Source organism: Hypomesus nipponensis, chromosome 16 (genome assembly GCF_054491055.1).
Source record: "Hypomesus nipponensis isolate SF chromosome 16, ASM5449105v1, whole genome shotgun sequence".
In the NCBI taxonomy this organism is placed as follows: Eukaryota; Metazoa; Chordata; class Actinopteri; order Osmeriformes; family Osmeridae; genus Hypomesus; species Hypomesus nipponensis.
Genome location: NC_140376.1, coordinates 11,632,948 through 11,699,608, shown reverse-complemented (window position 1 = coordinate 11,699,608; position 66,661 = coordinate 11,632,948). Strand labels below are relative to the sequence as shown.

The window sequence follows — 66,661 nt, the reverse complement described above, 5'->3', positions numbered from 1 at the left end:
TTTGTCCTAAATGTCAAGTCTTCAGAGGTCATCAACGTTGTTTTGCTAACTGGGATTCGTTTTAGACATGTCGAATCTTTATAGGCTACATGTTGTGTCCATAGAGTTAATAGGTACGTCCGACATGGACTGCGACTGCATTAAACGACCGGCTAGAGTAGCCGCTTGCAGTCGGGGAGGAGTTGAAAACGGCTCTGTGAAGTCGGACATTCCAGCTTCTCGTGGTTTGCTGCGTTGATGTCAGTCATGGCCGATCAAGCGCTGTTTTGCTTACTTTATTGTTTTTATAATTAAACTTAGTCTTTCCGTTAGTGAAGAGGCTGACTAAAACCCTTTCTTCAACACATTTTTAATTAAATTTAACTTTTTTGAGCGTTGGCGAAACTGAAGGTGTCCGAATATTACAAAACACGCGTCAAAGTTGTCGTGTGTGAGTCTGGCCAATCATGAAATAGCTGTGTCGTCACTTGAACCCGTGCAGTTGCTCTTGAGAAAATGCGCTCGGCTACACAGCCGGCAGTTCTCGTATTAGATCTCACGGTACTTTGATGGCGACGTCACAGTGACGTATCCTCAGCGCCGTCTCAAGTTGGACAAAAAGTCTAACCAGAATCAGTATGGAAGTTTATTAGACTCTTTATTCAAATGGCAATGCATTTGTCAAATGGCAATTCAATGCGCAAAGTGACAATGCAATCCGCAATTCAAATGGAAAAGCAGTTGTCAAATGGCAATTCAATGTGCAAATGACAATGCAATCCGCAATTCAGTTTGTATTATTTTGAATAAAAATGTGAATGAACGCTTATTGCATTGCATTTCATATTGACAAGGTTTTTTAGACTCTTTATTCAAATGAAAATTCATTTGTCAAATGGCAATTCAATGCGCAAAGTGACAATGCAATCCGCAATTCAAATGGAAAAGCAGTTGTCAAATGGCAATTCAATGTGCAAATGACAATGCAATCCGCAATTCAGTTTGTATTATTTTGAATAAAAATGTGAATGAACGCTTATTGCATTGCATTTCATATTGACAAGGTTTTTTAGACTCTATATTCAAATGAAAATTCATTTGTCAAATGGCAATTAAATGCGCAAAGTGACAATGCAATCCGCAATTCAAATGGAAAAGCAGTTGTCAAATGGCAATTCAATGTGCACATGACAAGGCAACCTGCAATTCAGTTTGTATTATTTTGAATTAAAATTTGAATGAACGCTTATTTCATTGCATTTCATATTGTAGCCGACTGTTTGGGTTCATTTGAGATGGGGTCGTGTGGACAATAAACAAGGACACAAGCCCATCAATGCCTCGACCAAGACGGCACGGCACGTCTTCCTTTATTTTTTCTCTCACTCTTCCAACCGTCAGAAACCACAACCCCCCCTGTCACAATAAAAGCCCACAAGAAAATACCTTACATACCTCCCCTCCTCCAAAAAGAAACGTCCCCGTTTCAAAAGGACAGACAGACAGACACGGCACAAAACCCAGGAACATAGGCAACACCATGCTGAGAACCTTCGACTTTAACCGAACCAGACCAAGGCCACCCCAATGCACACAAAGGACAACCCATGCTCCCCCAAATACACCAGAGATCACCGACACAACAAACAAAGGGCAGGAAGCCCACAGACAGAAAACACACAAACTCCCCCAAATATATCAGATTGACTGACACATGTATCAGAGAGCAAGTGGCCCACAAACAGAAAACACACATACTCCCCCAAATATACTAGACAGACTAATACATGTATCAGAGAGCAAGTGACCCACAAACAGAAAACACACATACTCCCCCAAATATACTAGATAGACTAATACATGTATCAGAGAGCAAGTGACCCACAAACAGAAAACACACATACTCCCCCAAATATACCAGATATGACTGACACATGTATCAGAGAGCAAGTGAGAAAAAAATGAAATGGACACAGTAAACACAAAGTCTGGTGAACGCAGGTGAGGCAGACGTCTTGTAGGCGAAGCAGATGCCTCAGCTGAAGAGGCAGGAACATGAGAGGCGCTCGGTCACCGACAGGGGCAGGTACACCAGACCCAGGGCCGACGCGTGGAGGATCGAGGCGTTCCCATGCGTCGTCGCACCACCGCAGGGCCTCCTCCAGCCTCTCATCGATCTCCGGGAAGAACCTGTACTGCAGCTGGCGGTGGCGCAGCATCTTGGCCCGGCGGAAGTGTTGGAGTTTAGGCCGCGTGGCGAAGGAGATGATGGAGCAGCGCTCGCCGATGCCCTCCGCGTGGGGCCGCCCATCTGGCCCTCCTCCACGTGCTTCTGGCTCTCCTCCATTTGCACACCGTGTCGTTTCTCCTTATTTCCCCCATAACTCGAACTAAAACGAGACTACTCCATAGGCACAACGTGCGGAATCAACACTCTACCATAACTGTGGAAAAAAACTAAACCAGAGCGGAGTTAGCAACAGCTAACGCCAACCGACTGCACCCGACAAGCCCATCGACGTAGCTAGCAGAGCCATGCCAGGCCCCAACTAGAAAATCTTAGATTAAATTCATCCCACCGCTGTCACCAATGTAGCCGACTGTTTGGGTTCATTTGAGATGGGGTCGTGTGGACAATAAACAAGGACACAAGCCCATCAATGCCTCGACCAAGACGGCACGGCACGTCTTCCTTTATTTTTTCTCTCACTCTTCCAACCGTCAGAAACCACAACCCCCCCTGTCACAATAAAAGCCCACAAGAAAATACCTTACAATATTGACACGGTCTTTTCGATTCTTTATTCAAATGGAGATTCAATGTGGTAGCTAAACAGCGCCCCCAGTCTATTGCATTAGCATTTACTTGTCATCACGCTCTTTTTGTTGCAAAATTCAAATGAAAACGCAATCTGTTCGTTCCCCCATAGAGGCGGGTCCCCACCCCTATTGTGGGTAAGACCCAACTGTACTCTGCTTCTGAGTGGCTGCTATGGCGTGAAATTAGTGCCAGGAGAGCGAGCTCTGTAAAAACGATTTGTATGGGGCTATTATTGTAGCAAAAGTATTCACAAATGCACAGCACGATCCACGAATGCACAGCAAGTTTCACAAATGCACAGCAGATCACGAATGCACAGCAAGATTCACGAATGCACAGCACGATCCACGAATGCACAGCACGATTCACGAATGCACAGCAAGATCCACAAATGTGTACCATCCACAAATGCGTACAAGGATCCACAAATGCGCTCTCAGATTTGTGTATGTGTAAAACCTTGTCCAAATATGTAATCACAAAGGCTGGCCTCTCAATTGGCTGTGTTTTTTACACGTGACTTTTGCTACACTTCTGCCGTGGTACAAATCCACAACTCGTGTGCGTGTGCATGTGCGACGATATGTGCGTCGGTAGCTGTAAAGCCTCCATACCACCAGCTGGCGGTATAGTGGTCCAGTGATTTTTAAGGCAACATGACATTGCTGGGTGGTTTAAGTGGTTCCTTAGACTCGTCGTGGCTGCACTTGGGATGCAAGGCAGACACCTCGAGAGCTTTCGGTAAGTATATTTTTAAGTTTAGTAGTAGGCCTAGGGGTCATAAGTAGCCTTATATTGCCCAGTAAAATACAATATTATTAGTAACACTAGTTATCTGTGAATAAATAACTTTAGCTCCGCTTATGCGTCACCAAGCAAACATCATTGAAGTGGCACTAGCAAGCTAACGCTAGACCAATTAACCAACCTGAAAATGTCTGGGCCGTATATGGTGTGTAGGTAGCTAGGATCGAGTCACGATCAGGAGTCTATCTAGCTTTAAAACTAGTTTGGTGGAAGTTTGTATTTAAAAAAGGGTAATAATTAAGATTTGTCTTGAGTGTCATCAGCTAGCAAGCTAGGCACATTCAATCATCAGAAAATGTTTTCCTAATGTACATTTAGACTTTTTCTTTGTTCTCTTTTTAATGCTCTGCACATGTCTGGACTGAAGTTAGTAAGTATATATATTTAAGTGGCCGAACAACTAAAAGTGCCTCTTAATCCCGCTAGGCTAGCTGTACTGTTAATTCAAGGCTCTCTACAGTAGCTTGCATCCATTTGTCTTGAAAGTACAGTAACCACTTGCTTCTTACGACAGTATGGTATTGAATGAGTCTGTTTGACATTATACAATAACTTAATAAGATGAACAAATCGATCCTCCACTTAAAGCTCTTAATGTCAGTTAATAAAGTGGGCCATCCTATCATGATTATGCATGACTTTACAGTCGGTGCAAATCCAAATGTTAACATCTTAAATTATGTTTCTATAGGAGTTGCACATACCAGAGATTGACTGGGAGTCCAATGACAATAATGCTGACCAGAGGCCTGGGGCCTCATGTATAAACGTTGCGTACGCACAAAAAGCTTGCGTACACTGGTTTTCACGCACACTTTGTGATGTATAAAGATTTACTTGACGTGAGAATGTGCGGGCCGTCACGGAAACTTTTGAGCAGACGTGAGAATGTGCGGACCGTACGCAAAGTCTTGTCTGGCTCTGTAACGTGGCAAATTCCAACTGAAAAGTGCCGAAACTCACCAAACATTACAAAATAAAGTTTCTACTACAGTTTCTGTCATACGTAGGGCCTATATAACGTTAGTTTTTCAAAAACATAATTAGGCTACATGGTAATACAAGTTTGATCATTGATGTGGATGATAAAAACCCAAACGGTAAATGTTATCAATTGTTTAATCCGCCACCACTTAATAACGTTTGTTAAACTTGAGGGTGTCAAACGAACGATCCATGACGCACGGATCCACCTCCCAAGGATAAAACGCAGTGCAGGTGGGCAAAATCACTAACGTGCAATCCTCAATTGATCCCGTGGATTAGTGAACAAGGTGTTGGAAATAAGGTGTGGCCTTTAAAAGGAGGTGTAAAAGATGAATATAGCCCACTTGATGTGAAATGGCTGCCCTGGCACTGCTAGAAGACATTGCAAATGGGAGAATCCGCAGGGAGCGTGTATTTAGGGACCAAACAGATTTGCTGGCCCACGATGATGACTGGCTTATGAGTCGATTCAGGTTGCCAAGGGCTATTCTGTTGGAACTCTGTGCTGAGCTTGGGCCGGCTTTAGAACGCGAGACAGCAAGGAACCACGCATTACCTGTCCCCTTGCAAGTGCTGACCACACTGGGCTTCCTCGCAACGGGGGCTTTCCAGCGAGAGCTGGCTGACCGGTCAGGAATTTCACAGCCATCCCTGAGCCGCGCCATGCCAGCTGTATGGAACGGTCTCATCCGTATGTCACCCAGGTATATAACATTTCCCTTCACTGTCGGTGAGCAGGCCAACATTAAACTGCAATTTGCAGCGATGAGCCGATTTCCAAATGTAATCGGAGCCATCGACTGCACTCACATTGCTATAAGGGCACCATCTGATCACGAATTTGGGTATGTGAACAGAAAACACTTCCACTCCATTAATGTGCAAGTGATATGTGATGCACAAATGTGTTTGACAAATGTTGTGGCACGGTGGCCTGGCTCTACCCATGATTCATTTATCCTGCGAAATAGCAGTGTGGGGAACAGACTTGAAGCAGGGGCTGTGCAGGATGGCTGGCTTATTGGTAATAGCATACATGTAATTTATGATCATTAAGCTACGGTAAAATGAGGCAATTAGTTTATATTGGTTAATGTACACTACCCGTATAGGTGACAGCGGTTACGCTTTGCAAACCTGGCTCCTCACCCCACTCACAAACCCCCAGAATGAGCAAGAGCGGCGGTACAATGATGTACATACTCGGGCTGGGTCAGTGGTGGAGCGGACCATAGGGCAGCTGAAAGGCCGTTGGCGCTGCCTGGACAAGACGGGTGGCATGCTGCTTTACAGCCCACAAAAAGTTTGTCGGATTGTGTTGGCATGCAGTGTGCTGCACAATGTGGCAAACAAACGTGGTGTGCCTCCGCCACAGGCCGAGGCAGATATAGATGAACCCGACCCTGGACCCCCCAACATTAGGCCCAATGCAGCAGCCTTACAGCTTCGGCTACAGGTCATACGAAGCATGTAAAAAGGTAAGACAAGAAGCATTTACTTTTTTAGTTCTTTTATTGCGTCACATATGTTTGTCAGACCATCATTGACTCTTTTTAATTCGGTCAGGATTTCACTCATGGTGTTAACAATTTCAATTTGTGACTGCAGCACAGCATCCGTGAGTACACGACCCGTCTGGCGTCCCTCAGAAGCGGAGGCCCGTGGCGCAGCCGATCCAGTGTGCGCTCCATCCCCTGCCCTGGAGGTGCTGGCCACACATGGATCCCCGTATCCCCCCCCCCTCCTCCTCCTGGGTCTCGCTCGTGCCGAGCTCAGTTTGGAAATTATCTGGAATAAACGAAATTAGCCTACATCAGTTGGTTCAGACTACTTCTTGTGCGTAATTTGGACGGAAATGTTTTTTGCAACTGGCCTTTACATGTGTGAGTCGTGGTGTATTTCATACTTACCAGGATGAATGTTTGAGTCCCCCTCACTTGCTGGCAGAACTCCAGCTATGAGTGTCTCGCCGATAATTGCAGCCACCCTTTCCTCCTGTGGCGTGAGCGCAGATGCTCCCGCCCCCCCACCTGTAGCTGCCACGCTGTTACGATGCGCCACCACTCTTCTCTTAATTTCCAGTTTGACATCGGACCATTTTTTTTATGTCTGCTATGGTCCGGTTTTCCGAACCCACAGCATTTACGGCCCTAGTGACAGTTTGCCACTCTGCCGACTTTTTTAAATTACTGATACCCGATGACAGGCCGCCAAAAAGAACACACTTTCTCGCCTCCACCTCTGTTATGAGAACCTCGATCTCACAGTCGGTGAAATTCCTCTTTTTTACTTGTTTAGTCATTTTGATTCAGACGGAGAAACGACCTCGGGGGCGTATTTATAGGCCGACTGCATATTAATTTATGGGAGGAGGCAAGGCGGGGTCAGTGGCTCGTTCACGTGCGGTCAATTTCACGTTGATTGTGATTTATAAAGGAAAGGTGCGCAGGATCTGGCGTACGACCGGTTTTATACATGTGAATATTTCTGTGCGTACGTACTTTTCCGAGTTTTGGCCGTACGCCATCTTCTGGTATGAAAGCTGCGCAATCCTTTATACATGAGGCCCCTGGTGTCCATGTACCAGTCCTTGAGAATTGTCTGGATGAACTGGAGATGGATCATCTACAAATATCAATAGACCCAGTTGCCACCTCTGCTGAAGCTTAGTTTTGGCCGCTGAAGATGTGTGGCAATTATTATAATTTATATAAGCTTTTGTGTTTGCATTGAAGTACATCTTCCCGTCTCCTCCCGTTTAGTGCTCCACGCACCTGAATAGTGTCATATCCGCTTAATGTTAGGCTCTCCAGCCTTGAGACGAAGGGGACCGTAATAGCGAGGATGGCTTATGTACAATTTGTGTGTGTATCTAATAAACTATTAATAGCAAAACTTAGTGAGCTTGAAACTGTTAAGAGAAATTAGATATAACCTTTTATTCTGTATAAAGTGATAATGTGTTCAGCATTCCTTGCCTACAGAATGGGGGAACCTTACCAAATGAACTCAAGCCAACACCAAGCTTATCTTTACAACATGCCATTTGGTAAGCCTAACAGAGTAGAACTCCAAAGCACACACATACACATGCGAGATCTTTCAACTAGCTGTTATGCAGGGGAGTTAGCCATGACAAAAGAAACATGGGACCAAAGAACCAGAACCGCAGCAGATTCCTCAGATGCTCTGAAGAGGCTGTTGAAAAGACAGACCTGTGAGACACTTGTTCTATACTCTTCTTTATATTTACACACTTTATAAACAAAAAGCCATTGAAGGAGGGTTAGAGGCAGGAAGGATGGAAGTAAGGGTTAGGGTTCAATAAAAGTCCGGAATTAAGCCATGACCCGAGTGACAACCTCGACAGAGACATCTTCGTCATCCACGTCTGGGTGATGTGTGCAAGAATCATCTGGAAAGACAGAGAATGATAATGAAGACGTAGCCAACTCATACATGGGAATACAAACTGGAGAGTAGGTAATCAAGAAGGGGTCTTTAAAAAAAGATTGGATAATTATCTCAATTATTTAAGTACTAAACCAAATCATGTACCTTGGGTGTGATTTCAGCATCTTTCTCGTAAGGGAAAAGCAGGTTGGTTGACCACATCTTATCTGTTAGAAGTGGCCAAATGCCAGTCACCTTTAATCCCTTTCTCAACTGTTGCATTTGTTTCCTGATCGGCCACTTAAATACATATACTTACTAACTTATGTCCAGACATGTGCAGAGCATTAAAAAGAGAACAAAGAAAAAGTCTAAATGTACATTAGGAAAACATTTCCTGATGATTGAATGTGCCTAGCTTGCTAGCTGATGACACTCAAGACAGCTCTTAATTATTAGCCTTTTTTAAATACAAACTTCCACCAAACTAGTTTTAAAGCTAGATAGACTCCTGATCGTGACTCGATCCTAGCTACCTACACACCATATACGGCCCAGACATTTTCAGGTTGGTTAATTGGTCTAGCGTTAGCTTGCTAGTGCCACTTCAATGATGTTTGCTCGGTGACGCATAAGCGGAGCTAAAGTTATTTATTCACAGATAACTAGTGTTACTGATAATATTGTATTTTACTGGGCAATATAAGGCTACTTATGACACCTAGGCTTACTACTAAACATAATAACATACTTACCGAAAGCTCTCGAGGTGTCTGCCTTGCATCCCAAGTGCAGCCACGACGAGTCTAAGGAACCACTTGAACCACCCAGCAATGTCATGTTGCCTTAAAAATCACTGGACCACTATACCGCCAGCTGGTGGTATGGAGGCTTTACAGCTACCGAGGCACATATCGTCGCACATGCACACGCACACGAGTTGTGGATTTGTACCACGGCAGAAGTGTAGCAAAAGTCACGTGTAAAAAACACAGCCAATTGAGAGGCCAGCCTTTGTGATTATATATTTGGACAAGGTTTTACACATACACAAATCTGAGAGCGCATTTGTGGATCCTTGTACGCATTTGTGGATGGTACACATTTGTGGATCTTGCTGTGCATTCGTGAATCGTGCTGTGCATTCGTGAATCGTGCTGTGCATTCGTGGATCTGCTGTGCATTCGTGGATCTGCTGTGCATTTGTGAATCTTGCTGTGCATTCGTGGATCATGCTGTGCATTTGTGAATACTTTTGCTACAATAATAGCCCCATAGCCGCCCCTCTCCTCCTCATTAGCATTTAAAGCTACAGACACAGAAACAGCGCGTTCTGAGGAAAGCTGATTGTGGGACTACTTGTAGTGGCTATAATTCTGCACCATGGTTGAATTTCGGGAAAGAGACTTCAGATACAGTATTAGGGGACCACTAAGGCCTATATAAAAGCATCCAAAAACAGCATGTCATGTCACCTTTAAAGTAGTAAAGTCCAAAAATTCAAGCCCTCCACACTTGCAAGTGTTCATTACAACAGATTTTTTAATATAGTGTATCCGGTTTTTCCATAAAAAATTAAATAGCATCTGGTCTATTTCCTTGCCTAATTTACTGTCAAGATGTAAAGAAAGAGCAGCATATGTTAGTCTAATTCCTTCAGCTTTGGTAATCAAGACTCTACCCTTTAAAGATAAGTCTAGCCAATGATTTAGCTTCTGTTGAGCTTTCTTAATGACAGGGTTAAAGTTTTGTAAGCCTCTGATTTTTTCATCTTTAATAATGTTAATGCCTAAATATACAACACTTTCTTTCACTGGAATGCCAGAGATTGTGGGCATCATACAGTCTTTGACAGACATTAATTCACATTTATTGATATTAAGAAATAGACCAGATGCCTTGGAAAATGATTTTATCACCTCAATAGACAAAGGAATCTGATTAGAGTCTTTTAGGAAAAGTGTAGTATCATCAGCCAGCTGGCTTATGATAATCTCTTTACCTGCTATGGAAATACCTTTTAAAGAACTATTTCTTATAGAGTGTGCAAGGAGTTCGGTAACTAACAAAAACAAATATGGTGAAATTGGACAACCTTGTCTAATCCCTCTCTTTAAGTCAAATCTAGGTGAGGTGGACAACTACCGGGACAACATAATTGTACATGCTCATGACATGCCTGGCCACGACAAGGCTCTGGACACCGTTCTACATCGCCTGAAGTCTGCTGGCTTACAACTCAACGATGAGAAGTGTCATTTCCGTCAGCCCAGCTTGCCTTTCCTGGGACATGTCATTTCAGCTGATGGACTGCAGCCTGATCCTGAACGTATACAGGCAATTGCCAATGCACCTGCACCTACTGATGCCTCAACTCTGTGCTCCTTCCTTGCCGCTCTCATGGTACTCCAAGTTCCTGTCCAACCACGCTACTGTGGTGGAACCAATGAGAGCATGCCTGAGATCAACTCACAGTGCTTTTCAGTGGACTGATGAGGCACAGACTAGTTTTGAGAATGTTAAAAGCATGCTGCTGGATAGCCAGGCCTTGGCTTTGTTTGATCCCACATTGCGCACCATAGTGTCTACAGATGCATCGGACTACGGCCTAGGTGGAGTACTGTCACAAGTGGGCTCAGACAGCATTGAAAGGACTGTGGCGTTTGAGTCTCGAACTCTTTCTGCTTCTGAACGTAAATATGCCACAGTGGAAAAGGAAGCCTTAGCATGCGTTTGGGCTGTTGAGCGGTGGCGTACATACCTTTGGGGAACCCGCTTTACCCTACGGACAGATCACCAGGCGCTGACGACGCTGCTGACCACCAACGGCGTCGGGCGTGCTGGTCTACGTGTGTCAAGATGGTCTGCTCATCTCATGTCCTTCAACTACGATATAATCTACCACCCAGGCGTTGAAAATGCTCCAGCCGACTGCATGTCTCGCTTACCTTTACCTGCTCCTTCACCTGATGGCTCCGTTGCTCCTGCTAACAGTGACGACTGTGATCCTGAATACGTTGCTCTCCTGACTACTGCCAGTCACACTGTCTGCCACTGACCTCGACTCTGCTTGTGCTACATGTCCTGAGCTTACAAAACTCTGTGCACAGATCACGCGTGGATGGCCTCCTTCACCCAAAGGCCTTGACCCTGACCTGTTGCTATATTACAAGCTGTGCTTAGAACTCTCTGTCAAAGAACCTTTCGTTTTTCGTGGCTCTCGACTGATTGTGCCCATAGCCTTGCGCCCTGACCTGATTGCCATCGCACACGAGTCTCATCAAGGGGTGGTACGGACAAAGCAACAACTACGTGAACTCTACTGGTGGCCAAAGATGGATGCTGAGGTGCTCAGTGCCATCCGCTCTTGCCAGCTGTGCCAGTTGAATGACAAAACAGCTAAGCCGCGCCCAGTTCCACTGCAACCAGTTAGTCTGCCAGAGGGTCAATGGCAGGAGGTCGCTGTGGACATAGTGGGCCCTTTCGACATTGCTCTTCAAGAATGCAGGTACGCAATTACACTGACCGACTACTAAAGCAAATGGCCAGAGGTTGCCTTCACTCGCACTATTACCACTGAAGCTGTGATCGCCTTCCTGTCAACTGTGTTCAGCCGCCATGGCAATCCTCTGAGCATGGTTACAGATAATGGTGTTCAGTTCACTTCTGCTGCTTTCCTACAAGAAAGACAAATACGCCATCACCGTTCATCTCTCTACTATCCTGCTGCCAACGGCCAAATTGAGAGATTTAACAGAGTGCTCAAACAGACTGTACAGTTGGCCATTCAACAACAGCAGCCGTGGAAACCAGCTGTGACTGACTTTCTGCACGTCTACTGTGCCACACCGCACGCCACAACTGGGACTTAACCTTTCCAGCTTCTCCATGGACGGCCAATGCGCACAAAGTTGACACTACTGCCTCCTGCTTCGACACCTCCTGCTCCTTCATTGACTGACATGGACATACGTCACAGGGTCGGCCAACATCAGCACAAAATGAAGACATACACGAATGCCAGACTTGGCGCTCGTCCTCCTACCTTTCAAAAAGGGGACAGAGTGCGGGTGAGAAACCCACTACATGTTCCTAAAGGACACAGGAAGTTGGTGAGGGTACATACAGACTGAGTAATTGAAATACCTGGAATGCCTGCCACCTTACTGGCTTTCCCATCACTACACACACACCTCCACACAAGGACACTAAACCACCTGACGAATCACCTGAGCCTAGGCCCATGAGAAATACTCATCAGCCTACCTGGCTGCAAGACTTTGTTACTTAAGAATGTAATGTTATACTGTGATTCTGGTGATGCATACGATTGTTTCACTTGCGCTTTGAATCAGTGACCATGAATTGTTGAAATTACTATTTGCACTATTTCTGATACACTGTTACTGTAGTTATTTTAATTGCACAGTAATGTTAGTCAAAAAGGTAAGTTGTTCTGCATGCCTATGTTCTCTATTATACTTGCATACCTATGTTCTCAATTATACTCCTTTTCTACAAAGGGGAAAATGTTGTGTCCTGTACCTTTAATGCAGCACAGGAAGTACTGATACAGGTTGTATAGAGATGAAGAAGTGACTTCCGGGGAAATGCCATGCTAGTTCTGCCCTGAGTAAAGTACCTGTTGTCTAAGCTCTGCCTACTCCGTCATTTTTCATATATAAGAACATAACACTACACAACAGCATATGGGCTACATATCATTAACTTACTTCTTCCACAAAGTGCAACCAGTTTCAAAATAAAAACATTTCATAGTATTCGATTCATAGTAGGCTATGCAATGCAATAAAATTGAATATTTTTTTATGAAAAATGGTACAGTAGCCTAAATAACAACAATACAGAAACAAAAAGACACATTGCATATGGTGTCATTGAAATGACTACTGACAGCTGATGTTATCTCTGGGGGATTTTGTTTAATACTTTTCATTATTATTTCCATATTAGAATGTCACAGACTGATGGAAATTAGAATAGGGTAGGCATATTGTCCTGATATGACGGTGTGATCAGGGCCAGCCCAAGCCTGTATGGGGCCTTAAGCAGAATTGATTTGGGGCCCCTCTGAGTCACTTTTTATCAATTAAATAAATACATTACATTAAACTGTTATTTAATGTGCTCTTGTGGGCCCTCTGGTAGACACGGGGGCCCAAAGCAGCTGCTTAGTTCACTTATGCCTTGGGCCGGCCCTGGGTGTGATAAACCTTTTCTATAGGTTACTGAATACATTTCTGAGTACATTCAGAAACGCATCAGAACGTATTTGTTCTCCTAAATTATCCACAGAAAGTGAACCCTCCTTTGGGACATAACAGAAAGGATTCTGAGTTTTTTGTTTTTTACTTGGACAGTTTCGCCGCTTCCTGGTTCCTGGTGTGCAAAAAGCTTGGTCTACTCGTTGTGAGAAAGTAACGATGACCTGTCAAAAGGTCGGACAAACCGGCGGGATATATATTTTTTACATCACTCAATCATTCAATGTGATTATACTGCTATTTTATTACTATTTCTTGTACTGTTTTTTGAAAAACGGACTCAGTGGAGAAAATATATATTTTGCTCATTGGTTAAGGTTTGGGATTGAAAACAAGCAACACCTATGTGTACCGCTTGGTGGCCCGGGAGATTAAGGACATTTGTGTTGATTTTTTTCAGATTAGTGACTGTCAATTGTTTAGAACGGCAGGCTGAGTTCAAAAGCCTGAATAATGCCTTCACATTAATGATAACGGTGGTTTACTATTTGAACGACTAAATGCATCTTGAATACCAGATTTTCATTTTGAATACAAGGTAGTTCCCACAACACGGATCTTATCCTGTCCGGCAGTAGAGACGACATTGTTGTTAGCCAGCCAGCTAACAGGCTGAAATCGTAGCTGGCTGAAGACGAATAGCTTGCTGGCTAGCTCGCTTACTGTAGTAGCTAGCAGAAGACCCCAACATAATCGCCATCATCGCTTTTAGCTTGCTAGTCGTTTAACGCCGTGTCTTCCTACGATGGGAAACGCTGCAACCGCCAAGAAAGGCAATGAACAAGAAAGCGGTGAGTATATGGTGCTAAAACCGCTATCCAGCCAGCTATCTGTATAATTGACTGCGGGACTAACTAGCACACTAGTGTCTTAACAAGCTGGTACAATATCAAACGGACTTGATTGAGACCTAGCAGCAGCAGTCTTGCTGCTTTTGTAGCTACTAGTGTGTGCAGCAAGCTTTGCAATAAATCCCAATAGTAGCTAGCTAACATAACCAGCTAGGCTAACTAACAGACTACAGGTATTAACCCAAATATAACGGTCTTGCCAAGCTGACGACGGAGTCGGAGGGCACGGTAGCTACGGCAGTCAAGCATTTACATTTAGGCTAAGTGTACAGTAGCGAACAACTGTTATTAAAACGTATGTGGAAAATCTACCCTGGCCATAAACTGTTTGGTTAGGCTATCTAGCTAATTTAACTAGCTAGCTAATTTAACGGTGGTGTATTTTGGATCTAGGAAACTAAATTAGACTAGCAATCCACCTTGCAAGGTAAATAAGGCCTTGTAGTTGTAGCAATGCACCGCAATAGCTGACACTAGTTAGCTACAGTAAGCTAGTAGTGAGCTAGGACTAGCTAGAGTTAAATATAAACCATTATGTTAGCTAGCAGGTAAATATGCAAACATTTTGTATGGATGTCTACGATACAGTGTTGAGGCAATGTTATTCTAGCCTGTCGAGTAAAATTAAATAGAAATTGGCATTATTGATGACTTGTCTACTTAATCTTTTGTACAATGCCAAATAGTATAGCTTGCATGAATGTTTTAAATAATTCATAAGTCTAAGATATATAGCCTATACATATCATAGATGTGTATGTCTGTGTATCAACGAACCAGCATTGCCATTAAGTGAAATAACATTGAGGGCTCAAATTATTATCATCATCATTGAAAAGTTGTTACTAAGTAGAATCAATGATCAGTCAAACCTGTCAAATGCACCTGTTAAAAACAGAATCCAGGGGGCCCTGTGGCTTCTATGTAGTTTTACTGTGTGTCATTTGTGACTGGGTTATATGGAAGCAAATCGTGACCAAAATTCAAATGAAAATGCATTTCCAGAAATGCATTTTCATTTTAAGAATGTGGCTGCATTATTTGACTCATAAATGAAATTAGTAATCAATCATCCTATTTGCATTTTAATTTTCTTCTGCTCATTCTTTCACTTAAAGGTGATATGACATGCTGTTTTTGGATGCTTTTATATAGGCCTTAGTGGTCCCCTAATACTGTATCTGAAGTCTCTTTCCCGAAATTCAGCCATAGTGCAGAATTATAGCCACTACAAGTAGTCCCACAAGCAGCTTTCCTCAGAACGCGCTGTTTCTGTGTCTGTAGCTTTAAATGCTAATGAGGAGCAGAGGGGCGGCAACATGCGCCAATGTTTACAGGATGTATCGCAATGGCTCGTTGCCCCCGTTGCTGTAAGGTGCCTCGAATTTAGCCATTCTCATCTGATCACCCTGGTTTGCAGAGGTGCACATTCAGTCATTTCAATGTGGAGAATGGCGGATATCGCGAGCCATAACACCAACCGCAGAACGGTTATCCAAATAACAAAGTGTACAACACTCGCGTTACAGCGTTTGTATTCACACACACACTTGAAGCCATTTATCTTTACGTTAGCAACAGTAACTCAGCTGTTAGCTGTAGAGCTAATGTTAAAGACACATTCTAAGGGTAGAAGGCTAGGTAACCATATACAGTAAAGCAACAAAATTATATAGCGTTAGTTAACTTACTTGTCCAAGGTTTGTAGCTTGACCAAGGAGATTTAGTAATGATCCAGAATTTAATTTCAGCAAGGCCAGCTTTGAGTTGGCTCAAGTTGAGGAAATGTTTGGCGCAGACATACAACACTTTATGAAGTTGTGTCGGCGCATTTCCAGCAAAAATACAATTAAGATACGGGTTGTGCAGAGGCTCGGATGAAGGAACAAAAAAAAAAAGATGTGTGCTTGCATTTGTATATCCAAGCACTGAGCAACTGTTATGCTTCGTTTGTTTGCTCGCCATGATGTCTCTCCAGGAAAAACCGATATCGCACTCGCCCTGGCACGGTGGTAGCGCAGTTTCTCATGGGCGGGCCAGATGATCTGGTCGGGCAAAGCAGAGAGAGGGGAGGTAACCTTCCCCCTATCTACGTCACTAGGGGGAGATTTTCAAACAGCGCGATTGAGCCTTCGTTTTGTCAAAGGCTGAGAAGAACACGCAGGGCTTGGTTTACACTTATCGAGAATTCTAGCCACTGGGGGACCAAAGGCAGGCTAGGGGAACTCATATTAATGTTAAATAACCTCATAAAATGAAGTTTTCATGTCATATCACCTTTAATTAAAATGAAAACGAAAAAGACATTTGAAATGTAATTTTCAAAATATGCTCCAGCAAATGGATACCAAAATTCAATTTGAAATGTAAAATATGAAAATGCATTTCCAGAAATGCATTTTTCATTTTAAGAATGTGGCTGCATTATTTGACTCATAAATTCAATCAGTAATCAATCGTCCTATTTGCATTTGCATTTTCTTCTTCAAGACTGCACATTTGATGCCATAATCAAAAAGAAAACAAAGCGGACATTGCATTTTCATTTTTGTGTTCTGCCCGCAAAGAACTGCCCACAATTTGAAAATGAAAATGCATTCTGAGCGGCGCAGCAGAGTGACGTCAGTAGCCGCTCTTCTTTAGCTCCCTGCTGACCGAACTACCCATCTAGTTTGGTACGGGGCGGTTTTAATTCACAGACCCTCACTACTGCTTTCACAGCTGTCTATGTAAAAGGAAGCCACATTTGGTTTCACCACATTCCATGTTACAAACATAAGACATATTAAACATAAATCTTTCTGTATCTATTTCAGTCATATAAAACCTCAGGAGTTGGGTTACTTATTTTAGGGATTTAATAAAGCTTGATTTGGGAAAGTCTTGAGAACTGCATTGTTCAGAATAACCACCAGAGAGCATTAGCAACAAAAATTAATTGATAAAAACAATACTTGAACACGGTTCTGAAATGAATATACCCTTAAACATTTTAACTCTGCAGTTGTTTCTTTGTGTGCTTTATACATTTTGTATCAATAAACATTCTTGTGGAAACATGTTTGTGCACAGACTTAGGACTACAGGCCAGACAAACACGCCTTTGGCTGCTCAAATAGGGGCGTAAAGTACTTGAACAGGAAGCTCAACCAGCTTAGTATGTGGTTAGCCAAGCGTTGCTTTTCACTTGCTGGGAACAGGAAGTGTCTATCACTTTGTATGGCCTTCAAACAGAACGCTTTGGTTGGGTTATTTACTAGCTGTAAATGTGGATGAAGAACTTGTCTTGAAATGGCCCAGGGAAAGGACCACTCTTTCCTAAAGCTGGACGACCTGGCAAACCGATTCTTCCACAAGTATCGTAAGGGTAACCAAGAGCAGAAAGGACATGAGAGTGAAGGGCCTCACTTGTCAGAGTTTACCATCATTTGGGATAAATTAAGTAAGTGTGTTAACGCTATGCTGTCAGATTACTCAAGCAGGCTTTAAGCTTATATTTGGGACAAAGGAAAAAATGCTACACAGTGGATGCTTGGTCCTTCCTGTATTGCATAATAGCAAACATTTTATTTTTAGTTCCAGCCTACAGAGAGCAAAAATAAAATATAAATTGTGGTTGAAGGGTTAAGAATGGAAAATTGTATTTAAGTCTAGAGGTTCTGTGGCCATGTTGCCTGTGAGATGATCAGTGGAAAAGTTTGGCATTTTCACTCCCTGCATCGATTGTTACTCATATTCACCAAAACAACAGCTTAAAATGCAATCTATTGCTCTGAGTGAAACTTATTCTTTCGGTACATAACTGCAAACTATGACTGTAGACAGCTTTCCAGGCATTTACTCATTTAAAAGATATGTTAGTGTGTGTATTTACTGCAAGAAATAAACTCACCTTTAAGGTACAGTGTTTGCAATTGAAACTGATCTAAAGCAGTACTACAGTAGCTGACACCCCTTCTTGTAATCATTGAATACTTTCTGTCATGGACACACATTCTGTAAAAACGCTTTGTTCAATTTGCACTCATTTCACTCATCAGGATAGATATCAATCTGTGCTGTCATTTTCTTTTCTGTGTACTACTTGGAGTAGTGTGTGAAATATCTTCAATAATCACTGTTGTTTTTCTCCTTTTGTCCCCAACGTTTCAGCTGTAACTCTTACGTTGAATGTGTCAAAAAAATTATATTTTGTTTTGTTTTTTAATGGGGAATTGACTAAAATGTTGCTACAGGTGATTCTCAATTATACTCAAGTTTTAAACATTCAATAACGTGCTACTCCTATTGCCAGATAGACGAGCATGCATTAAATTAAGTAAGGTATCACCATGATGATGTCGACATAAACATACCCAGTTAGCATATGCATTGACCAAAATGTTACTAGTCTGCTCTAAACCAAAGTAACAAAGTAGTCTTGGCAGGGTCTGTCTTACATTGTCTTCTATGTCATTTTGTTGTATTACATCTAATCCACTTGACCAAATGTTCTTATTTTAGCAGTACATAAACCTTTCTTCCCTCTTTTTCTCCTTCATTTCCATCCATGTGGGTGAATGTTCCTGCAAATCGTTGGTGAACTATAGAGACTTTTGGTATGCTCATTCTTTCACAAGCTGTCCTAAGTCATAGAGAAAGTAGATTCAACATCTTTCAAAATTCAAAAAAAAAAAAATTGACCTACATTGCTACTTAGTTGTGGCTAGCACATGGATTAGCAAATTATCAGCGTTTTTGCTATTCACTAAGAACCCTTGATCCAACATGGACAATGTGCCTCTCAGTGAGTAACCAATCCGGCATGGTAAAAAATGTGCACAGGCAACCTGACTTGCTCCCACAGTATACACAAGAACCACTACATTTAGGCATGCCCGATAACACAATGGATTTAGCCGATAGTGTTATTGACATTTCTCTGTTACTACGGACGGCTGTCTGCTGTGATTTCCACAACTTGCTTATTCTTTTGTTGTTGCTTGCACTGTAGTTAACGGTTGCTGTTGATGTTGAACTTTCCCATTACCAATGATAGTTTTTCGTCTTGGAATAGCTATAGCAGGACCCTTGGAAGGGAACAGTCTCTTTCAATTGACCTGCTTAAGAAGCACTTAAGAGCTTTTTGCATCTCTTCTTCTTTGAATTGCCTGCCTATTAGGTGTTTGGGTTTTGTTGTAACCAAAAAAAAAAACTTTACGTCGAAGTAAAGTACTGCTACAGTACTTCACTTAAGCCTGACCCAAGTATTAATTCATTTGGTTAGTGTTTTGATCCCCACACACAATTCCTTAAACAAGTTGTCAATTTTGCAAGCCAGAAACTCTTGCCCATGTTGTCTACAGGCATGCTAATTGTTTCCCTTGGTATCTTTTTGCAGTGAAAGAGTTCTTAGCAAAAGCCAAAGAAGATTTTTTAAGGAAATGGGAGTGTCCACCACAGGTATGGCAATGTAAAATAGATTATTTGTTGTACTTTCTAAAAAGGAGTAGTTCCACTTCTGACTACATTATAACTCTAAATGATTCTGCATGGTAAAGGAAGCCCCTGATGGTGTAGATTTAATTGTGTATAAGAGGTTGATTGTGCAATTTGTATCAAATGTGTTTATCAATGGCTCGAACACTATCAGTACTGCAAATGTTGCAAAAGAGCTGTTTTGCGGTTTGCATTTCCCTGATAATGTGTTTCCTCAGAGCACAACTGGCCTGGATGACTTTGATAGGCTGAAGACTCTAGGCACCGGCTCATTTGGGAGAGTTATGTTGGTAAAACATAAAGGAACAGAACAGTTCTATGCCATGAAGATCCTGGACAAACAGAAAGTGGGTATTCACTTGTTTGTTCTGACCACAGCAAAACCAGAACCTTTTTCATGTCATTTCTAAAATGGCTGACTTTATGCAGCGATTGGTTTCCAGCCTAACTGTCATTTATGGTTTCATTGCTTCAAAAGGAAATGGAAAGTCATCTGGTTTTTTTCTTCCTTTTTGGGGGGTTTGTGCGCAACATGGTAAAACCTCAAAGACATGGCATGAAAAGCTTCTCTAGACTTGTCAAAGAGAAACTTGTTAACACAATCTACTGTGTGTAGATGTGCCAAAATATACTTAATGCAAACTCTCCTAATGTTTTCATGTGTGCACTCTCCCCTTTAAATCTAAAATGCAAAGCAATTAAATCTCTTTGAAGTCGCTTTGGATAAAAGCGTCTGCTAAATGAATAAATGTAAATGTAATTAACAAATTAGGATAGTTTGTCTTCCCTCTCACATGACCCATTTGAAGGTCAGCATACACATGGCAGTCCTTTGTAGAGGTTACAAACAAACATGTGCCTTTAGATAGACAGTGTAAAAGATAAGAAGTACTGATATACAGTATAAACACTAGGATTGCAAAATTCCGGGAATATTCGAAGTTGGAAACTTTCCACAGGAATAAACAGGAATAAATGGGAATTAACAGGGATAAACTGGAAATTTGGGGGTCATTTAATTGTATTTACCTTGTTTTATAATACGGGTGGATGAAATCAAGCATTCTGATTGGTTGAGAGGGAGTTCCGGGGTGTGCATTATTGAGCGATAAAGCACTGTACTAGTGATGTCGTTCGTGAACGATTCGTTCATTTTGAACGAATCCTTATAAGGACTCGGGAGTAACGAGTCCTCTCAACAAGTGATTCGTTTCATTTCCCAACTCGGTCTTTCTACCAGTCTTTGGATCATTTTTCACGTGACCTGCATAGGCTCTGTAGTTAGAGGAAACGAACGATTCGTTCATTTCCCAACTCGGTCTTTCTACCAGTCTTTGGATCATTTTTCACGTGACCTGCATAGGCTCTGTAGTTAGAGGAAACGAACGATTCGTTCATTTCCGAACTCGGTCTTTCTACGAGTCTTTGGATCACATTTCACGTGACCTGCATAGGCTCTGTAGCTAGAGGAAACGAACGATTCGTTCATTTCCCGACTCGGTCTTTCTACGAGTCTTTGGATCCTTTTTTCACGTGACCCGCATTGTATTTTTTAGTAGAGGAAACAGTTTCCTTATTCCCTTTTGCGTGGCCGCTGTTTTAGTAAGACGTGAATGATATTCGCTCAAGTCATCATACTGACTGTTTTGTTATTTTCACTTTACATTTACACCTAAAGTTTAGTGCAGTGTAATTGTTTGACGTGACAATTAAATGCTAGTGTGATAATACATGACCAAATCATACAAACTCATGATACATTATTTTAATGTATCATGAGTTTGAAATGAACGAGTTGAAATGAACGAATGACTCGAAAAAAGATTCAAAGAACCGAATCAGTAAAAAAGAACGAACTTCCCATCACTATACTGTACGCCTTTTTACATTTACCTTAAAGGGAAGCGTTCCATATAAGTGCGCATTCAAAATAACTAAAAGGTTGCCGAAGAGAAAGACTGTCTACAAGTACTGGTGTTCAGCAGTTTATTGGTTAGCAAGCTAGACTAGCAACATTCGGTTAATTTTTGAGCAATAATATTGCACTGTCCCGTGCTATCAGTGCTAACTAGCTGGTCTAGCTACTGAAACGTTGGACGGAAGCTCAGGTCTAGCGATTAGTTGCTACTGTAACTACTAGTAGATATCCACTTATTTAATTTTAGCTTCGAAGCCATGCAAAGGTCAATTCCATGACCTGGTCTTGGCTTCTTAAAACAACGTTTTCCACGGATACACAATTAATGGAGATATCCAAATCAACATAAACTAACCTTAACAACAGCCTGAATGTTAGTCTATCGAGTCCCAAGTCACTCGTAACTAGTTTACAGCATATGTAGGCTAACTAGCTAGCATCCAGTGCCTACGTAACATTTATGATTGATTTTGAATGTTTAGGCCTAATGTTTAAATTAAATATTATTTTATTGAAATTGTCCCATTGTCATTGTTGTTATTTTAAAGGCAACTTTTTTTAAATGAGTAATGTGAATGAATGAGATGGTGCAAGATCTAGCTAGGCTAACAAACGTGAAGTTCACTATGCTGTTTGTCCGTTGCATAGCAACAGCCACACTTACGGGACTATTTTCTCTCGGCTACTGAAATGCGATACACAACGTTTGTTGGCTATAACTATTTTGTGCTGAAAGGCAGCTTACTATTTATCTACTATTTATAATTTTGCTGGTAACCGTATTATAAAAGCAATAAGGTACGAGAGGCAGTACTTGATCGTCAATAATGCACGGGTTCCAGGGTGTTGTTAGGCTTTTATAATACCTTATCGCTTTTATAATACTTAAATAATCAGACATGCATGCAAACTTTTATAATACAACTTTTAAAAATTACATTTTAGAATTTTTAGACATTTTTTGAGTAGTAGTTGCCCATCTCGAGCTTGTCGATGGACCTCGAAAGCCGTTGATACGCAATTCGGCGCTCTCACACTTGCCAGGCATAGGGCTGAAACGTTCAGACGCAACACTGATGACAAAGACTTTCAAAGACAACAGAACGTTTTATGTTTGTTTCTGGCAGACAATAGGTGCGTTCGACTTCATGCAGTGCCGGTGTCACCTTCAGCCGCCTGCAGACCGGCTGACTTGAAGCAGCCAATGGTATCCTCAGTTTCAAGGCAGCCGGCTGCAGCATGAAGTCGAACACACCTATTGTTCCCAACCAGCTGCATTCAAGGTGCAGCTAAGCTGGGCGTGCATAGACTTGTTCTCAAGTACTTTTAAGTTCCCTGTCATATGCTTTTGCAAAAAACATTTGGCATTTTTATTTTTTTTTATTCCCGTGGAAACTTTCCGGAAATCTACCGGAAACTTTCCGCCCCTTTGCAACCCTAATAAACACCCACAATGTTGAACTGTATACTTTCATGGATTAACAGTTTGGTAGATGGTTGTATCTACCTTTGGTTGAATGCAGTTTATTTTATATTTGTCTAATCCTTCCTTTCATTATGCGGTTAACAACAGGTTGTGAAGCTGAAGCAGATAGAACACACTCTAAATGAGAAAAGAATACTCCAGGCTGTCTCCTTCCCCTTTCTTGTCAGACTGGAGTATGCCTTCAAGGTACACAGGATTTAAGTGGTTTAGCCGTTAAATCTGTTTGTCTTATTTTAACAGAAGACAGGCCTGGGAAAGGAAAGCCGTGTCTGATAATGGCTTTCATTTTGTTATCACAGGACAACTCCAACCTCTACATGGTGATGGAATACGTCCCGGGCGGAGAGATGTTCTCACACCTCAGACGCATTGGGAGGTTCAGGTAACAGAAATTAACCAAAGAGATCTCTGTTGTATAGCCGGTTGAACTGTGGCATACTGCATAGCATGCATGGCAATGACGTGTCTGTCCAGACCAAGTCATAACCTCCCCACCCAATTTCTTTCCACAGTGAAAATCATGCACGATTTTATGCAGCTCAGATAGTACTTACCTTTGAGTACCTACACTCGCTAGACCTCATCTACAGAGACCTAAAGCCTGAAAACCTTCTCATCGATCAACATGGGTACATCCAGGTAAACAGCTGGCTGATAATATACTGAAATTGGCAGCTCATGTTTTGCCATTTTTCCCTTTTTTAAGACAGTTTTAGGACAATATAATTATTAGTGACGTTTTGTTAAGTTTTCTCTAGATTTTTTGACAATTGGCAACATCTGTTTTCCATTTTTATGCTTCCACGAGTGATATTATGTTTTTGTAATGTCCGTCCATCTATCCATCTCATTCTAATGAACGGGATGTTGTGAGCGCCTTGAGGGACTTTCTTAACATTTTGCACAAACAACCACTTGGACTCAAGGATGAAATTATTTGATTTTGGTGGTCAATGTCACTGTGACCTCACATCCATCACATTATTAAGAATGTGATATTTCAGGAACGTCTGTAGGGAATGTCATTACATCTGGGATCTGACACGTCCACTTAGATTCAAGGATGAACTCAGAATATGGTGGTGAAATTGATAATTGAATGGTCATTCCATATATATATATATATATATCACAGAAATATCAGTAACCCAAAGTTCAAAGACTTCCTGGATCGAAAGGTCATTGGAGGAAGTGCAGTGGACAAAGGCATGGAGTTGCCAATTTGAACACATGTAAACATGGACAAGTACACGACTGTGTCATTTTCTAATTGAATATTCCAATAAAAAATTACAACTGTATTGGCTGGCTAATTGGCTTTGCCAAGATGGCAAGATCGAGTCAAACAAAGAAACCATATAACGTTTGCATACAGCTCAATCTAGATAACTTGCAGTGACAAACACATGTTGGTCTACATGTATTAACTTACAATTCTGTACAAACATCTGTTAAGAACAACCATTAGATCCTTAATTAAAATTATTATTGAAAAGGGAGGCACATTACTTTTCTTGGATATCCCAAACCAAATAGACTATATTAACTGCATCTTGACAGTGGCAGAGGCATACAATCGTGAGCCAGTTATTTTTACTTTCTGCTGTCTTGACAGGTGTCCCAGTTCCTGTTACATTAAGTGAATATGCAACACATCCCCTGCTAATAAACCTCCCTGTGAAGCATGGTGGGGTCAGGCCCATGTTATTTACATTTACATGTAGTCATTTAGCAGACGCTCTTATCCAGAGCGACTTACAGTAAGTACAGGGACATTCTCCCGAAGGCAAGGTGGGTGAAGTGCCTTACCCAAGGACACAACATCATTTAGCATGAACCGGCACAAACTGGCAACCTTCTGATTTAATAGCCCGATTCCCTACCGCTCAGCCATCTGACCCCATATGTTAAAGGAATATTAGAATGCACTGGACCACCTCTCAGGAAATTGTTTAAATTGGATGTAGCAAAATGCAGAACCATCCTACCAAAAGTGACCAAGCTATAACACTGTAGTATGAAAGGATGGTTAATTATTTCCAAATGTACTGTAGGTATGCAAACCAATAGTTGGTGTTCCTCCAATATAGGTGAGATAGGAACTTTGATCCAACAAAGATATTCTAGTTTTGTGTTTCCTAGTAAATACATCTTAATGAAGGTCATATTTAAAGCACTTTATGCGGAAATGTAGCAAATGGTGAAAATGGCGGTAGACACAGGCACTCTGGGTCTGTGTGTTGTCAGTGTAGCGTTATCTGTTGGCCCTAGATTTAACGGCTTCACTGCATGGCTCTGAATGTTTCCCCGGTTATCTGGTGTATCACAGGTCACAGACTTCGGTTTTGCAAAGAGAGTAAAAGGGAGGACTTGGACATTGTGTGGAACTCCAGAGTACTTGGCTCCGGAGATCATCCTCAGCAAGGTAAGCACTTCTTTCCAGAAATGCATCTATCTCAGAATCTACTTCCTGCTTGTGTTGGAATATGCCAAGAACAAATACAGACTTTTTTTTGATAGAGCAGTTTAAGTTTGCACTTTGAGCGTTTTCTTTTTCCTCCCCTCTACTGTTCTTTCTGCTTTTTAGGGCTACAACAAAGCAGTGGACTGGTGGGCACTGGGAGTCCTGATTTATGAGATGGCTGCTGGGTACCCTCCCTTCTTTGCTGATCAGCCCATCCAGATCTATGAGAAAATTGTGTCTGGCAAGGTTTGTCCAGAAAGGTTTTCAATTCCACACTTGGACTCGTCCCTGTATTTTGAACGTTTTAGTGTCCTCGTCACTAGAGATGTATAGAATTGTGACACCCTACATGGTTGAACAGGTTTTTCATCAAAGTGGAAATGCCCATTCTGTTTTTCCTGTGTTGTAGGTACGATTCCCCTCCCATTTTAGCTCCGACCTGAAGGACCTGCTGAGGAACCTGCTCCAAGTGGACCTGACCAAGCGATATGGCAATCTGAAGAACGGAGTGAACGACATCAAGAACCACAAGTGGTTCGCCACAACTGACTGGATCGCCATCTACGAAAGAAAGGTAGGCAAAAAACCTTTATCATTGAATACATTCCTAGAACACCCAATTTGAAGTCATATTTACACCTTATAGATGTAGATAAATGCTTTGCTAACATTGCAAAATTGTGCTATTCACATTAAATTGTTTGAGATTTATGTAATGGCCCATTTATCTTTCTCTGATCATAATCAATCTCAACGGTTAGGTGGAGGCTCCCTTCATACCGAAATGCAGAGGACCGGGAGACACGAGCAACTTTGATGACTATGAAGAGGAGGAGGTCCGCGTCTCAGACACAGAAAAGTGTGCAAAAGAGTTTTCTGAATTCTAATGCGTTGCAAGGGGGTTCTGTCTGGGCTCTCTCACACATGCACGCGCACACACAGTCATTGGGATTTTTTTTGCACTCTTTCAAAGGTGAGGGGGAAGCTAAGACCATCATGTGTTTAAAACAATTGCCTAGTTCCTTCATTCCACAAGGCTGAATGAGGTCCTTCTTGCCATGATCCTCCTAGCGTGCAGAGTAAGCACTGACGTATACACAGGCACATTATGCAGACATCCCTTGTGCTGCACACATACTAGACCACGTTTGTAACGTTTTTCTTCTTTTTTGAATATATATATATATATATATATATATATATATATATATATATATATATATATATATATATATATACATATATGTGTACATACATATATTTGTTGCTTTTTAGAATTCCCCTCCCTCCCTTCCCACCATTTTGAACCAAGTGATTATTTGCAAAGCAAGATGAAAACCAATTATAGCCCATTTTATAGTGGCACAAAAAGTGATTGATTGTACTAGGCGGAATTGCACATATTTGTGATTTAAGGTGTGTGTGTGGGGGGAGGGAGTATTCTTATGTTTGTTTTTTTACTCCCAGTTATTGCCACAAACTCTTGCCAGTTATTGTCTGTTACATGCCTAAGTGTGTTTTAGGTTCAAATTCAAGTTTGTTGGCCCAGTTTCTAATCCTAAACATGTTGCTGTACTTAAGAAGTAGACCTGTCTTTGTGCACATAGCAAATAACATATATCAAGTGAATACCTTTTTTTTTTTTTTTTTTTACTTTGTGTTTGTAGAGCATGACCAAAATGTTACCAAGAAATTGGAGAGAGTTAAGTTTAATATCACTGAGATAGACCTCTTGTGTTTTCAGTGTTTATAATCACATGGGCATTCAGTCCTCAACAAGAGGGTATCAAAGAGTGGCAAACCTAATTATGTCAAAGCTGTATTAGTTTATAAATTCATATTATTTTTCCTTTTCTTTTTTTCCCCTTTTGTACAGTTTGTCAGGTCACGGGGCATTTATTTTTACCTCAGTATAGGTATTATATTGAAATTAAACTTGAGATGAATATATATACCAGGTACAACAACGTTTTAATTCCAAAGGAAACTTGTGGTCATAAATGACCCAAATATGTATGTAGACATTTGTTTTGGAAATGAAAAGTGATGATTTGGTGGCCTGGTTGTTATCAGGTTTCGTAGAGGGTATGTAGTTGTGGCTGTAAAGATGTGTGGGTCACATGGAAAGTTTTATTTATTTTTTGTATTTTTTTGTGGCCATCTATTAACATCATGATAAAACAAAATTATATTATTTTGTTATTTTATTTTACCCCAGAATGTTTGTACCTCCATACATGACCATAGTGCATGTGTTGCATCTGGCTTGTATGGAAAATGATGTTTTGAGTTCAAAGTTTTATTCTCAAAAACAAATACTCACATAAGGATTTCACTTATTGATTTTTGAGAGCTTCAGCACATTTATGACATCTTGTTTATTTAATTTCACAAGACACAATTCTTTTAGATTTTTTATTTATACTTGTATGTTGTCTAATAAACCTTCATAGTTTTGATATGTTCGAGGTTCTTTCAGATTTATTTACAGAATAGTGTTAAAAAATATTTAACTATTACTCCTATTAGATCTAAAATGGAAATAAAACCAACACATTTACTACTAAGTCCATAACAATAATTGACTCCCATGTGCATTCTACGTCCAGTTCTTCAAATAATTTCATATACATTAAAAGGATCTTGTATATAACATTTATCCTCTCTAAATGAAAGGCCCTTGCCAACTTGAATTGAATTTCCACAATTGAGTACCACTACTGATTGACGAAAGGGGTATGACAGGACTCAATCTGGATTAAATCATCTGGATGAAATTGTAGTAAGCCCCTTAGTAGTAAGCATGTGCATAGTCTCAGCCTGTTTTAAAAATATATATAAAAATAATAATAATTGATTGATACATATATATATATCAAGGTAGACTCTCTCCCCCCAATCATGTGTGTAATGTTTGTTGACAAGTTCTTAAATGTAAATTATAGCAAGTTTTCATGAGCCAACCAAAACTCCTTGCATATGGAAGTAAGTTTAATTTAATCTTCTTTATAGTTAAACAAGAGTATGGCCATAATATGAAATATCTATGTATTTAGTTTGTTGGATATCTTGCACACTGTAATTTAGAAAACAGACACTTTTCCCCACCCATATTTACTTATTTGCAAGGGAAGTATAATATACTTTGCTGTAGCAGATTTTATGTAACAAAGGAAATATGTCACTAATAAATTAAATTCTTTGTATAAACATTCTTAAATCTTTTGTTTTCAATTTGAACATATGATGTCCACTTACTGTTAGCAATAATGCTGCAGTGACTTTCATTGACATGTAGGCTAATACATGCTGGATCCCTTTTGATAAGTTAGAAGTTGGCATATGGCTTTACACTGAGAAGATCACACACAAGTTTAAAGTTTTGCAAAGAAAAGAAAAATCTAATCTTATGTACATACAGTTAGTTACATACTAGTTTTTGTAATAAATGTGTAGAAAGAGTAGAAATAAGCACTTTTTATTGTAGGCTTGTTTGAAAAAGGAAATCCTTTAAAGGACAATACATTCATGAAAATAAATCTTATATAATGCACTTTTCACCATTTGAAGGGAACCATTTAATTGCTCACTAAACAGTAACTTGAGTAAGATAAAACTCCACATCCCACAATGCAAATGGTCTGCATGTGGGTTGAGGAAGCTTAACTGAACTGATGTTAGACCTTTATCTAGCTAGCTTTATTACGCTACACAATGTTTACATTTTCACTAATAGCATATGTTTGAACATGACTTTTATTTTGAGTGGTAATTATAAAATATTCGTTTGTAGAACTGACCTTATGACGCGCTGAAAAAGGGAAAAATAAGGTATGTATGTGATGTGGGCTAGAAAGCTCCATGGCTGGCTGGAGGAGGGGTGTGCGCGAGAAATGAAAAACGACACAAACATATATTATTTAATGATCTAATGTATATCTAGGTGTTTCAATTACATGACTTCATTGTTAAAGTCGTTATATAATTTTATATGTTTTGCGCGTAACTACATCCGAGTCAGAGATGGACAGCTTGCTACCAAGCTAGCTAGACTAGCTGTCAAATTTAGTTCTTGTCATTTTAGTCAGTGTGAGAGCTTCAATTTAGCTCGTAGATTAGCTAACTCTAGCTAGTTTTGACGGTTTGGCCATGATTTTGAATCGATTGGTATTAAAATGTATATAAAAATGCCCTGTCTTTCTGTTCCCTTTTTGAAATTATCTCTTCGATTTTTAAATAGACGTACATTTGCTGTATATCAAGTGTCTCCTACGAAAAGGTATCATGAATGTTTTACATTTCCTCCGAAAACAATTTAATTTTTTCAGGGTACAGTCCAGTAAGAGGAAACAGAAAACCAATGTCTGAATCTGTAGGAAAGCGGTGTTGCTGGAGGAAACGTCATCATAAATAAGTTCTGAAACGGACATTTCATCTAATGAAAACTCACTGCAAACTTACAGACCGTAAGACTACATTTTCCTGCCTTATATTGATGCTGCATAAAATTTACCAGCACTAGTCTCTCTTCAAGGAATGCATAAGAACCTAGCAATAGGAATGTTCACTGGCATTTAAGGAGGTGTTAGAGCTAGAGCCGAGATTTAGATGCAGTGCGATAAGAGGCAATGTACACTTAACACAGAAGTACATTTCCACTTACAGCAAGTTAATTGGGATGTCAATCTTCTGTTGGAAAATGAATTTGCTTTATTTAAAATAATTTAATCTGACTATACTTAAGTATAGTTGTGTGATTGTTACTATTTTAGATTATTATTATATATTTTAAGGCAATTCCTGCTTGCTTGTTATGTTCCAGACGGCATGGACAATAAGGCAAATGGCTCAGTTGAAACCAAAAGGTAATCATTGCATCTTATCAGTGTAACCTTGAGGACCATAAATGAATATTGTGTGTTGGAGCAGCACTTGATTCTAACATTATATAATGCATTTTGACCTTACAGCCCTGTGGAGAATGGACAGACCTTGCCAGACCCTGCCAACTGGGCTGTGGCAGACGTAGTGAATTATTTCAAAGCGACAGGATTTGAAGAGCAAGCAACAGCTTTCCAAGATCAGGTACACTTTAGTTGTTTAGTGTAGAATATATAATACATCCACACACAATATTAGCTGTATTAGGTCAAAGTCAGGTGGCTTGGCGGGTAGAGCATCGGGCTAGTAATCTGAAGGTTGCCAGTTCGATTCCCGGCCGGTGCACATGACGTTGGGTCGTTTGGCAAGGCACTTCACCCTACTTGCCTTGGGGAGAATGTCCCTGTACTTACTGTCTGTCTGTATAAGAGCGTCTGCTAAATGACAATGTAAAATACTTAAGAAAGGTCATGGGAAAGCAAAAGAGAATTCAAACTAATTTTCCTTGTCTTAACAGGAAATTGATGGAAAGTCCTTGCTGTTGATGACACGTAATGACGTCCTCACAGGACTGTCAATCAAGCTTGGTCCTGCACTGAAGATCTATGAGTACCACGTGAAGCCACTACAGACCCAGCACCTGAAAAGCAATGCGTCGTAGCATTTTAGGGACACCTGCCCCAGGAAGGACAATCAAACCAGGAGACACAGGAGCAGTGTGAATACAGGGTAACAACATAGCGACACAGTAAATAGACTTCTGATGCGACTACATTGTCAGAGTGACAGTGTACAGAGAGATTGTGAGTATGTTTTTATCAGTGTGAAAAATGAACTGTACAGAAAGTCCACCTGGCTATTTACCTTTTGAGCTCTGATGTTTTTTCTGCTGCTTTAAAAGTCTTTGTACCCTATTTTATTTAAGGAACGGGTGGAGGGTGTTACGCAGGGTGTTTTGTGTGTGAAATGTGTTGTTCAAAATATGTGAAAATACATGTAAATAAGATCTTGTTCAATAGTTCAAGATGTATTGTGTGTGAAGCTTTTAATATTTAAAGAAAGAGAAACCCAGTTCTAAAATGTACGATCAGTTTTGTAAGTCCTGTTATACAGTGAGTATTTAGCGTGATGCAATGATTTCCAAGTTAGAAGTTTTCTCTTCTCAGAAAATACTGTTTACCTACTCACCAATTGTATAGTGAATAATCAAAAGTTATAAATTATTTATGTGTTGTGACAAATTATTTCATTTATGTTCTTGCCTGTGGTGCTTTCACAAATTGTCTAAAAGACAAGGATTAATAACATAAGTCCAACATGACACTGGAATCGAAAATCTGGATCTTACAAAGATCTGCAATAAATGGTGCTTTTCTCTCACCAAAGACCCATAGTATCATGGATTTAGGCCATATTGTTCCAGTCCCTTAGATCAGTGGTTCTCAATCCTGGTCCTCGGGACCCCCTGCCCTGCATGTTTTAGACGTTTCCCTCCTCAAACACACCTGATTCAAATTAATGGGTCGTTATCAGGCACATTTATTTGAATCAGGTGTGTTGGAGCAGGGAAATATCTAAAACATGCAGGGCAGGGGGTTCTGAGGACCAGGATTGAGAACCACTGCCTTAGATGAACCATCTGAGATTTTGTAAATATTTATTATTGTCACTTCTCTATTAACCATACTGACCTACTTAAATGAATGCACTGACAATTTCTGTAAATTTCTCAGAATAAGAGTATCTGCCAAATGACTGAAATGTAATGCATTATTGCTCAGATTTGACTTGGTGCTATTAAAGACACAGTCCAATTATATCAGGTCTTTAGAAGTTTGTTTTTTTACACTTCTTAGAATATTTTGTTACGAGGGAGTGTGCTACTATATGTGTGCCTGTTGTATTGAAGATAACACAATATATACAGAATAATACTTTATTTCACAAGCAGTACTTTAATCAATGCTCATTTAAACAGTCATGTGTTCAGTGAATTTATGAGGAAATTAAAGAAGCCATTAAGCATGGGCCCAAGTGATGTTTGGCAGATTAGATGTCCTAATGGTAAAATGTTTAGTGTTGGTATTCCGCCATCGGTTCTTTTTCACAGCTTGGCCGGGGTCTTCCTGCATACCGTTCCTGTGATGTTCCCTGATGGATTGTCTAATGCAAGAAGGACCTTCAAAGAATACACAATAAAGGTTCATAAGTGCAGTGTAAATGCACTTAATTTGTATTGCAATTGATACAAGGTACTTGTATGTTGACTGCTTTTAACTGAAAGTGAATTCCATTACTTTAGGACAAAATTATTTTAGTTAAATTGAATGAGTCCACTCACCTCATCCTTGTTGGTGAGTCCCATTTTGGTCATGTCCACAGTGATATAGTGTTTGTTGGGCATGATCATCTCAATCTCCTCCACCTGGATTATAGATCAGAACATTCAACTCAGTGTTGATTTAACTTAAATGCTTGCTTGAGTTGATAAAAAAATTAAGATGATTAAATTGTACAAAATGTTATTTGTCTTGTTTACCTCTGGAAGTCTGTTCAGAACCATGACCTGCGTATCATATAGTGTCTTCTGCACAGAGGGAGAGAACTCGCCCCGGTCATATGGGCCGGCAAACTTCTCAATGATTGTGTTCTTCACACATCTCCTGCATCAGTGAACAGACACATTTGTTACAATACAATTTTTTGACTATTATTACAATCTGTTTAAGTTATTTTTTTCCTTTCCCTAAAGATTCTTCAGAAATGTGAACATCTAAGGATGTTTCAAAAGAAAATTCATAGGAATTAATATTAAACAGCATATTGATTTAAATGAAGTATTTTCAGAATCACATTTAATTACTGTTAAATGTGATTTAACAGTTAATGTCCTTTTTCGAGTCATCTCTGCAATTACCATGCTGCATCGAAGTCAACATCTTGGACCCGATTGTAGCGCCACTTAGCAAAGACCGAAGTACAGAAGCACCTATCCTTAGTGTCCTGCAAGGTGGTGAAACGATCTCGGAAAAAGCCCTCAAAGCCTGACTGGGTGGTTTTCAGCACTGTCATGTTCTTCACTCCACTGTGAATCACAGGTTTCTCTGTTGGGGACAATAACACAGCTGGAAATCCACTGATGCACCCCTTTTTAAGTGTGTTGTGTATTGTGAACCTCTCTTTTCCAACTATTAGCAGTAACACTGTTGTGTTTGGAGCCAGCTATATCTACCATGTTCTTTCACTAACTCACCATTGAGGTGCTGTTCAACACTGCAGAAACGCCAGGACTCTGGGCTGAAAATAAATGCATGGGCATGTTCCACACCATTCTGTGTCAGGGAGAAATTTAGTTGTATAATCTATAAATTTAGAACAATTATTTGTTACATTTGAGCAGTTTATTTATTTAACAGGCAGGTTAATCTAAAGCAACATACAAATGATGCATATAGAACTATAAATATTCAGATAGTCCTGAAATGCTACAGTGTATTTCCTCCAGATTTCCTCTAAAGTTCACTTGCAATGCAATGTCTTTTCTAGTTATGTAGATAAAAAAAACGTGTTTGTTTTGGCATGGGTTTTGCCGGGTTTTGGCATGGTACCTTTTCCAGTCTCTTCCATGGGGCCTCTTCCATGTCCACCGTGGCCCTGGTCACATGTTTGAAAGCTGTTAGGAAATGTTGGCAGATGTCCATTGAAAACTGCTCTATGTTCCGAACCTGATCAAACAAAAACACAGATTGTTGTATTCTGTAAGTAGAAGCATGGGTTTGTCTTGAAGGAGGATGGGATTGAAAGCATGAATACTTACTCCCTTTAGCTTGGCCAAGGCATGGACAGTGTTTTTGACCGTGTCAGTGGGGATAATGTCAGAGTTGTCCCCAGTCAAGTAATCTTTGCGGTTGTTGAGGGTGATCTCGACATTGGCCTTCAGCTCAATGATGTAGTGATGTGTTCCTTCTCTTCTGATGTACAGAACCTTCACAGAGTTCTTCCCATAGCCTGTCCGCACAAACTCTACATTCTGCTGAATAGACAGATGCTGAATTGGGTGTGATATTGCAACTCCTGATACAGATGTGATGGTTAGATGTTTAACATACTGAAATTCTATTGAATATTTGTGTCCAGTAATGACCTGGACATAAGATTGTTAAGATGAACAGTTAGCTATGTATAGCTTTGTTGTTGAATGCTCTTGTTCACCCTAAGCAAAAAAGGTAAATTGGTTTGACACAATGGTCATTGACCCCAACATCCATTCAGAATGTAAATCTTTAGAACTAAAATATCCTTCTAGACTTGATCCATTTGATTTAATTTCAAAACAAATTAACACAAAGTACACATAAAATGCTCATACCTGAGATGAGGTTGTCATTGTGTCTGTTCCACTCCGTCTCTGTGAAGTGCCTGATCTCTGTGAAGGATTTTTGAGAGGGGTGGCGCTACCTGTTCAGTCAGTGTTACACAAGGTGCCAATTTCTTTGAAACAATACATGCTGAACATGTCTTAGGATATTAACTTGATAGTCAAGTTTGTGTAGTTTTACAAGAGATAGCTTATATTAGATCGCAGATAATTAGTTAATCTCCATTGATTTCCACTAACCATCATGATGGTGAAGATATGCAATATGTGAAGATATGACTGTAAATGTGAACACATCTGGTTATTGGCTCTTTAATTGTTTAATTAATGAGTAACAAAGACATTTATTAAACAGGTGAATAGTTTGTTTTTTAATTTCTTGTAAATGCATATTTTTGTCATCCTTACATACACAGAATAATTGTTGTAAATCAGTAATATTGTTTTATTAATCTACATGTTATCATCCTTAGCCTTAATCAAACCACATTTAAGTTTTAGTTTTCAACAACTTTTAGTATTTTTATATTCAATCTAAGGATTTATAAGAACTCAGACTATGTGACTAAATAAAATATATAAACACAATCCAATGTCCTTCCTCCTTTTTACTTCAAAACCACAAGAAATTTGCTAAACATTATGTCACATTGATTGACAATGCTTGACTGCTGTTTACTGCAGAACCAAGGTGCATCTGACTAGGGGCTAATGATATTAGACACGTGAGTGTGAAATTTCAAATATTTGACAAAAAAGTTAATCAATATTTAAACTGCAATACTATTGCAAATTGTATCCACCATCAGTTCCTTCAATAAGTGTTACATTGCTGAATAGACATTTCTAGAGATAGATTCAAATGGCTGTTAGTTCGAGTCACTGTTGCAAAACCGGAATTAACAAAACCAGATTTGGTTCTCTCAATGTCTTTTGTCATGAGACTAATTTAAGACCTACTCTTCTGCATTTTCACCCTGCTGTGCTATATTCACTTTCAAAATCGCTCAATCACGTACCAAAAGCCAAATATACGTTTAAATATTCCTTTCTTGTTTTTTTCTACATAGGGAGTGATACAAGACAATGTTTACATTTAGTTTGGGTGTCCTTTTTCCTCATGTGCTTCTGCTGGTTATGGTGTGCAAAGATATTTCTTGTCGAAATGAAGCTGGTGAACCTGTGGATTGGTAGGTTTTGTCGTTTCATTCACACAAATACATGTGTGAAACAAAACTAATCAATGTGAAACCATTGATCGTTTATGATTAGTAAACATGCTTTAAATTCAGTGGTGTTCTGACAATTCTGTTTTGTTTTGATCAAACAGTATAACTCAAATTGTTTGTGTGATCAGACACTTAAGATTCAGGCCAATAGTACTTTTTGCTATAGGCTATTGCTATTTTGCAGTGATCAAAAACTTTAAAAATGAGGATTCATAAAAAATATATATTGCCATTTAATCTGAATGCATGTAGCACACTGTTCCTGTTTTAATGTGGGTTAAGAACTGTGGATTTGTAATGTGATTATCTTATCACTCCAGGTTTATCATATACAAAATGCCCAGATATAAAATTGGAGATGTGGGTAGTGGGGTTGACTGGTACCTGGACTCATCATTGGGGGAGCTGGCAGCTAAGTAAGTTCACGGTCAACACCAGCCAAGGGGCCTTTGGGAGCACGCTAAATCAGATTTACCTGGGTCAAGGATACAAGGTAGGACTACTTGCTTACTGTTTTATAATGATTAGCTTTTGTGTTGCGTGAAGGTAGATCATTTCCATGTAAAGTGTTGGATTGTTGTGGCGCTGTGTGTACATGCACCTGTGTTTTCTTCAGTCCAATAGTTCTGTCTACGCCTTCTACAATGATGCTCTTCCAATCATGGAATATATCAAAGGCTATGGCCACACTAAAGGTAGCTACCAACTTACATGACACTGTCCAAGTGGACAATGACTTCTTAATCCACTGAGCATTGTTGTTGCAAAATGACAGTATACCTTCATTCAACTGTGTGCTCGGTGTGTAGGGTACTTGACCTTCCTCAGTTCTATACAGTTTTTTAGAATGCCATGATTCTGCAGAAATGAGCAGACCAATATGGTTCTGGGATCAGGGGGAGGTTACGGGGCAAAGAACATCTTTTGATAAGTGATGTTGACATTGGTTCATTGACAGAGCACTTGTGTGCATGGGTGCGTTTGTGTGCATGTAGGTGTAAGTGAGTGCATGCTAGAATATGTGTTATTGTACTGTTCATTAAATGGCGCTTTTACACAAAACATGGACATTGATGAATAGATTAGTTCAAGTTCAAGTATTTTATTGTCTGATGCACAGAACAACACAGGGTCAGACTGGGCACTGAAATTTTTAGGACAAGAAAACACAAAGCAACCTGGCATAACATAAAATATAAGTACACAGAACATAGATTCCATCTATGATAAGCTAAAATATAGTAAACCTAAAATACAAATAATATACAAGATTATGTTAATTTCTATTCTTCAGGAGTGCTGCTTGTCAACCACTCCCAGGGGTTTTGGCTCAGCCATAGTATTCCCCATTTTCCTTTCTTTGCTGATAGGGGCTATCTCTACCCCTCCTCTGGCAAAGTCAACGGCCAGTCAGCCCTCTGTGTGACTTACAAATATGAACAGTTCCTCCAAATAGGTGAGGAAACATAACATTCCGAAACAGAACTTTGATAAAGAAAAATCAATTCTCAGGATTTCAAGTCAGAATCATAGAGTTGTGTTTGTTAACTGCAGTAAACACTCTTATGCAATTATTTTGCATCTATGTCTGTGTAGGTTTGTAAAGCATTTTGTGCTGCTACATCCTGGCTTTTAATAAGGTCACAAAATGGATGTGTAAAGCTTAAGTTTTCACATTTATTTTCCAAACATTTCCCCCTACAGTCCAGCAGTTTGTGTACATCAACCCACGTGTATACAACTGCTCTATGCCAGAGATATTCAAGAAAGAGATGGCACCATTGGCACAGTTTTGTAACGGTTGGGAGCCACCATTGGTCTCAGAAAGGAGAATGGTAGCTCTCCTATCAGCCAAGGGGAAACAATTTGTCAGTTTTGCCAAGTCACAGCTTTATATTGATGGTAAGACCATCAAGACCGTTGTAGAACACTTGCAATGGCCACAGTAATTAATAATAACATAACTCAGAGTTGATTAACCCTTCATCAAAATGGCCCACTTGACCTCTTCTGACCTTATTATAGATATCTACACTGGCTGGGTGGCCCAGGTTCTGGACACTGATCTGCTGGTTGAAACTTGGCAGCGACGGGACTCCGAACTGCCTCCCAACTGCTCCCTCACCAGACATACCATGAATGTGAGAAGGGTCAGCCTCCCTGGGCAGTTAAAATTCAAGTCCTACTACGATCATTCTAAGTGGTGTGTGTCTTTGGAGTTCCAAAACCTGTGGACCTGTTTGGGGGACCTGAACAGAGAGGGGTCCCAGGCATGGAGGGGTGGGGGACTGGTGTGTTCAATCAATCCACTCATATACAGGGCTTTTCGCCAGGTTGTGGACTGGTACATCAGCTGTTAGATTGCCAGATGGTTTACCTGCCCAATATCCAATTCGTATTACCGACATAAATAGTGCAGACAGCCACATGTACAGACAACCAAGATGTATGTGAATGGTGTTCCGCACAGCTGTTGTTAGTCATTTCTGTTGCCATGCATACTCATGTACAAGACCTACAAACATCACACAGTACACATATGTTTTTAATTAGTAAATGTTTCTTTCTTTACCACTACTTCCTCAGGCTCCACTAGCTTTATGTTTTATATTGTTTGTTCTTAAATGTCATGCCGGTTGATTCTTGTGAACCCTAATTTCAATAAATGTAGCTAGTATAATACTTGTTCTAACTGAACTACAGAAACGTGTCAGCACAATATTTAATAAAAATTAGAAAACATGTCACCATAACCACTAACCACTGGCAATATGCCCTGCTAACTAGATACATTTCCACAGGCTAGCATGTTATGCGGATGTGTTTTTCCTAATAAGTGATTATTATAGAATGTATCTTGATTCAATGCAACAACAACAACACATTCTAAAAACAAATCAATTCGTGTTTTTACAAATACATTTTTATTCCCCGCCACTAGGTGACGAAAGGGAAAATAGTACATTTCGTTTTCAGATACAACATCCTGTGACACCGGAAGTAATGATACAGTAGACGGTACACGTGAGTTGCGGAACACAGTTGACAGGATGGACATCGTAGAAGATTCTAAAAAGCAGGATAAAACGAAGAAAAATAAATTTAAGAAGCAAAGTAAAATGATCTCGATTCCACAGGAGAATGATGACGATAACTGTGTTGCGAAAACCGAAGCAGAAAATGCTAATACTCCACAAGAAGCATATTTTCCACCCACCTTCAGTGTGTCTGAAATAAAAAATAAACAAAGAAGACACCTTATGTTCATGAAACTCAAGCAAGAGAAACGAAAGGTAATGCAAATGAAAACTGGTATGACTAATGTGCCGACCTAAAATGTCTTACCCAGTCTTGTTACTGCAGCTAGACAATATTAACGTACAACACTTAAATGTGTGTGTGTATTCTCTTTGCAGCAAAAGATGGTATTAAAGAAAAAGAAGAAAAAAGAAAGGGATGCCCTCGGAGATAAGGTAAAGTTACATGTTTGTAAAGGACATGGTAGTTCCCAGGATGCTAGAATTTCCTAATAAAGAATTGATTGATCAATTAATGTTGTGTATGTAATGTTAAACCTGTCACAGACACATACGGGACTTTCAGAACAGTTGATAGTATTGATTGACCTTAATACATTGAATTTGTATTTATATAAAACAATTCAACAGAAAGAAGACAATTCTGACTTTATAATAAAGGTGATCATTTAAGAATATGAATGGATTCCTACAATTCTTTGCAAAATTATTAATTTTAATTTGGTTTGTAAATCCATAAATCTTTGCTCCTAGTGTTTGAAAACATTTTAAGTAAGTCCTGATGTTTAGGTGACCTTTCAGGGTGCCGTTTCGTCATCCCCTGGAGGGTTTGTATATGATAATTGCCCATGTTCAGGTAACATTTTTAGAGTTTCAGGAAGATCCAAAATGTATATTAATTAACAATTTATGAGGTTGACCAAGTCAGAAATGTGAGTGTTCACTCGGACCTTTTCAACTTTCTACTTAAAGCAGCGATTGATTGCAAAATCGATTTTACCTTGTCATAGTTGAAAAATGACATTTTGGTGTGTGAAATAGACATACAGTGAACCTCAAAGTCCATTGAAACCTCTTTCCTATCAACATTTCACTTCTCACTACTATTTTGAAACTGCAACTTGCAAACTCGAGCTTTTGAAACATTGCAACTCGTGACGTCACAAGTTGCAGCATCAACTTTGTCACGCCCCAAAATTTACATTTACCCGCCCTCTGGTTTTCTGGTCCAGGAACATAAACTGGGGTCTCTGACAGTAGATCTCCGACACTTTTTTGGCTAGCTGCGCGCTGCTCTGTACTTCCACAGGAATTACAAATAAGAACTCCGACAGTTTTGAAAACCTCGGACAATGTAAAGCATAATTTGCTATGAAGCTGTTGCTGAAAAGAGATGCCGTTCCGACCTTATGTTTATTACAACCGCAAGCTGTCGTATTATGTTGTCGCTAATAGATATGAGCAATGCTAACGTATCCTGCCTGTATCTAGCATTGGTAAAATGTGTGATGATTTAGTTTATTGGCAATGGGGCTAACGTTATTTCATGTTCCTGACTGTTTCATTCAAATAAATAACCAGTGTTGTCATGTCAATCTACAATTCAAGATGCATGTTTGTCCAGATCTATTTTTCAGCAAGATAGCTAAAGCTAACTGAAGCTGAGTTGAATCATTATAGTTTGTTTGCTAAGCTGTAGTGCTAACGTTACCCACCTAAGTCGATCCTGTTGTTTTCTTCGACAACAGAAGTAGAAACAACTAATGATTTCAAATAATATCTAGTCAATCTGTTGAAAACAGTGTTGTGTAGACACAAAATATATATTTGTATGTTTTTAATTCAAGTTGCCACCTTCTTGTTTCAATGAGTGCTGTTGGCCATGTTGTGTCTTGCTCCGCAGCTTCACTTGTTGTAAACCAACCAATCAGCGCGCAGCTCATCTATATATTCATGAGCATACCATAAAAGGAGAAAACCTAGTGTTTTTTCCCGGGACAAATTCAATGGAAGTATCAGGGGGCATAGAACTGCACCTGGGCCATTTTCAGCCCAACCAATGTTACATACCCTATTCGGACACCTTAAGGAACAGTGTGAAATACCCCCCAAAAAACTGTTAAGCTTTAAAGTACCTATTGATCTATCTAATGTGTACTGATTGGACAACTGTTCAATACATAGGCTGTAAAATCCATAGTTGTTGTAAAACATCAGAGTAACAGTGCAACTGGGAAATATGTATGTCTTACATTGCAGGCTCCACCAAAAGAAGTCCCCAAGACAATAGAAAACCAGAGAGTATATGACGAAACAACAGTCGACCCAGAGGATGAAGAGGTAACATGCCTCTATGGAAAGTGTTGTTTCCATATCATCTTAAGCTTTCAGTGTTGATGTGATGTTGCTGCATTTTACTTATAAAACTTATATTTTGCAGGTGGCCTTCGACGAAGGAACGGATGAATTCTCTGCCTACTTTAACCGTCTGACCAACCCAAAAGTCCTAATCACCACTTCTGACAGACCTAGAGGGGTGAGTGGACAACTGCACCTGTTGGTTGCTACTTTTGTGTTGGTCAAGATGGGACAAACGGAGTACAGATTATGTTACATGTGAAATATTTACACTCCGAATAGACATTGGTCCTCATGGATTAGGTTTGTGTTTGTTTATATAACCTTATAATCAGTGTTGGGTAAGTTAATTCAAAAAAGTAATTAATTACTAATTACTTAATCAATAGTGTATTTAAAATACTTTTGTAATTACTGTCTGAAAAGAAATTCAATTACTCAATAAGTAATGTATCGAATTACTTACAATCTCTATAAACCTTGACTGGATAGACAACAGAAAGGAAAGTCTTTCAAGAAGAAGAAGTCAAACTTGGAAGAGTTTAGCTTTTTAAAACATAGCCTACTAATACTTAACATCTTAGTAACACATGTAACCTGCTTTCATCTTCAATTACCAAACAATATGTGCACAACACAAAAGCTTAACTAAGTTAAAAATGACCACACAGGATTCTACAGTACGCAGCGGTAGCATCTCTTCCTGCAATCTAGTTTGCAATAAAGCTCACCTTCAGACACTTTCTGCACTGGCGATGTAAAATCAAGTTGCCTGCTTAACAGGTTTTGCTGAGGTGTTATCGATGCCAAAGTAAATTCCTTGTCTGTGTCAACTTTCATGGCGATCAAAACCCTTTCTGATGAACATGGATTACTCAAATGTTGGTCGATGTTGCCTTGGGAGGTGCTTCAGTAGGTTACTTATGCTAGCCGCAGCCGCATATCGTTTTTTCTCCCCAGGACATAACTTGCACTTTACATTACTGTTTTTGTCAAGCTGTGACAAAAAGGTAAAGTACTTCGAATATTTTCATTTGGTAAAACAGCTCGAAATACTTGCTTCAGCCGAGTCCAAAATCTTCCACTTCAAACTGCTATTTTTTTTAGGTTAGATTATAGATTATGACTACTTATTTTATTTTTTATTCCCCTTATTATTGTTTTTATGCAGCAAAAACTCACGTCTCCCGTGCAACTGCACTACAGCTAACGATTTTAAAGAGGCAGCGTTCACTTTTACCCTAAAACGATACATTTAGATTTTAATTCCATATTGATTTACAGAACTGTTTGACTAATTTACAGTATGTAAAGCAAGTACATTACAAGTAACTGTAATTAAATTACTTAAAAATGAACAGTAATCCCTTACTTTACCTTTTCAGTGGATAAGTAATTTAATTACAATAACGCGTTACTTAGTAACACGTTATACCCAACACTGCTTATAATGTATATGGTCGACAAATTGACTTGAGTTGTGTGTTATTTTAATTCAGGAAGATTTATATTTTTTCATGTTAATAACATTTATAGTTATTACTGGTACACTGATTACTTTTTACACTTCTTGTGTCCTCTTGTCTTTGAGATTACAGTGAAAGTTAAAGACCAGTGACTGATTTGTTTTTTTTCTTTGTCACGCAGAGAACAGTGAGGTTCTGTGGGCAGCTGGCCACAGTTATCCCAGATGCACATGTGTACTACAGAAGAGGTTTGGCTCTTAAGAAAGTAATTCCCCAATGCATAGCCAGGGGCTTCACATACCTCATGGTTATCAACGAAGATCGTAAAGTGCCCAGTATCTTTTGGTAGAAAAATAATTTGAGTGTTTTTCAATTTGAGAAATGTCTAGTTCAATTCGCAACAAGAATTTAGCAACATGTAAGGTGTAGTTGGCCAATTTGAGATCCTCAAACTCTGAGAGCCTGAATAGGTCAGATGTGCTTGCTGCCGAAAGATCTGCGTTTTGTATATTTATTTGGTTCTGAAACGAACAAGGTTGTGCATCCAAGACAGCTGTCAGCAAAATAACCCCCCTCTCCTTACTCAAACACCAAGGTGAACAAGTTAAATACTTTCTCCGTCCCCCAGCAGGTGCCCTAATTACCTTAAGGAACCTGGCTCTTACATTTCGGCCCTTAATTATTACAGTTGATACTCAGCAATAATTACATATACATGACACACACAGAGGAATACATAAAACAAGTAATCGAAAGTCCATCATACAAAAGTAATCCAATCTTCGGTTTTTCGGTTCCCCCAAAGGCCCATAAAAGTACAAAAATCGTCAATTTGTCCAGACAATGAAGTCAAAGTCACGTCATCCATGTAATGCGATCAGGGTTCGGCTGAGTCCTGCAGAAGACAGATCTTAGTCACAGGCCTGCATATACAGCTGGTGTAGGTCTTGATCCAGACTTGTCTCACGAGTCCTCTGCTGTCTGGAGCTCCTTCGGTTATCCTGCCAGTGATGCAGGAATTGCGGGGCGCAGAATCATCCACTATCAATACGATGTCTCCAGGAATTAAATGACGCTTGATCTTCGTCCATTTCTGTCTTGAACTGGTGCTTCCTTGAGTTCATTAAGTGTTACAGCAGAAATTATGTTGCTGGTAACTGCAGACTGTTACACATCAAGTCCATCACAACATTCCCCGCCAAGGGGTCCATTCACCGTCCAACCAAGCATTGTCTTGATATGGCCCTTCTTTCACACTCGGGATGACTTGTTGATGAGTGGTTCCAAAGCTTTGGGCACATTCATGCCTATCAGAAGCTCCACATCTGTATCTGTCTTAGGTAAGTAGACATGCTGCAAGTGAGGCCATTTGCGCAGAACTTCCTGTTATGGGACCTTACACCTAGTCACAGGTATCCTATGTTGTGTGAATATATCTGGCATTTTACAGTACCAGCCACTGTTCAATCCAGCCACTTCCAAGTCTGACACGATACAACTGTCCACATTTCTCTCTTGGCCCATGGTACGCAAAAGAATCTTTGTTTTCATCCCAGAGAGATTCAGTCTATCCATCAAACCCATTGTGCAAAAGGATGCTGAACTGCCCTGGTCCAAAAAGGTATAGGTCTCCACCGTCCTTTGACTTTTCTTTGATTTAACCTTTACTGGTACAATGGTGAGCTTAGTCTTGTTTACCGGCCCGAGTAAGACCACTGGTTTGGACTCCAACCAAAGAGCTGCCCACTGCACTCTTTGAGTTGCTCTTGCCTTCCTCTGCATCTGCTCCCTTGTCCTTGTGGTGGATGTGAAGCACACTAGGGTGCCTTGAGCCTCACGTTTTGCAAGAGAGACATTTCCTGCACTCCTTACTGATGTGACCAGTACACAAACAGCCAAAACACACTCCATTCCTTTTCAGGAAATCAATCTTCTCACTCTGAGCCCTTTTCTCCAGCAGAGTACAGAACTCCAGCATATGTTCACCATTGCAGTACAGGCACGTCCTTTCAGGTACATTTCCATCTTCAATTTTGTGTTCTGTGAATGTCTTTCCGACTGTAGTAGCAGCAGTGGCAAAGCTACCTCCTTTAGCCCTTAAGTGAGGTGATTTTGTCCTGCTGCCTTCTTTATTTACCACCAGCATTGGGGCATCCTGCAGGATCTGTCATGATTTTCACTTGACGCTCCATTAAGGTCACAATATCAACAAACATAGGTCTCCGGTGATGCCTTTCCTGGATGTCATATGACGCTGTCTGCCATTGGTCTCAGTTTGTACGGTAATCTTTTAATCACAGTGATCATATTGGTAGGTGTATTCAATTCACATAGACTATGAACCTCCTCCATGACATTACAACATCCACGCAAAAACAGACTGTATGCATGTAAAGCCTTTCAATCTTCTGGCCTAATTATTGGCCATGAAGAGACTGTATCCAAATAGGCAGATTCAATCATATGCTCGTTTACAAAGTGTTCATGCAGTAAAGTCCTTGCTTTTGCAAAGCCTGAGCCGTCAGTCATGTGTTGACAGCTCCTGATAAGTTGTTGTGGTTGCCCCCTGGTGTACTGTTCCAGAAAATGAAGCATTGTCGATCCTTTCCTCAGTGACTTGTTCAAAGGACCTCATGAAAGCATGGTACTGTAGAGGATCACCATCAAAAACTTGAATATCTCTCCTAGGCAGTGATGCAAGACATTGCTGACGCACCAGCATGGATGTTATCTCATTCTGTTTTTCCATTATAGACAACATGTGTCTCGGGTCACTGTTAATGTCCATGAAAGAAGGTGTATAGACATCTCTACGATGAAACACTAGTATTTGGAACTGTGCTCTGTTTCATAAGCCCCAAGGGCCTCTGCTGGAGATGAATGGTATCGTCTGCCCTTTTCTGTTTTGGCCATCCAAAGTGTAATTCAGAATTTCCCACTGCCAATTTTCCCTTCTCATCCCTTCCAAGTTTATGTGGAATGAAGATATCTGAATCAATGTTAAGAGCTTCAACTGCCTTGTCATATTCCTGTTACAGTTGCCTTTTCATGGTTTTCTTGAAATATGACTCCATGCCATTAGATCGGTGAGAAGTTCCACAGGTCCTTAGAAAATTCACTTTGGCCACTGATGCTTTATCGGTGTCAAGCTGAAGTTGTTCCTTTCGTTGTCTTAAGTCCTCTTCCTGCTTCTCAAGAGAATGTTTTTCTTTCTTTCAGTAAACTGTGACGGGCAAGCAGTGCAGCCATTTCAGCCTCCGGTCTGCAGATGAAGTAGTGGAAACAGATGAACCTTGTTTTCTGCTACTTAGGTTTGATATACTGTCACGTGGCAATATGTCATCCAAGTCGTCCTCATGTTGAGATGATGGCTTTGGCCACTGTCCCATTTTTCCATCCTCATGAACTCCACTTTTTTCCTCAAGCAGAACTTCCTGTGGCTCAAAGTAATGGGTCAGCTCTGAACGAGGCCTGATGGTTTTTCTGAAATCTAAAATTTGACATCCTCAACAAATCCTTGATTGTATCCAGTGATGCCTGTGAACCATACATTTTGGTTTTCTTGTTCATCAGATGGGATTAAACTAGGGCTGTGAAAAATAACACGTTATGATTAAATGACAGGATTAATTCCTTATTTTTGTTTAATGCATTTAACGTAATATAACCAAAATTCCACCCAATCTGCAACTTCTGGATGAGAAGTTCGTTTTCCAAAAAAACAAAGATGGAACATCCAATAAAACCAAAGTGATATGCACACTGCGGCCAGGGCTCCATACTGCAACCAAATGGTCTCATTTTGCGACCAGTTTTTGAGACAGTGCAAGCATTTTTTTACAAGCACTCGCGCATGTGCGATCTACAATATTCATTTATACAATTAATTCATTTATGTATTATTATGCAAAATATTGAATGAAAAAACTAAGGATGTCCCTTTCTTCATGAACTACCAGCATCAAATGATAAACAATATATTTAAGAAAATATGGAAAAAAATATTAGGAGTGCTTGAGCAATCCTAAAAAGGATCTAAAATTGCCACTGAATTGTACCCTCTCCAGTTACATTAATAAATGCATTGCAGGTCAATATAAGGTGTGCCCCTTAATTTTCTGCTTGCGCTCCTAAAATTTTCAGTCAGGGGATACTGTGCTCCTAGTAAAAAAAGTTAGTCTGGAGCCCTGCTCTGCTAGCCTGGCTGCCAGCCCAACTTCTCCCCGCCCACAAAATAATTTGGTTGGGAAGTTGGGTCTGGAGGGTCTCGTATTGGGAACAACTACATAAAACCAGGATCTGGGCGGACCAATGAAATTGCCAGGGCGGGCTTTATACGATGATGGAAAGATGATCAACAGTAACGTAATCAACAACGTCACGAAAGAGCCCTTGGGTTGAATTAGTTTTCATCAAACAACATATTACGTTGCTCTGATTGGTTTTAGGTCTATCCAATTGAGCGAAGAGGCATTTGTTTTTCGGGTTCGGTTGAAACACGCTCCCTAGTCACAGCCCAACGGAGAGTTCAGACTCATATTCTGACTAGAATTATGAGTATGACAACGTCAGGCTACTGCTCTGCGGGAAGACGTTATCGCTCTGGATAAGAGCGTCTGCTAAATGACTGAATGCTAAATGACTGAATGTTATCGTTTCACCGAAGCAATACCAGCCTAAAGTAACCTATACCACCTCAACGCGAAGCATGTGTTAGTCGTCGAGGGGAGTTCAAGTAGAATGCGCCAAACCACCCTCACTGAACAGCGTAGGGCCCTCACTAAGTCTGCCTGTGACAAGGTGACTAGCAGAGTTGCCAAATGTATTGCAAAAAGCTGTAGACTGATTGATATTGTTGAGGACGAGGGGTTCACCAAAGTTTTGCGAGTGGCAACAGGTGACTCGAACATCAAGGTACCGCAAAATCAAAGACGCACACTAATGACAAATTGGAAAATCGGTAATATGTAATTAATCATGATTAATCCACAGAAACCTGTGATTAATTTGATTACAAATTGTAATCATTTCACAGCCCTAGATTAAACACATCAGAGATTCATGCAAGGCAGTGACATTTTCTGACAATTGCAACAGAACGTCCAACTGTGCTTTAACTTGTGAAGCATTTTATTCATCCTTCATGAGCTCTGAGAGATTGTATCTGTTTCTTTACCTTGCTTAATTCCTTTTTACGCTGGTTCTGAATTGACTCAATCCTGTTTGCCACAGCCTTTTCAGTCAACGTGAGTTCTTTTTTCATTTTAGATGAAGTTGAACTAGCCCTGGAACTACTCATCTTGTGCATGCAGACGGATGCAAATCACATACAGTGCCCTCCAAAAGTATTGGAACAGTGAGGCCAATTCCTTGATTTTTGCTGTAGACTGAAAACATTTGGGCTTGACATCAAACAATGAATGTGAGACCAGAGATCAACGTTTCAGCTTTTATTTCCAGGTATTTACATCAGGATCTGATGCACAAATTAGAAAATATCACCTTTTTGTTCAAACCCACCCATTTGTCACGTGAGCAAAAGTATTGGAACATGTGACTGACAGGTGTGTTTTGTTGCCCAGGGGTGTCCTATTACATACATTATTCATCAATAAATACCACTGAATGTCTACGCTCAGGTTCAGATTGGGTAAGATAGGTTTTGTCTATGCAGACTGTATTCAGAGGTGAAAACAACATGAAAACCAGAGAGCTGTCTTTGGGTGAAAAACAAGCAATTGTGAGTCTGAGAGAAGATGGAAAATCAATCGGAGCCATCGCAGAAACATTGGCCATAGCCAGTACAACCATTTGGAATGTCCTGAAGAAGAAGAAAACTACTGGTGTACTAAATAACAGACGTCGAACAGGTAGACCAAGGAAAACATCAGCAGTTGATGACAGAAACATTGTGAGAGCTGTAAAGAAAGACCCTAAAACAACTGTTAGTGAGATCAGCAACAACCTCCAGAGGGCAGGAGGGAAGGTATCACTATCTAATGTTCGCAGAAGACTTCATGAACAAAAGTACAAGGGCTACACCAGAAGATGCAAACCACTCATTAGCAAGAAGAATAGGAAGGCCAGGCTAGAATTTGGCTGCAGTGAAAGCCTGGGAAAGCATCACAAAGGAAAAATGCAAAAGTTTGGTGACGTCAATGGGTCACAGACTTGCTGCAGTTATTGAAAGCAAAGGATTTGCAACTAAATATGTTAAGTTTATCTGTTCCAATACTTTTGCTCACATGACAAATGGGTGGATTCAAACAAAAGGTGATATTTTCTTAGTTGTGCATCAGATCTTGATGTAAATACCTGGAAATAAAAGCTGAAACATTGATCTCTGGTCTCACGTTCATTATTTGATGTCAAGCCCAAATGTTTTCAGTCTACAGCAAAAATAAAGGAATTGGCCTTACTGTTCCAATACTTTTTTAGGGCACTGTATCAATGCAACGTAAAACCCAACAACAGACAGCCGCTGCAATCATGCAGGCACAATAACCAGCGCGCTGAAACAACCCACACAAATCAGCCGACTGTCCACTCCAAAACGCTGCAGACACAATCCCACACAGCGCAATTCACCCGCTCCACACAATGCCAAAACAAAAACCTCAACAAGTGGCGATAACCCGTTCAGACTGCATACCAAGCAAGCCGTAGCACAGTACGCCTACAACACAGGTTACATACCACTTTTTTGGGTGGGTTTTTCCCGGGCGGCTGCCGTTCTACACTCCGTCTTCGTTTGTCTTGAGAGATTTTGCTGACAAATGTAGGCGGCCAATTTGAGATCCTCAAACTCTGCCGCCGAGAGGCTGAATAGGAGAAACCAAGGTCCCGGACGCGTTTGCTGACGAAAGATCATAGATCCAAGAGTGCGTTTTGTATATATATTTGGTTCTGAAACAAACAAGGTTGTGCATCCAAGACAGCAGTCAGCAAAATAAGACTTCCCCACCCCCACTCTCCTTACTCAAACACCCAGGTGAACAAGTTAAATACCATAACTTCCTCCGCCCCCCACCAGGTGCCCTAATTACCTTAAGCAACCTTACACAAAGGATGTTACTTTTGAGGCTATCATTTGTACAGTGGTTTACACCCTCATACAAAATGCTTTTGCTCTGTCATGCTAAAATGCTTGACCACAGACAAGTGTCCTTCACCATAACATTTAAGATGGTATGGTGCTCTGTCACCTTCCTGATGGACCTACAGCACACTTTAAGGTCAGCAGTGTCCGACTGCGGAAGGAGATGAAGGTAAGTCATTTCAAACAGAACACGTTTATCATGTCCTTCATCTGTGTGAATGAGTATAGCCTGTTATGTGTGTGTCGATCCCAAATTCCTGCATGATAAGTTTCCACTAGTACACAGTGCCCTGATCTTTTAGAGACGGGGGAAGGACCCGACAGAGCACACCCCAGAAGTGATCCTGAACAACTTCACCACTCGGCTGGGCCACAGCATCGGACGCTTGTTCGCTGCCCTCTTCCCTCATGACCCCCAGTTTGTAGGGCGGCAGGTGGCCACCTTTCACAACCAGAGAGATTTCATTTTTTTCAGATTTCACAGGTGAACATTCAGTTTAATCTAAAACTACGGATTGGGGAAACACAAAATCTGTAATACATTTCACAATTGTAAATTCCTGCCAACCTGTCATCATTGTATCTCAATGTTGCAATTATCATGAAAATATTTTCCAGTTTTTAGTTTTCCAGGCATTGTAACATGTCAATAGTCTAATTCTCTTATAGGTACATCTTTAAGAATGAGAAAAGGGTCGGCATTCAAGAACTGGGACCCCGCTTCACTTTGAAACTCCGGTCTTTACAAAAAGGCACCTTTGACTCCAAGTTTGGGGAGTACGAATGGGTTCTCAAGGTGAGTCTCAGTTTTGGTTGTCATTAACGGCAAAGCAATGGTTACGATACAATGACACTGTATAATTAAAATGATCAATTGTATTTGGTCATTCTTTATGGTAAGGAGCGTTTAGCTTTATTGACCACTTTTGTGACTTAGCTGGCCCTCAACTTCATACATTCCTACTTGTTTTTCAGCGACATGAAATGGATGCCTGCAGGAGGAGATTCAACCTTTGAGTTTCTTGATATTTCAACATCTGACATTGCATGTCTATGCACAGTTACAAATCGGTATGTGACTCCAAACTGGTTTAAATTGGACTTAACATTTAGCCACCTATTGCCCGGTTGTAGCTAACAGGTCTTTGTTATTTTGTAGACCGCATTAAATCAAGAAATTAACTGTTCAAACAATTTTCAAAACCTATGCTTACCTGTATCACATGGACAATGTCAAAGCATTTGGCTTTACATGCAACAGTTATGTGGATGATTGTTTTATAATAAATGTATACACAGGATTCAAAAATGCAATTTATTGGTAATTTTATTAGCAATTTATTGTTAAAAAAAACACATAGAAAATGAAATGACAAAGGCACTTCACAAAATGCTTGCAGAATAACTTTGAAAAGCACCTTAAAATCATTGATGGTTAAAAAGTACTGTTAGCTGGTGGTTTCCATTTTATATCCATAGATGTCTCCTTTGCAGTATATTGACCTGTTGCAAAAATCTCAATTTAAAACCTAAAACAGAAGAACATTGTTATTTACCTGGCAACATTATTTGATGAGCTTTATACTAAAAGAAAGGTGACTTACTTGAACTCCTGCCAGTTAGCTACAAGAATGAGCATACTTTCTGTGTCCTGAAAGGGTTTGTGCTTGATGACACCCCGGTAAGTAGAGGGTCATGGTTGGCATTCTGAAGGCAAAACTGTTGCAAATCAGCAGCTGCCTGGGACACCTATGGCAAAAGTAATTTGTACAGTGAGTAATTGTATTATTCATTGTAGCTAGAAAGACATAGCATTTTAGGTCAAGTTGAACAGTCTACACATAATAGCTGACATTAGCTGTGAAATCTAAAGGTTACATACTTTGCGTTTGAGGCGGGTTATATTAACGACATCAGTTTATTGTTAGACTTTGCTATGTGGGCATCGTTCTTTTATCGCCAAATGTTCTCGAACGGTATTTCTCCACGCCCTTGTTGTAGTAAACTTACCTTAACTCTGTCAATACTGGCTTCAAAACGCAACTGTTGAACCACCTTTTTCACGGCCATAGTGTTTGATGAACCCGACATGATGTACATATGCGATCAAGACAAATGCTTGTAATAATAGTCTTCGGTGAAGAACTTCAAGAGTGAGCTACTGTTTCCAACATCCTGTTGGTTGTATCCACACCGAGCAGGAACTATTGCGCCATCTGGTGGATTTTTGGAGACCAGGCGAGGCAAGCCTAATGCGAAAAATGCTGCACTGCCCGGTTTTTGGTTTGTGAAAAAATACATACAACAACTAAGGTGGGTTGGTCAATACAAAAAATGCCATCTTGATTTTTGTAAGATAAGTTACTAATATTTTGTAACAGTAAGTGTCCCGCATCAGCACCAGAGCAACCACAGTTTGTGATCACATAAAAAACGATTCTGGTTTGCTCCGTTTGATTACACAAGATTGTTACTTAGCAGTGTATCCTACACTCCACCCATTCCCAGGACAAGTATCCTCACCAGTCTTCGCAGAGGAGCAACATTTCCTCTGTCCAGATCTCATTATTACGGGGGAATATGGTCTTGAATGGATTACGCCATTCTTGTGATAAAGTTCAATACAATATGGAATACTCATGCGAGTCTGTCAGTTATTCTGCGGAGAGACGACCAACAAGTGGCAAGGTAAAACTTGCACGTGTTCATGCTAACTTCAGACCACTGTTAACGTTATAAATTATATTGTTGTATGTATCAGAATAACAAATACACAAAATGAGATGCCTAGTAAGGGTGTACAAGCTGACACAAGCTACTTTCAGATCTGTACGTGTTTTGACAAATCTCGGTGTTTCGTTGTCAATTACTTTGTTTGTTGCCATGTCATGGTGTTTTGGATTGTGTAAACATGTTTGAGTGACAAACATTTTTGTATGTTAGTTCGTAGAACTCCATGTGCTGTATGTACCTGATAAACAATGGAATTCCAAACTCAATAAAGTGCCCGTTGAGGCCATAGAGAACTTCATATCTGCTGGATTTATCAGGTAAAATATGGTTCTTTGTTAAATGTATGGTTGTAGAAATGTGACAATTACAACAGTGATGGGGGGTCTTAAGTTGTTAGACGTGAATGCTTAGATCGCTGCGTGGGAATTTTTAACACAAGACAGTATATTGATATTCAAATGAAATGCATTGTTAAGAATTTCCCAAACCATGATATCTGTTACTTTACTATATCCATCTAGGTTGTATCCTGATATAAGCCTTACAACTCTCAGAGAAGAGCTTGTTCATCTCTTGGGCCCAGAGAAGAGTATTGAGAAGTTCTCCTTCCTGAAATGTGTGGGTCGGAGTTTGGCATTGGTGCGTATCCAAGCATTGGTTGGGGCAATGTTTGCTTATTGGCTGTAATTCATTTGACAAAACTAAAGTCAACAAAAGCCTACATGAAAGGAGTTGGACTGAAAAAAGCATACACATGTATTCTTTGTTTGTAAAATAACAACAATGTCTTGCTTCTCCTTTTACAGGTCAAAGCCAAACAAGAGAGATATCTAAAAGTTAAATCATTTGCTCCCCCTTATGTATGTCTTTATCTTTACTGTATTCCAAGTCTTTGTGTAATTGTTGGGTATTCTATGATATATTGTAACACACTGTAGTGTTATATTATTTAATGTTAATTAATGTGTTGTAATTACTCTCACCTACTAGGCTCCTCAGCCAGAGCTATTTCTGTTGCCCATGGAGAATGACGGCAGTGTTTGCTCGCAGTCCCTCACCACAGACACTCACAGCTATTTCACAGACCCCCAGACTCCTTCCACAGACCCACCCAAGAAGCACAGCGTTCCTACCAGGACAACAAAAGAGCCTGTTAAATTACCCCAGATACCCCAGAGTTCCCGGCAGCAGCCCCCTCCTCCCCCCAGCCCTGATGAAGAGGAAGAGGAGGAAGACAGTTACAGTTTCACAGACTCAAATGAAGAGGAGCCCCCCTCCTCTTCCCAGAAGCCTGGTTGGCCTGAGAATGAGCCCTCCCTAAGAAAGACTCAGACACAAGGGACATATCTCAAGCCTAAAACAGAGGCTAAAGGTGAAGATTAAGGCCATCCAAAAGTTGGTTTAATGTTTCTATATCTTTACATACAAAAGAAGGGTCAAGTCTGTCAGTCTTTACTTATGTGATGTAAGTAACAGTTCTAAAAATGACATTACAATTCACAGAACCTGCCCCAGTCCAGGTCACTGAGGTTGATGCAAAAGCTGAAATCACCAGCAAAAGGAGGCAGAGAGGTCGGAGAAACCAAGCTAGAGATTCAGGTGTCCCCGAGTCTTTGGAAGGCCGTGATTCTGACTTCTCTCTCACCCAAGAAAGGTAACACAATAGAATAAGGGAGGAAACTTGACAGAAGCTGTAAATGAACATTTCCTAAATTGGATGAATTGCAAGTGGCCAATTTATTTTCTAATCACTTGCAGGTTACGAAAATCAAAAAATATCCAGACACTGAAGTACATGAGGAATCAACCAAAAAGTGTGGTAGGAAATGTTTGCTTGACAAAATCCAGGAAACAGATTTATTGATTTAGACATTCCATGTTGGGTTGTTCAGACAACTCGTTTTATTTGAAGTTCCTTAAATAGGAAGTCCAGTGCAATTGCAAGTTACAGCTTTCTTGTAAATAGTTTTGTTAGCCCCAAATGCCACAGTAAGTGGGTAGGTGTGCTGAAAGGACAAGGGTGTTGTTGTTTTTTTACCACATCTAAAAGGTTTGAAAAGGGTAGCATGTGTCCAAACCAGCTGCTGTGTTACAATATTAAGGTTTCTCTTTGAACATATTCAATGTTTTGGGCAGCTCCTTGAACATTCAACCCTTTTGTCTGCACCTGCTCAATACACCTCTCCGCCCTTGCCACCTACACTGGCTATGGACACTCAGAAAACATCTTCCCATGTCTTTCCAACAAGTAGTAAGCTGGTCTTTCTGATGCATCTGAAACATTTAGAGTTACAAATGTACAATGTTCCAATCCATATTCCATGTTCTTTTTGTCTATCAATGTATGTGTTTTGAATATTTACAAGTGAGAGTAGCAAGTGACATGATTTGCTTTTCAGGGGATGAGCTGATTGAGGAAATCAAGTTGGTGAAAGGTAAAAGAAAGCAGCTTGAATGGACAAGACAAGAGTTGCTTAGAAAAGGAAAAGATTTATTGGCACAGAACAGGCACCGAAGAAATCAAGGTGATGCTGCTTTGAAAACATGTTTTTTAATGTAATGTCTGATACAATCATACATAACACAACATAACCATTGGTGTTTATAGATTCAAAAAAAAGTCAATTTTATTCCACCATCATTCTTATATTTCACATTTTCAAAAAAGTCCCAAACTTGGTACTAGTAGACAAACAGTATGTGTGTTGTGTTGTCTGATTGCCTTTACATTCTGTCTCATTCTGTGTCCAGCGCGTGACAGTTGGAAGAAGAGGTATTTTGAAACCAAAAAAGCCACAGCACCTTTGGAGGAAACTCTGAGTAATATTCGTCAGGAACTGGAGACATTCTACATCAAGCTGCTCCACCAGCTACAGGCAAGAGACTGGAGAGGCAAAGCCAGGCGCCAGGGCCGATCGTCAACCAAAGTGAGTTACACTAACACAGCTTTCTTAATATTTTAGTGTGTGATTGTATACCTGTTGCCTAATTGAGAGGAAAAGTGTGTCAAATGGCAAATATTAAATGACGTGATAAGCCATTAACTTACAGAAGTGGGGGCTCTAGTGATATGAAAATATATGTTAGCTTGAAGGTATCGGTGATTTACACGCAGAAGTAATATCTTATTATTTAATTGTAGAACGAGCTCATCATTCAGATCATGACAGAGAGCCATGAGATTTACAACTTGAAAAGGAAAGTGGATGATGCCAAGATGAGGCTTGTCACAGAGATAAAGGTATAGTAACTAATCATTTTAGAAACACAATCCGTTTGTACTCCACAGAAGTCTACAAGTACTTTGTGTGGCACAATATTAGGTGGTGTTCTTCAGAAACACTTTACAACGCAAAACATCTTATGAAGTGCGTGAGACACATTGACCTGGACCTCATTGTCTTTGAGGGCCATACATTTAGACAGCCATACATTCTAAAGTTCAGTCACATTTATTGATGCCCTTCCCTCTTTGTGATCTTCCTAGTTAAGGAAGCAGGCTGCCACGGAACTATGGGCCCTGAGAGCTGAGCTGGCTCAGAACAAGACCCAGACATCTCTCTCTGGACCCAAATAGGACCAAGCAAACCCAGAGCACCCCAGCCTGACCCCTTTCCTGCACTCCTTAATGGTTTTAGCCTTCCATCCTTCTCAAACAGGTGGATAGCAGCAAGCGAAACAGGCCCAAAGACAACTCACACACCCATTTGCAGTGAACCTTACCCATAGTTGATATACCAGCAGTTGGCTACCACTACTTTTTTGTAGTCTTCCATTTCACATCTTGAAAGCTTTGTGGTGGTGGTTGCCAAGTTTTGTACACATTTATTCTCCAACTCACTTTTTGAGCATTATATTAAAGCATCTCCTTGCATTGATTCCTGGAGAATACTCAAAACATCATTCTATATACTGTATGTATATAATTTATTGATAACAATGGTTTCATGGCAATTCTCTGTGATTATCGAAAACATTTTAGTTTAAACTGAATTATCATATAAAGAAATCTATGTACCATCTTGGTTCAGTCAATTCCCTGCCCTTCTTGAGAATGTTTTACAATTGCAATAATACAACTTGAGTGCAAGTGCGGCTCCAAATTCAAAAAGACACACAACCCTTTCTCCTTTTGTCTGCTTTACCAAGGAATGTATAGACTCAGCAATAAATCGTGGTGGGGTGTAGAAGGATATAAATCGCAGAGCCTCTTCTTAGCATGCCACTATGGCATGCCACATGTAGTCAGTCTGTAGCTGGGCAACAAGGTCCAGAGTGGTCGAAGAGGATGTCATTCCACATGCCGACACCTCTCAGCCCCATGGATCTGACATTCGCTGACTTCATGCAAATGCTGTCAGGGTAATCATACCACATTTGATGAATCTATCCCTTTTCATCCTGTCGATGAAATCATTTGAGTTAATAAGCAATGTAGACAGCAAGGTAGACAACTGTTCATCACTGGCAAACGACAATTCTGCCATCTTCTGGTGTAAGAAGGATAATGCAGCATTGAGTTCAATTTGAAGTGCTCTAAATTATATGGAGGTTAGGGTAATTTACAGTAGGGTTTGTTACGTTTTCTAGATGTGGCCTTGTATTGATGTTATCAGTCACCAATAGCAGACAAAATGCCTTTCTTTCTAGACTATAATGCAGACAGTGTTTGTTCCCATACCTTGTAGTTGTAGTCGGGGGAGGAGCTTTGACTGTCCTACAGCCTGCCTGATATGGAATCTTTGACCTGCTTCATAATCTTGCTGTACAAAATCTACCGACCAGCATCACTGCAAGAGGCACCTCGAAAAAAGTTGGCCTTGTGTTTACACATCTAATTTTTGTACCATATGACCGATTTTCAAAAATGAAGTATCGTTGGATTCCTTGGATCAAGACAAGTTCAACACACCCCATGACGTCAATGTCCGGTTATATAGATTTTCCGCCATTTTGAATTTTGTGAAAAAAAAAAAAAAAAACGTTTTTTCGGTTCTCCTCCTCCTCTTTCCCAGATATAACACAGATCATTGTCAGAGCAACCCTCACTCAGGCATTATTTTGATATTTGATTTTCAAAACCGTTTGTCTGGTACAGCCAATCAAAATCGGCAACAAAGCAACCAAACAGAAAGTTGGGTCATATCTCTGCAACTCCTTGAGAAATCAACACCAAACTTGGTAGGTTGACTCTGAACCCTCTTCTGAGGATGTCCAATCAATTTGGTGTCATGTGATCACTGGGCGTGGCCGGAGGAAGCAAAAATGGGTTTTGGCCAAAAACTGTTTGTTTGCCTATTAAGTGATTACTTTGTCTCATGATATCTTACGACATCCCATGTGTGACGCATGATCATTTCTGATAACAACCGAATTGATGCGGCCGCCATTTTGAATTATAGAAAAAACACGTTTTCTCTACTCCTCCTACAAATGTTGTCCAATCTTCACCAAATTAGGATGGCGCCGACGATGGCAGGCGCGGTAGCTAGATGCGCTCTGTTTTGTCTTGTTTTGTCTGTTAATTGACATAAAATAAGGCTTTAGAAATTAAGCAGAGCGTCAAGACAAGATACAATCAATTATGGCGTATGCGTTCTTTGACAAGCCTGTGGTGGATGAAGGTGCTCGGATTATACAAAGAGCATTTATCCCACCAGCCCCAAGGGTCTTCAGAGACAGAAGTAATGCTTCCCTGACCAGTATCTGTGGAAGAAGTATAGGTTCAGCAGGCCCAGCATAGTTTATCTAGATAGATTTAATTGTCATTCTTAAATAAAATAAAACATATATATATATAAAATAACACTTTAGCAACTCTTAAGGATGGCAATGAACACATAAGAGCGGCCTACCATCCTTTGTAGAAAGTAATAGAAAGGAGAGTAGACTATAATAGTAGAAAGGAGGGTAGTAGACTGCAGTTTATGTAGATAGGCCTAGACTATGTAGTCTGCTGGAATCACCCACAAGGAAGCAAACCCACTGTAGCCAAGCCTTGACACTGTTCAGTCTGTCTGCATCTGTCTATATCTTTGCATGTGGGACGTTCTTGAACTATGCCAGGAAATATGAAGGGTATACTTTGCTCCAAGCAGTACCTGAATATTATCATCAGTTTTTCAGGTAATCGTGAAACACAAAGAATCAAGGAGACTTTTTATTCAATTGTATAAAGTATTTTCATTGTTTAAAGTAGCCTATATGTTGACAAGCCTCTATATTACCTCTCCTCTGGCTTCCCCAATATTATAGGTGCAATATACTGTCCCCATGGGTGTTTCCAGGCCCATTGGAAGACTCAGGGGGTGACTGCCTGGTGCCCCCATGGTTGAAAGTGTTTCTAAAATGCCTTAGAGTGGCAAAAAGGAGACCAAGTGCCATTCACATTGTAAAATATGCTTGAGTGCCCAGGATGCCCCACGCAATAAATGACAGTGTGCCCTCTATAAATGTAAAAACATGTCTTATTGAGTTCCTTTATAGTATAGAAAATGTGATGCAGTACCCTATATGGTGCCCTTATAATGGCCTAAATTGGACTGTTCCCATGCCCTTACTTCCAATGGAAAAGGGTGCTGTTATGAAGTGCCCTTTATGCTGCCCCTACATGACAGTGTCCCACATGTTGCCCTTTCCAAAGAAGACAATTAGATGCTGTGCCCAACAGTCTCCCCTAATGTTCCCAGTAGGGCATGTTTTCCCAAAGTGAGTCTATCACTGTCCAAGCCCCCTCTGGATCTGTGGAGGCAGACTATGTTCATTGGAAATACTTGTGATATAATAATGATAGTCATGCTGAGCAATTTAAAATGACTGTTCTGCCAAACAAAGTGTGCAGTTTGGGTCACCTTCGGATCTAAAAAGTCAGTGCTGGATCTGTGCAATACGAGTCATTTCAGTGAATCCCTATTTCAGTCATGGTTATCTTTCCCATTTATCTTAAAGCTCAGCATTTAGCCTATCAGTTAATAGCGTGTGGCAAAGTTATTTTGAAGTAATTTATTGATTTTGTTCAAGATGTGAAGACAAAAACATTATTAGCCCACATCAAGAGCATGGCTTTCTTCAGTTTTTTGAATTTTATCCTACAATTTTCAATTGCTCCTACGTTCTTTTTTGGGCTATTATTCTCAATCGAAAGTTGGATCAGAGAATGTCTAATATAGAGAGAACTGCCACTCTCTGGAAACTTCCGGGTTCTGAACTGGTTGAAGTTCCATGTGAGGGCGCTAACGAGCAAGTGCAGAATGAATGGAGGTCTATTTGCAGACAGGAGAGAGATGCTGTCTCAATCTAGTGAGAGGTGCTGTCCTAAAGAGACTGGATTGTGGTGACGGATTTGACACGTTAAGTCCTGGATAATGACCCGAGGTGAACGGGGTCATTCTGGCTAGTTTCACAGGAGATGGCATGGTACACGAGTCAAGCGTGCACTTTGTTTGATGCCGTCAAATTAAGGAAAACTCGCACCTATAGTAATGTGCGTTGAGGTTGCTGTTTTAATCAACTAGACTACATTTTCTATGAGAAGATTACACAATCACCGTGCACACACAATCATGGCATCCGTTTCAGCAAATTGGACTTTGTGATAATAATGGAGTTGTCTTGGGAATGACGTTCCGTTTTTCATGTTGAAATATGTATGGACTAAAGCGTGCTGTGACTATGGATGTAATGATTTAACTGGTTCATTGGTAACAATGTAAATGTTAAATTGATTCAGAAGTGAAGTTTTTGATATAAATTAAAGTTTTCTGTGGAAAAAAATGTAGGTACAAACACTCCTATCATATATACATTCTACCATTTACTTAAAGATGTTATAGTTGATTTGTTAAGTTCCAGGGCAGAAGTCTGAGGGCCTCATGTACGTACATTCGCCAACGTAGCGCTATTAGCGCCATGGCCAACCCGCAGATTGCGCACGCTGTGATACTTCAGTTTACGTCGTATTTACGAAACATGCAAGTCATCAGGTAATCAGCGCCTTTCTCCGCCCACTATACTGCATATTGCGAGCCTTTAAACGCGCAATTGAACGGGCCTCCTTCTCTCTTTCTATCATGGATCAGCCACCAAAGTCGAAACAGCGATGACTGAAATGATCCTGATGGAAATATTTGTTGGCATCAAGTTTAACAACTGCTGGAATGGAATGTGAACGCTGAGTCGGAGATTTGATGTAATCTTTGATTTCTTCCAGTAACTGTAATATTGCATGACTGCTTAATCTGTAACGTGTAATAATTTAATGTTCACTAAATTCAAAAAGTGTGATCCTTGTGGAAAAAATCCTTTGGCCTTTGTCTTCTTGCTCGGTTTGGCTGCCATTTCATCAGGAGGCATATACGCATGCTGGTTTATGCCTGCTTTTAAAAATCGTAGAATTTTCAACGCAAAATAGAGGTGTGCTTTCACAGGCGTTTTTTGTACATACCGCGGAATACATAATTAGGCGCACTGAACGCATCCCCTCCCATCTTTTTATGGGAAACTCCCACTTTCCCTTGACCCTCCCGTGAATGCATATGCATTACACAAAAAGCGCAATATGCCATTTTCAGTTTCCGCAACAGGCAGTCTGCGCTTTTACCTCAGAGCGCCATGTTTGTACATACCTCGCCATGCTTTTACGCGCAAATTGCGAAACAAATACGCCTGAAGTGGGCACAAAAGCGTTAGTACGAGGCCCTGAATTGTTTTGAGAACAGTTATAGACTGTTGGAAGAGGTGATAACAATACTGTTTCATTTATGTGACTTGATGAAGTATTATTTGGGAGTTGCATAAAGCTTAATGCTTTGTTTTTGAGAAACCTAGTTGCACTACAGAAAGTTGATATTAATTTGAAAAGAAACAGAAATTGAGAACATGTAATGAGATTTCAGGATTTGTGCGAAAGTGATGTCTTATGCAGAGGTTGTAAAAGAGTTAGCAGCAGGCTGGAGAGAAATGTCTGTTGACCTAAAAGTCTTGATTGCTCTATAGGAGATCACCTTCGGGAGAGGGCCATCTATAAAATGGAGATTAGTTTGACTGGGGGAGTACATCTGGAGACAAAATCACTTGTTACCGGGGTAGATCGCCATGGTAACACATGCTGAACGGCTAACCTGCTCCGGAGCAGGTTAAGTTGAAGATCACTCATCAACCGGTATAAAAAGCCCACTAACTCATTCTTGACGATAATGTCGTCACCGTTCATAGAAGATCCTGTGAAGCTTGGTGCGGGCATAGTGAGAGGTGCGCTCAGAAGAGCCAGAACATTTAGAGACTGATAAAACTCTTTCGCATTCCCTCATGAGTATCTTTCTGAAAGATGTAGGTTCTTAGCAGAGGGAATTACATATATTGCCAGCTTCTTGAGCCGTACGTTGCCAATGCGACACATTAAAGCTGTGCACTCACACTCCCACAGACTGTTTGCATAGCGTTTCGTTATTTCGCTATGGGTACTTTTATATTGTGGGTGATGCAGAGAACCTGAGCAAGAACACGGTCTGCCACGCAATTTGCAACGGATTTTCTTTAATGGCTGTTGCCACAATATTCTGATTAATGGAGTTATGAAAAAGAGATATCCAAAGTGCCCTTTGTAAAAACTTTGGACTCTAATATGTTGACAAAAATTAAACAAGGTTTTTAACTCAATGTTCTGATTTCCGTTCTGGAAATGTATGCAAATGATATCATATTTTACAACTTAATCATTTGCTCATTTAAAAATTTCAACCATTTACAGGACACTAGTAATGAAAACAATATTTGCCCTACTATTAGTTATCAATTGGGGAGGTTTCATGTTGATATGTTATCCCTATTCACGGGGGTGTTTCCCCTTAACCCTTTTGTCCTTGGGTTGCTTTGACCCATTTTCTAATCCTTTCCATATCAGAAATTGTTTTGTTTTTTCAAACAAAACCTTTCAACCAAAAAGAACGATGGGTATTTGTACAAAGCACAAAGTGATACATAAATGATCATTTCACTACTTTCATTGAATTTTGATGTTTCATTCACTTTTATAGCATTTTTCAAAAATAATAAATAGGACATTGAAAGAGATAAGTGGTGAAAACCCCCAGAAAAGATTCAAAAGGCACAACAAGAAAGCCACAAAAAGGTATAAAAAGACCAAAACGTAGAAAAAAGTTTAACAAATACATCCCCATGTGTTCTCCGTTCCCTAGGAACACAGAAAAATATGTCAGTGTAACTAAGTTTAGTGTCATTCAGTCAGTCATGTACTATCTCTTCTCATATTCCAGTTTCTGACTCCAGCCTTGTAATTTATTATTAAAGCCTCTTATAATCGAGCTCCAGGGTTGAATGAACACGGTCACATTACTTGATTACTTGAAACATACATATGCCTGGGCTTCCAACCTGCTGCCACCAGGGTCTGAAGAAATGCCCCCTTCCACTCCTTCCATCATGGGGTGACCCTGATAGTTGCCCCCCGTTGCGTAATTTTTCTCCCTGTTGTCTGCAAGCAATTTCATTGTTCTCCAGGCCTTTTCTAGCTATACAATATCCTAAAAAAGGGACTAATTCAGGCAATTCAGCCTTGTACTTGTTAGCCTTAAAATATGTACAAGTATTGCCTACTGCTTACCGTTTTGAATTATGGTTTTATATTTATTATTTTTTTGCTCCCACAATCGTTTGCCACTGCAGGGTTACAACTAAAACTAGAGAGGGTACAATTTCTTGGGAAATTGCTTGCTTGCTTGCTTCAGATGCAGGTGGGTCTGTTTTCCCTTCTAGTGATATTTTCAAGCATTTAGCCTACTCATATTGCATAATTCATTAAGAACACTTTTTGAAACAAGGAACCCCCTTTGAAACAACCTACTGTAACAACGTTGTCACTGGCAGTATTTCAGATGGAATTGCGATTCAAATAGTACCGTCTGCTAACTGAAAATAAGCCCCCCAAAACATAAATAAGTTCGATATTAATTTAGGGGGACATGGTTAATTCAAAAGCAGTTTGCGAGAGGCAAGTTAGCTGCCATTGTTATCTACACTCCACTGATTGTTTGAAAGCGCCGGAAATTAGAACGTTTTTTTAGTAAGGGATAATTAAGCAATAAGCCCCAAGAAGCAAATGTAAACTTCCTTGAAGGCGGGTCCTCTGTTGAAGTTTAAAATTATTGGATCTGCCCAGAGCCACTCTGATTTGCCATAACCAATCGCAAGCGTTCGCCTCAGCCAACTCCTTCACCACTACTGTAACGGAGCTAACTGCCGTAGCTGAAAAATCTAACTTTTCCCGAACTCTGTGGGGAGGGCCACAACATCATGGCCACCAACAAAACTCAGCAAGGAATGTTCTTGCTCCGGCTTTAACCAATGGATATTCGGCAGCGTTGCCATAACAGCAGAATAGTTTTGCTCGCATCTTTCTCGCATCTTTCCCGTGTGGGGAGGGCCACAACATCATGGCCACCAACAAAACTCAGCAAGGAATGTTCTTGCTCCGGCTTTAACCTATGGATATTCGGCAGCGTTGCCATAACAGCAGAATAGTTTTGCTCGCATCTTTCTCCGCCGCCATTACTGAACTACTCGAACTAGTGCACGACATTAACGTCATCGTTCTCAGCCACTCCCTTTGTTTGCTGATTGGACCTACACATTTTTTTTTCTTCTGGAAACCGACTTCAGAGCCGCGCTCCCAGACTCAGTACAGAAGCTAAATCCAAATTGAGCGGAAGTACGTAGGAGGGCAGAGCCAGGCTACCATGAGGCCGTGGTTTGCGCTGATTTTAGAACAGGTAAGGGGAGTTGTTAGGCACGATGCGAAGCTGAGTTTTCGCCAGTTTTGTTTCGCCATTAAGGGGCTTATTTCCCCGATAATGACCGGCGTTCTATACATTATCCCGCTTATTACCCGGCTACTTGCCAACAAAAATAACTTAAGACAGTGTGTCTTTTTACAATGTATTTGTTCCAATTCGTATTTTTGATCAGCAAAGAAATAGTTCGCCAAAGACGTTGAACTTCATAGACTTTGAGCATTATTTAGGCTTCAAATCAGCTGACGTCGCTAAGCAACAGAGTACGCTGGGGTTGAAAAGTTACCGCACTACTTGCGGAGTGCTACGAAAGACGTGAATACGAGGCAAAAAGGCCACTTCCCTTGACAGCGGTCAAATATGCATAGCAACGGTCAAATATGAGAAAATTGTTCACAGCAGAACGTTGGGAAGCCCTATTCAAGTGAAAGGAAAATTCTACAGCAAGAACAGCCGTGTAATAAGACATAATAAAGTTTAGCTATAGCTGTGGCATTGAAAACAGTACTGTAGCCTACTACACTGCCAGTGAGCAAGCCGATCAGTCTGTGACTCTGTGGCTAACGTCAAAACAAGACGCAGTCTCACTCAAATTCCAAGTTTTACACAAATAACAAACTATGCTGACCCGCTGGCTGTCTTCGCAATTGCCATATCTTTAAAACACTGCTGTCCATTTAGATGTAGAATTGACCCTGGTACGAAATTAAGAAGATACTCACCAGACGCAGATCGACAGTTGACTGAGTGTCAACACTGTTGACACTGTTGTTGCTGCCGCAATCGTCAATGGAGGCTGACAGGCTCTCCCGTAGCACACAAATCAACGTTTTTACAGCAATCTATATTAAAATCTCACCACCTGGCTGTTTTCACAATAGGCATATCGTCATAACATTTCCCTCTCAGTTTTTTCAACAAAAAATACTACTATGACGCTTTCTAGCATGGCTGCCGCCTAAAAGAGGAGACGGTCTCACGGCGACCTGAACTCAAATTTCAAAGACTGTCACAACCTAAATCAAAAATGCGAGATTGCAGTTCCACTCAAAATCGCTTTCTCTACAAAGCCAAAGGGTTGTGATTTTTTGGGGGTGGTATTTTTCACTCGTAATCCAAACTCCAATTTGCGAGCTAGAAAGTCTCTATCACGTTGTATCCATGCGTCGTTGCTAACGTTTGTTAACGTGGTGACGTAGCTAGCACAGGTTACCCTTCGTCGACAAAAGGCACTTTGTCCCCACAAAAACGTTGTAACCTCCTAAACTGTGCAACGGAATGTAAATCCAAATACAAGCAACGCAATCGAGACCAAGACGAACCTTTTGACATCGACGTTGTCTATGTAGGCCAAATATTGACTGAGCCTTAGGGGTGCGAAAATAAACACAAAATTATAAATATATATGTGAGATAAACCCCAATAATACAGCAACAAAAGTTTAACGTTGTGGAATGCACACGTGTAATTATGGTCACATCTTCAAAAAGTCATGTAGTTTACGCATTTACAGCATCTGCTATTTTCTGCCAGCTTGGCAGCGGCAACTTTGTTGAATTTTGCCTATATTATGTCTTTATTCCTGATTTGCTTGTATTACAATATTTCACGCAGGAGGAGTAGACAAAGTTTGCAAGATTATTGTCTGCTCCTCCTGAGTGAAATATGCTCTTGTTTCATCCATGTTTGCAATTGGACATACGGTGCAAACACCGCCCCTTTGTGTGAACGGGCACGTCTCTAGATTGGAAAGATCTGGGTTGAGTTAGAGCAGGGGTGTCAAACTCCTGTCCTTGAGGGCCGCTGTCCTGCATGTTTTAGATGTTTCCCTGCTCGAACACACCTGATTCAATTAAATGGTTTGTTATAAAGACCATTCATTAAAATCAGGCGAGCTGGATAAGGGAAACATCTAAAACATGCAGGAGGGTGTGGTGTGGTTTTCGAATAACACATTTTATTCAAGATAAACCGGAGGGACATGCTGGAAAAATTGAAGATGTAACCGTTATCCTGTATAACAATGATTCTGTGTTCAGCATTCCTTGTGTGTAGAGAAAGGCCTACCCCCAAATCTGAACTTTAGGTAACATGAGGCATACGTAAACAAGGTGACCTGGGATGACCACTCTCTCTTACTGGAGGCCATAAAAGATGTCTGGCCTTATCTGTGTTGGGTGAATCATATGGTCAAGCTTGGAG

The 66,661-nt window shown here is 40.3% G+C and overlaps 7 protein-coding genes and 1 long non-coding RNA gene across 14 annotated transcripts; 5 read left to right on the top strand and 3 right to left on the bottom strand.

Annotated features, from left to right (window-relative positions):
* Window positions 1–6,337: 6,337 nt before the first annotated feature.
* On the bottom strand, window positions 6,338–9,042 carry LOC146254893 (uncharacterized). 2 transcript variants are annotated; one of them, XR_014731429.1, is made up of 4 exons: window positions 8,743–9,042; window positions 8,153–8,309; window positions 6,505–8,009; window positions 6,353–6,382 (listed from the first exon to the last, which is right to left on the bottom strand). It is a non-coding gene; the product is annotated as an uncharacterized LOC146254893 (long non-coding RNA). The 2 variants fall into 2 exon arrangements; XR_014731428.1 differs by having other exon boundaries at window positions 6,338–8,009; window positions 8,743–9,020.
* Window positions 9,043–13,427: 4,385 nt separating this feature from the next.
* On the top strand, window positions 13,428–27,928 carry prkacba (protein kinase, cAMP-dependent, catalytic, beta a). 2 transcript variants are annotated; one of them, XM_084675837.1, is made up of 10 exons: window positions 13,428–14,063; window positions 19,504–19,565; window positions 19,820–19,948; window positions 23,093–23,191; window positions 23,305–23,387; window positions 23,518–23,644; window positions 25,335–25,430; window positions 25,593–25,715; window positions 25,879–26,043; window positions 26,231–27,928. In XM_084675837.1, the coding sequence occupies exons 1-10, from the start codon at window positions 14,018–14,020 to the stop codon at window positions 26,354–26,356; spliced, it is 1,056 nt and encodes a 351-aa protein (XP_084531963.1). In that variant the 5' UTR covers window positions 13,428–14,017; the 3' UTR covers window positions 26,357–27,928. The 2 variants fall into 2 exon arrangements, with proteins under 2 accessions (XP_084531963.1, XP_084531962.1); XM_084675836.1 differs by lacking the exon at window positions 13,428–14,063 and adding an exon at window positions 17,207–17,565.
* A 1,177-nt stretch (window positions 27,929–29,105) lies between these two features.
* Window positions 29,106–32,123, top strand: samd13 (sterile alpha motif domain containing 13). Its single transcript, XM_084676300.1, has 5 exons — window positions 29,106–29,300; window positions 29,798–29,935; window positions 30,292–30,334; window positions 30,440–30,554; window positions 30,868–32,123. Exons 2-5 carry the CDS (start codon window positions 29,908–29,910, stop codon window positions 31,009–31,011), a joined length of 330 nt encoding a protein of 109 aa, XP_084532426.1. The 5' UTR covers window positions 29,106–29,300; window positions 29,798–29,907; the 3' UTR covers window positions 31,012–32,123.
* A 149-nt stretch (window positions 32,124–32,272) lies between these two features.
* On the bottom strand, window positions 32,273–34,804 carry uox (urate oxidase). 3 transcript variants are annotated; one of them, XM_084676299.1, is made up of 8 exons: window positions 34,720–34,804; window positions 34,168–34,380; window positions 33,959–34,075; window positions 33,604–33,682; window positions 33,268–33,454; window positions 32,890–33,013; window positions 32,692–32,775; window positions 32,273–32,529 (listed from the first exon to the last, which is right to left on the bottom strand). In XM_084676299.1, the coding sequence occupies exons 1-8, from the start codon at window positions 34,735–34,737 to the stop codon at window positions 32,455–32,457; spliced, it is 897 nt and encodes a 298-aa protein (XP_084532425.1). In that variant the 5' UTR covers window positions 34,738–34,804; the 3' UTR covers window positions 32,273–32,454. The 3 variants fall into 3 exon arrangements, with proteins under 3 accessions (XP_084532425.1, XP_084532424.1, XP_084532423.1); XM_084676298.1 differs by having other exon boundaries at window positions 34,168–34,383; window positions 34,720–34,771; XM_084676297.1 differs by having other exon boundaries at window positions 34,168–34,398; window positions 34,720–34,752.
* A 1,061-nt stretch (window positions 34,805–35,865) lies between these two features.
* dnase2b (deoxyribonuclease II beta) lies at window positions 35,866–38,583 on the top strand. The gene is given in 7 exon segments (XM_084675468.1): window positions 35,866–35,918; window positions 36,278–36,356; window positions 36,358–36,450; window positions 36,574–36,652; window positions 37,252–37,413; window positions 37,662–37,859; window positions 37,983–38,583. Coding segments are annotated over 7 exon segments (999 nt in total). The 3' UTR covers window positions 38,318–38,583.
* Window positions 38,584–38,956: 373 nt separating this feature from the next.
* Window positions 38,957–51,227, top strand: rpf1 (ribosome production factor 1 homolog). Its single transcript, XM_084675619.1, has 9 exons — window positions 38,957–39,250; window positions 39,374–39,430; window positions 41,255–41,335; window positions 41,436–41,531; window positions 43,001–43,154; window positions 50,005–50,087; window positions 50,221–50,402; window positions 50,588–50,714; window positions 50,894–51,227. Exons 1-9 carry the CDS (start codon window positions 39,008–39,010, stop codon window positions 50,933–50,935), a joined length of 1,065 nt encoding a protein of 354 aa, XP_084531745.1. The 5' UTR covers window positions 38,957–39,007; the 3' UTR covers window positions 50,936–51,227.
* LOC146254887 (guanine nucleotide-binding protein G(I)/G(S)/G(O) subunit gamma-5-like) lies at window positions 51,228–52,174 on the bottom strand. Of its 2 annotated transcripts, none has more exons than XM_084675620.1 (3): window positions 51,929–52,174; window positions 51,523–51,667; window positions 51,228–51,447 (listed from the first exon to the last, which is right to left on the bottom strand). In XM_084675620.1, the coding sequence occupies exons 1-2, from the start codon at window positions 52,016–52,018 to the stop codon at window positions 51,542–51,544; spliced, it is 216 nt and encodes a 71-aa protein (XP_084531746.1). In that variant the 5' UTR covers window positions 52,019–52,174; the 3' UTR covers window positions 51,228–51,447; window positions 51,523–51,541. The 2 variants fall into 2 exon arrangements, with proteins under 2 accessions (XP_084531746.1, XP_084531747.1); XM_084675621.1 differs by having other exon boundaries at window positions 51,228–51,421.
* A 150-nt stretch (window positions 52,175–52,324) lies between these two features.
* spata1 (spermatogenesis associated 1) lies at window positions 52,325–56,762 on the top strand. Of its 2 annotated transcripts, none has more exons than XM_084675618.1 (12): window positions 52,325–52,606; window positions 52,862–52,968; window positions 53,173–53,290; window positions 53,458–53,511; window positions 53,642–54,023; window positions 54,155–54,305; window positions 54,410–54,470; window positions 54,872–54,902; window positions 55,051–55,176; window positions 55,403–55,578; window positions 55,794–55,892; window positions 56,139–56,762. In XM_084675618.1, exons 1-12 carry the CDS (start codon window positions 52,499–52,501, stop codon window positions 56,226–56,228), a joined length of 1,503 nt encoding a protein of 500 aa, XP_084531744.1. In that variant the 5' UTR covers window positions 52,325–52,498; the 3' UTR covers window positions 56,229–56,762. The 2 variants fall into 2 exon arrangements, with proteins under 2 accessions (XP_084531744.1, XP_084531743.1); XM_084675617.1 differs by having other exon boundaries at window positions 54,788–54,902.
* The last annotated feature ends 9,899 nt before the right edge of the window (window positions 56,763–66,661 follow it).

Coding starts and splice junctions, on each gene's coding strand:
- prkacba (XM_084675836.1), top strand. CDS start 17,415: ATGGCCCAGGGAAAGGACCACTCTTTCCTAAAGCTGGACGACCTGGCA. Junction 23,388..23,517: donor AGACGCATTGGGAGGTTCAG/GTAACAGAAATT, acceptor TTCTTTCCACAG/TGAAAATCATGCACGATTTT. Junction 26,044..26,230: donor TCGCCATCTACGAAAGAAAG/GTAGGCAAAAAA, acceptor CTCAACGGTTAG/GTGGAGGCTCCCTTCATACC.
- samd13 (XM_084676300.1), top strand. CDS start 29,908: ATGAAAACTCACTGCAAACTTACAGACC. Junction 30,335..30,439: donor GGCTCAGTTGAAACCAAAAG/GTAATCATTGCA, acceptor TTGACCTTACAG/CCCTGTGGAGAATGGACAGA. Junction 30,555..30,867: donor CAACAGCTTTCCAAGATCAG/GTACACTTTAGT, acceptor TTGTCTTAACAG/GAAATTGATGGAAAGTCCTT.
- uox (XM_084676297.1), bottom strand. Junction 34,076..34,167: donor CCTTGGCCAAGCTAAAGGGA/GTAAGTATTCAT, acceptor TTGTTTGATCAG/GTTCGGAACATAGAGCAGTT. Junction 32,530..32,691: donor GACTCACCAACAAGGATGAG/GTGAGTGGACTC, acceptor TATTCTTTGAAG/GTCCTTCTTGCATTAGACAA.
- rpf1 (XM_084675619.1), top strand. CDS start 39,008: ATGGACATCGTAGAAGATTCTAAAAAGCAGGATAAAACGAAGAAAAAT. Junction 43,155..50,004: donor CGAAGATCGTAAAGTGCCCA/GTATCTTTTGGT, acceptor ATAACATTTAAG/ATGGTATGGTGCTCTGTCAC. Junction 50,403..50,587: donor ATTTTTTTCAGATTTCACAG/GTGAACATTCAG, acceptor ATTCTCTTATAG/GTACATCTTTAAGAATGAGA.
- LOC146254887 (XM_084675620.1), bottom strand. CDS start 52,018: ATGTACATCATGTCGGGTTCATCAAACACTATGGCCGTGAAAAAGGTG. Junction 51,668..51,928: donor CCAGTATTGACAGAGTTAAG/GTAAGTTTACTA, acceptor CTTTTGCCATAG/GTGTCCCAGGCAGCTGCTGA.
- spata1 (XM_084675617.1), top strand. CDS start 52,499: ATGGTCTTGAATGGATTACGCCATTCTTGTGATAAAGTTCAATACAAT. Junction 53,291..53,457: donor TGGGTCGGAGTTTGGCATTG/GTGCGTATCCAA, acceptor CTCCTTTTACAG/GTCAAAGCCAAACAAGAGAG. Junction 53,512..53,641: donor AATCATTTGCTCCCCCTTAT/GTATGTCTTTAT, acceptor CTCACCTACTAG/GCTCCTCAGCCAGAGCTATT.